Consider the following 60948-nt stretch of genomic DNA (forward strand, 5'->3'; position numbering starts at 1 on the left):
TCACACCTGCCGGAACACATAACTTGAATAAAATGCTTAATGAACATTGAATTATGCATGTATGCTAGAATTTAAGTTTATTAAGAGAAACTGTGAATGGTTATTTATTTGTTTATTCTTTTCAATTGTAGTTTTAAATATGGCAAACAACAATTCATTCAACATTCGATCAATTCTCGAAAAGGAGAAGTTGAACGGGAAAAACTTCCTTGACTGGCAAAGGAACTTGCAAATAGTTCTTATGCAGGAAGAAAAGGAGTATGTCCTAGAAGAGGCGATGCCCGAAGCCGCAGGCGACAAGGTCACTCAGGAAGCCCTCAATCGTTGGATTGATGCCAACAAGGATGTGAAATGTCTAATGCTCGCCACCATGAGTGCAGATCTGCAGAAAACGTTCATCAACTCAGATGCTTTCACAATCATCAGTTAGTTGAAGAACATGTTCCAAGATCTGGCTCGAGTCGAAAGATTCGAGACTCATAGGCAAATTCTTGAGACCAAGCTTAAGAAAGGCGAGCCCGTAAGTCCACATGTTCTCAAAATGATTGGACTCATTGAGAATATGAGTCGGCTGGATCAGCAATTTTCTCAGGAAATGGCTATAGACACCATCCTCCATTCTCTTCATAGCGGGTATGATCAGTTCAAACTAAACTACAGTATGAATAGTCTGGACAAAACGCTCACTGAGCTTCACGGTATGCTGAAGACCGCTGAAAAGACGCTCAAAAGTGATAAGCAGGATGTGCTTATGGTGCGTGGGGGCAAGTTCAAGAAATCTGGAAAGAAGAGGAATGCTAAGAAAGGTGGCAACAAGGCCAGCCCAACTAAGCAAACTGGCACCAAATCTGTAAAGAGGAAGGTCAGTCAACCCACTTCTGAATCCGAATGCTTCTACTGCAAGAAGAAGGGGCATTGGAAGAGAGATTGCTTGAAGCTAAAGGAAGATCAGAAGAACGGAACAGTCGTTCCATCTTCAGGTATTTTCGTTATAGACTGTATACTTGCTAATTCAACTTCTTGGGTATTAGATACAGGTTGTGGCTCACACTTATGTTCCAATCCACAGGGACTAAGAAGAAGTAGAAAGTTAAGCAAGGGTGAAGTCGACCTACGAGTGGGAAATGGAGCACGGATTGCTGCATTAGCTGTAGGAACTTACTATTTGTCGTTGCCCTTCGGGCTAGTTTTGGAACTGGAAGCTTGTTTCCATGTTCCAAGTCTTACTAAAAACATCATTTCAGTTTCTTGCTTAGATGCTAAGGGATTTTCCTTTTTAATAAAAGACAATAGTTGTTCGTTTTATATTAAAGAGATGTTTTATGGATCTGCTAGATTAGTCAATGGACTTTATTTATTAGATCACGACAAAAAAGTATATAACATAAATACCAAAAAGGCCAAAAAGGATGATTCAGATCTCACCTATCTGTGGCATTGTCGATTAGGCCATATAAACTTGAAACGCTTAGAAAGACTTCAAAAGGAAGGAATTCTAGAACCATTTGACTTAGAGGATTATGGTAAATGCGAATCATGTTTACTTGGCAAAATGACAAAGCAACCTTTCTCTAAAATTGGAGAAAGAGCAAATGAACTATTGGGTTTAATCCATACAGATGTATGTGGACCAATGAGTACAAATGCTAGAGGTGGTTTCAGCTACTTTATCACTTTAACTGATGACTTCAGTAGATATGGTTATGTCTACCTAATGAAGCATAAGTCTGAATCCTTTGACAAATTCAAGGAATTTCAGAGTGAAGTAGAGAATCAATTAGGCAAGAAGATTAAGGCACTGCGGTCTGATAGAGGCGGTGAATATCTGAGCTATGAATTTGATGACCATCTTAAAGAATGTAGAATTCTATCAGAATTGACTCCTCCTGGAACACCACAATGGAACGGTGTGTCGGAACGGAGGAACAGAACCTTGCTAGACATGGTCAGGTCAATGATGGGTCAGGCCAAACTTCCATTAGAATTTTGGGGACATGCACTAAATACAGCTGCACTCACTATAAATAGAGCTCCGTCTAAAGCTGTCGAAAAGACTCCATACGAATTATGGTTTGGAAAGCCTCCAAATGTGTCTTTTCTTAAGATTTGGGGATGTGAAGTATACGTCAAACGATTAATTTCAGACAAACTTCATCCAAAATCTGACAAATGTATCCTTGTGGGCTATCCAAAGGAAACAAAGGGGTATTACTTCTACAATACATCTGAGAACAAGGTGTTTGTTGCTCGAGATGGTGTCTTTTTGGAGAAAGATCACATTTCCAAAATGACAAGTGGGAGAAAAGTAGACCTCGAAGAAATTCGAGTCGAACAACAAACTCTAGAGAATGCTCAAGATGACATTTAGGATGAAACTCAGAGATCTTTAGAAGAATTTGGTGAGAATCATGGTCAATCTAGAAATGTTACCCCGCGTAGATCGCAAAGATATAGATCTCAACCGGAAAGGTACTTAGGTATTTTGACGAACGAGAGCTATGACGTTCTATTACTTGAAAGTGATGAACCTGCGACTTACAAACAAGCTATGACGAGCCCTAGCTCCAAGCAATGGCAAGAAGCCATGCAATCTGAATTAGACTCCATGTCTGAAAACCAAGTATGGGATTTGGTCGATTTGCCAGATGGCTACCAAGCCATTGGAAGCACATGGGTTTTCAAACTGAAAAAGGACAAGGATGGGAAACTTGAAGTTTTCAAAGCTAGATTGGTTGCAAAAGGTTACATGCAAGTCCACGGTGTGGATTACGATGAAACCTTTTCACCAGTTGCAATGCTAAAGTCTATTCGGATAATGTTAGCAATCGCTGCATATTACGATTACGAAATATGGCAGATGGATGTCAAATCTGCTTTCTTAAACGGTGTTTTAACAGAAACTGTGTTTATGACACAGCCTGAAGGTTTTGAGGATCCAAAGAATGCTAAAAAGGTATGCAAGATAAAGAAGTCAATCTACGGATTGAAGCAGGCATCCAGGAGCTGGAATATACGTTTTGATGAAGCAGTCAGTGACTTTGGTTTCATCAAGAACGCAGACGAATCTTGTGTATACAAGAAGGTCAGTGGGAGCAAAATTGCTTTCCTAGTATTATATGTCGATGACATATTACTTATCGGAAATGACATTCCTATGTTGAACTCTGTCAAGATTTGGCTTGGGAAATGTTTTTCGATGAAAGATCTAGGAGAAGCACAGTACATATTTGGCATCAAGATTTACAGAGAAAGATCTAAAAAGATGATTGGACTTAGTCAAAGTACTTATATCAATAAGGTGCTTGATAGGTTCAAGATGGCAGACTCCAAGCGAGGCTACCTACCCCTGTCTCATGGAATAACTCTAAGCAAGACTCAGTGCCCAAAAACACTTGATGAGCGTAGACGAATGAATGGGATTCCATATGCATCATTGATTGGTTCAATAATGTATGCTATGATATGTACACGCCCGGATGTTGCGTACGCACTCAGTGCTACGAGCAGATACCAGTCAGACCCAGGAGAGGCACATTGGACTGCTGCCAAGAATATTCTGAAGTACCTGAAAAGGCACAAAGATGACTTCCTGGTCTATGGTGGAGATGATGAATTAATTGTTAAAGGCTATACGGACGCAAGTTTCCAAACCGAAAAAGATGATTTCAGATCACAGTCTGGGTTTGTCTTCTGCCTCAACGGGGGTGCAGTAAGCTGGAAAAGTGCTAAGCAAAGCACCATTGCGGATTCTACAACTGAAGCGGAGTACATTGTTGCACATGAAGCAGCAAAGGAAGCTATATGGCTAAGGAAGTTCATAGGTGAACTTGGTGTAGTCCCCTCCATTAAAGGACCAATAGCCCTGTATTGTGATAATAACGGAGCTATTGCACAGGCAAAGGAGCCTAGACACCACCAGAGAGTCAAGCATGTACTTCGTAGATTTCACCTTCTACGAGAGTTCGTTGAAAGAAAAGAAGTCGAGATAAACAAGATTGGAACTGATGACAACATATCAGATCCATTGACTAAACCTCTGCCGCAGGCGAAGCACAACTCGCACACTGCAGCTATGGGAATCAAGCATATTGGAGAATGGCTTTGATATCCCTGTTTAATGTTTTAAAGTTTTAGAGTTTAAATCTTTGTAAAACATTATTGGTTAATCATTCACAATAAATGAAAAGAATTCATTTTTCCATTTAATTTGTGGTTTATTAAATGATGAGTCCCTTCAATTTGACAATATATTCAAGATAGACTGTCAGGACCAGTCCTGTGACTAAGAAATGTCTATCAAGTGAACTTGAATGTCAAACGTTGAAAATGGTCCCTAGTCGGAGTTTTCTATAAAATTGGACGCATAGAAAACGTTAGACGATTAGAATGCAAGATGACTAGTAGTTCTGTTTCTTGAACTATGTGGACATGGCAATGTCATAATCATTTGCATAGATACTTACTTTGGAAGACTAGTATCGGACAAGACCTATGAAACTTTACTGTAAGAGATGAAAATCTGTCATAAGTAAATTTCATTAAAATTATTAGACACTAAATCCTCAATACCTGAGTGATTTGAGATTACTTGTTTGAGAACTGGTTGCTTTGACGTTGACCAACCGTCGCACCGTAAATGGAGGCTATAAAGGCAACGCTCAGGTAATCACCTATCAAACGAAGTCTAATCTCAAGATCGCAAGATTGGGATTGTCCTCCCATAAATCGGGATGAGATGCTTAAAAGTTGTACAAGGCCACTCGGAGAGCTAGAAACTGTGAAATGCATGGCCGTGCTCGGATGAATCATAGGCTATGATTATCTGTTTATTTGATCAGTTGAACTCTGAAACCGAGGAACACCTCTGGACATAATAAGGATGACAACTCTTACCTTATGTTCAAGAGCAAGCATCGAGCGACAAAGGAATTAGGAAATGCACACTTGTCCCTAAGGACAAGTGGGAGACTGAAGGAAATAATGCCCTTGGTCCAAGTATGCATTCAATGTTAAGTCTAATAAATGCGGTTCAGTATTAATTAACAAGTTAATAATTCAGTGAGATCAAGTGAGCTGAATGCCTAGCTAGAGGCCGCTTCAGTTCAAGTGGAATTAATGATATTAATCCACAGCTTACTCTTGACTGAACCCGTAGGGTCACACAAATAGTACGTAAACGGATCAAGTATTTAATGGCATTAAATACTCCATCTATGGATATTCGGAATCGACGGATCTTGGTTTCAGTGGGAGCTGAGATCGTCACAGGCAAGAAATGAATACTCCGGAAACGATGATATGGCCGGAAACGGAAATATGGATCGTATCGGAAATATAAATATTATCCAAGTCGTAGATGTTGCCGGAAACGGAAACATGGTACGTATCGGAAAATATTATCGGAAATGGAAATATTGCCGGAATCGGAAATATTGCCGGAAACGGAAATATTGTCAGAAACGGAAATATTATCGGAATCGGAAAATAATTCCGGAGACGGAAATATTAAATATTTGTTCGAAACGGAAATTAATTCCGGAATCGGAAATATTAAATATTGTTCGTATCGGAAATAAATTCCGGAATCGGGAATTTAATCGAAAGTGTATCATACGAATTAGCATCGGACGAGGCTCGCTAGACGAGGGCCCAGCACGAAGCCAGGCCATCGCCCAGCAAGCCACACGCATCACCAACACACGCCAAAGCCTCGACCAGGCCCAGCGCAAGCCAGGCCCAGCCGAAGCCATGGGCGCGCGCGGACAGTAGCATGGGCCGAGCGCTGTGCGCTCAGCGTGGGCCGCAAGGCCTGCGCGGGTGTACGGTGCTCGTGCGATGCTCGTGTGCGAATCCTAAAGCTATCGGGATTCGATAAAAGATTAAATCCTAAACCTATTAGATAAAGTTTATTTAAATAGAGTCCTAGCAGGATTCTAATTAAATAAATTAGTATCCTAATAGGATTCCAATTCCTTTTCCATACCTCTATAAATATATGCCTAGGGTCATAAATTTATACATAACTTTTCAAGTATTAAAAGCTAGGATTTTTAAGCAGAAAAATCAGCCATAACTCTTGCCCACTTAGCCGAAAATAAGTAGTACCTTAAGGGCGATTCTAGTTGGTCAATCTTAAGGCGGATCCGGACGTGCTGTGGACTATCTACGGAGGGACGACACTTGGAGTCCTAAAGACTTGTTCTTGTTCGGTTCGGGCGCAGCTAGGGAAGGCACGCAACAAAGAGTATGCATCTAAACTATGCTAAATGATTATGTGTAAATAATATGTTTTCCTGGCTTTATGGTTTTTCCGCATGATTTATGAATTGTCATATGTATCATAACCTAACAGTGGTATCACGGGCCTCTTATTATTTTCATAATCTAAATTGCATGAACATGGTTAAATATTACAAATTTGCAAGAATTAAAGGGGGTTATTAATTTTCGTAATTGTTAATTAATTGCAAATTGCGAAATTGACACAAAAATCACTCGATTTGGATGAGTAACGAAGAAACTGCCGAAAAACTGCGTACGTATAATTAAATAAACGCAATTTGCAATTAATTAACAATTACGAAAATTAATAACCCCCTTTAATTCTTGCAAATTTGTAATATTTAACCATGTTCATGCAATTTAGATTATGAAAACAATAAGAGGCTCGTGATACCACTGTTAGGTTATGATACATATGACAATTCATAAATCATGCGGAAAAACCATAAAGCCAGGAAAGCATATTATTTACACATAATCATTTAGCATAGTTTAGATGCATACACTTTGTTGCGTGCCTTCCCTAGCTGCATCCGAACCGAACAAGAACAAGTCTTTAGGACTCCAAGTGTCGTCCCTCCGTAGATAGTCCACAGCACGTCCGGATCCGCCTTAAGCTTGACCAACTAGGATCGCCCTTAAGGTACTTAGAATTTTCGGCTAGTATAGGCAATTGTATGACTGAATTTTTGCTCTCAAAAATCACTTTGAATACTTGAATACTCTATACAAAATAATGACCCTAGGCCTTTATTTATAGAGGTATGGAAGGGGAATCGTAATCCTATTAGGATACGAATTAATTAAACTAGAATCCTAATAGAATTCTTATTTAATTAATTCATCCTTTTAGGTTTAGGAATTTAATCATTAGTCGAAACCTGATAGCTTTAGGATTCGCATAGCACACCAACACACACACGCACGCACAGCAGCCCACGAGGGGCGCCATGCGCACGCGCGCAGCCCGCGAGCTCGCAGCCCATTGCCACGAGGCCCACACGCTGCAGCAGCGTTTGGCGCGCGCTGGGCCTGCCTTGCGGTGGGCCTGCCTTGCGGTGGGCCTGGCGCAGCCTTGGCTGGTGCGTTGTGGCGCGCTGGCTTGCTGGGCGATGGCCCGGCTTCGTGCTAGGCCTTCGTCTGGCAGGCCTCGTCCGATGCTAATTCGTACGATACGCTTCCGATTAATTTCCCGATTCCGGAATTCATTTCCGATACGAACAATATTTAATATTTCCGATTCCGGAATTAATTTCCGTTTCTAACAAATATTTAATATTTCCGTTTCCGGAATTATTTTCCGATTCCGATAATATTTTCGATTCTGACAATATTTCCGTTTCCGGCAATATTTCCGATTCCGACAATATTTCCATTTCTGATAATATTTTCCGATACGTACCATGTTTCCGTTTCCGGCAACATCTACGACTTGGATAATATTTATATTTCCGATACGATCCATATTTCCGTTTCCGGCAATATCATCGTTTCCGGAGCATTCATTTCTTTCCTGTGACGATCTCAGCTCCCACTGAAACCAAGATCCGTCGATTCCGAATATCCATAGATGGTGTATTTAATGCCATTAAATACTTGATCCGTTTACGTACTATTTGTGTGACCCTACGGGTTCAGTCAAGAGTAAGCTGTGGATTAATTCCACTTGAACTGAAGCGGCCTCTAGCTAGGCATCAGCTCACTTGATCTCACTGAATTATTAACTTGTTTAATTAATACTGAACCGCACTTATTAGACTTAACATAGAATGCACTTGGACCAAGGGCATTATTTCCTTCAAGACAGAGGCCAGAGGCTAGGCTCACTTAAAATACATCTAAAGCACCAAATATCACTAACATTTTTTTCATTTTTTTTTTACCAGACCTATACTTTAGAAATCTGAAGTTAGAGCTTCAGTTAAACGGACAGCACAGCAGGCCACTGGTTAAAAGTATAACTAGTTACAACAACTCACTAGGCTATTCAATACTCAGTAGTCAACATATGGCTGAACTATGGACATAAGAACATAAGCAAAGAGGAATTGACTATTTTAAACTTTATATTAATTGAAATCAAATGAGGTAGAGGGCGAGTGGAATCTGCTACATGAATATGCAAAGGTGGCCATAGAAGTGACTAATAAGACACAGGCACAAGAATATCAAACTACTGACCTTGGCAACGCTAATATTGTCTGACCGTGAAACATAATCCTCCAAGTCAAGTTCATCCCTCAAGTTCATCTTCGCAATACAGACCTAGCAAAAAAAAAAAACAAAGGCAGATAAGAAGTTCATATATTAGAGTTATAGACCACTAAAAGATAGAAGTAGCAAAGTAGACAAAAACTGATGTCAATAACTACAACTTGACAAGAACAGAACTGAACTGAACAACACAAAGGTTTTAAGGATCCCCCTTCACCCACCTCCTGTTAGGTTATGATACATATGACAATTCATAAATCATGCGGAAAAACCATAAAGCCAGGAAAGCATTTTATTTACACATAATCATTTAGCATAGTTTAGATGCATACACTTTGTTGCGTGCCTTCCCTAGCTGCGCCCGAACCGAACAAGAACAAGTCTTTAGGACTCCAAGTGTCGTCCCTCCGTAGATAGTCCACAGCACGTCCGGATCCGCCTTAAGCTTGACAAACTAGGATCGCCCTTAAGGTACTTAGAATTTTCGGCTAGTATAGGCAATTGTATGACTTAAATTTTGCTCTCAAAAATAACTTTGAATACTTGAATACTCTCTACAAAATAATGACCCTAGGCCTTTATTTATAGAGGTATGGAAAGGGAATCGTAATCCTATTAGGATACGAATTAATTAAACTAGAATCCTAATAGAATTCTTATTTAATTAATTCATCCTTTTAGGTTTAGGAATTTAATCATTAGTCGAAACCTGATAGCTTTAGGATTCGTATAGCACACCAACACACACGCACGCATAGCAGCCCACGAGGGGCGCCATGCGCGCGCGCGCAGCCTGCGAGCTCGCAGCCCATTGCTGCGAGGCCCACACGCTGCCGCAGCGTTGGCGCGCGCGCTGGGCCTGCCTTGCGGTGGGCCTGGCGCAGCCTTGGCTGGTGCGTTGTGGCGCGCTGGCTTGCTAGGCGATGGCCCGGCTTCGTGCTGGGCCTTCGTCTGGCAAGCCTCGTCCGATGCTAATTCGTACGATACGCTTCCGATTAATTTCCCGATTCCGGAATTCATTTCCGATACGAACAATATTTAATATTTCCGATTCCGGAATTAATTTTCGTTTCTAACAAATATTTAATATTTCCGTTTCCGGAATTATTTTCCGATTCCGGCAATATTTCCGATTCTGACAATATTTCCGTTTCCGGCAATATTTCCGATTCCGGCAATATTTCCATTTCCGATAATATTTTCCGATGCGTACCATGTTTCCGTCTCCGGCAACATCTACGACTTGGATAATATTTATATTTCCGATACGATCCATATTTCCGTTTCCGGCAATATCATCGTTTCTGGAGCATTCATTTCTTGCCTGTGACGATCTCAGCTCCCACTGAAACCAAGATCCGTCGATTCCGAATATCCATAGATGGAGTATTTAATGCCATTAAATACTTGATCCGTTTACGTACTATTTGTGTGACCCTACGGGTTCAGTCAAGAGTAAGCTGTGGATTAATATCATTAATTCCACTTGAACTGAAGCGGCCTCTAGCTAGGCATTCAGCTCACTTGATCTCACTGAATTATTAACTTGTTAATTAATACTGAACCGCACTTATTAGACTTAACATAGAATGCATACTTGGACCAAGGGCATTATTTCCTTCAGTCTCCCACTTGTCCTTAGGGACAAGTGTGCATTTCCTAATTCCTTTGTCGCTCGATGCTTGCTCTTGAACATAAGGTAAGAGTTGTCATCCTTATTATGTCCAGAGGTGTTCCTCGATTTCAGAGTTCAACTGATCAAATAAACAGATAATCATAGCCTATGATTCATCCGAGCACGGCCATGCATTTCACAGTTTCTAGCTCTCCGAGTGGCCTTGTACAACTTTTAAGCATCTCATCCCGATTTATGGGAGGACAATCCCAATCTTGCGATCTTGAGATTAGACTTCGTTTGATAGGTGATTACCTGAGCGTTGCCTTTATAGCCTCCTTTTACGGTGCGACGGTTGGTCAACGTCAAAGCAACCAGTTCTCAAACAAGTAATCTCAAATCACTCAGGTATTGAGGATTTAGTGTCTAATAATTTTAATGAAATTTACTTATGACAGATTTTCATCTCTTACAGTAAATTTTCATAGGTCTTGTCAGATACTAGTCTTCCCAAAGTAAGTATCTATGCAAATGATTATGACATTGCCATGTCCACATAGTTCAAGAAACAGAACTACTAGTCATCTTGCATTCTAATCGTCTAACGTTTTCTATGTGTCCAATTTTATAGAAAACTCCGACTAGGGACCATTTTCAACCTTTGACATTCAAGTTCACTTGATAGACATTTCTTAGTCACAGGACTGGTCCTGACAGTCTATCTTGAATATATCGTCAAATTGAAGGGACTCATCATTTAATAAACCACAAATTAAATGGAAAAATGAATTCTTTTCATTTGTTGTGAATGATTAACCAATAATGTTTTACAAAGATTTAAACTCTAAAACTTTAAAACATTAAACAGGGATATCAAAGCCATTCTCCAATATGCTTGATTCCCATAGCTGCAGTGTGCGAGTTGTGCTTCGCCTGCGGCAGAGGTTTAGTCAATGGATCTGATATGTTGTCATCAGTTCCAATCTTGTTTATCTCGACTTCTTTTCTTTCAACGAACTCTCGTAGAAGGTGAAATCTACGAAGTACATGCTTGACTCTCTGGTGGTGTCTAGGCTCCTTTGCTGGTGCAATAGCTCCGTTATTATCACAATACAGGGCTATTGGTCCTTTAATGGAGGGGACTACACCAAGTTCACCTATGAACTTCCTTAGCCATATAGCTTCCTTTGCTGCTTCATGTGCAGCAATGTACTCCGCTTCAGTTGTAGAATCCGCAATGGTGCTTTGCTTAGCACTTTTCCAGCTTACTGCACCTCTGTTGAGGCAGAAGACAAACCCAGACTATGATCTGAAATCATCTTTGTCGGTTTGGAAACTTGCGTCCGTATAGCCTTTAACAATTAATTCATCATCTCCACCATAGACCAGGAAGTCATCTTTGTGCCTTTTCAGGTACTTCAGAATATTCTTGGCAACAGTCCAATGCGCCTCTCCTGGGTCTGACTGGTATCTGCTCGTAGCACTGAGTGCGTACGCAACATCCGGGCGTGTACATATCATAGCATACATTATTGAACCAATCAATGATGCATATGGAATCCCATTCATTCGTCTACGCTCATCAAGTGTTTTTGGGCACTGAGTCTTGCTTAGAGTTATTCCATGAGACATGGGTAGGTAGCCTCGCTTGGAGTCTGCCATCTTGAACCTATCAAGCACCTTATTGATATAAGTGCTTTGACTAAGTCCAATCATCCTTTTAGATCTATCTCTGTAAATCTTGATGCCCAATATGTACTGTGCTTCTCCTAGATCTTTCATCGAAAAACATTTCCCAAGCCAAATCTTGACAGAGTTCAACATAGGAATGTCATTTCCAATAAGTAATATGTCGTCGACATATAATACTAGGAAGGCAATTTTGCTCCCACTGACCTTCTTGTATACACAAGATTCGTCTGCGTTCTTGATGAAACCAAAGTCACTGACTGCTTCGTCAAAACGTATATTCCAGCTCCTAGATGCCTGCTTCAATCCGTAGATTGACTTCTTTAGCTTGCATACCTTTTTAGCATTCTTTGGATCCTCAAAACCTTCAGGCTGTGTCATAAACACAGTTTCTGTTAAAACGCCGTTTAAGAAAGCAGTTTTGACATCCATCTACCATATTTCGTAATCGTAATATGCAGCGATTGCTAACATTATCCAAATGGACTTTAGCATTGCAACTGGTGAAAAGGTTTCATCGTAATCCACACCGTGGACTTGCCCGTAACCTTTTGCAACCAATCTAGCTTTGAAAACTTCAAGTTTCCCATCCTTGTCCTTTTTCAGTTTGAAAACCCATTTGCTTCCAATGGCTTGGTAGCCATCTGGCAAATCGACCAAATCCCATACTTGGTTTTTAAACATGGAGTCTAATTCAGATTGCATGGCTTTTTGCCATTGCTTGGAGCTAGGGCTCGTCATAGCTTGTTTGTAAGTCGCAGGTTCATCACTTTCAAGTAATAGAACGTCATAGCTCTCGTTCGTCAAAATACCTAAGTACCTTTTCGGTTGAGATCTATATCTTTGCGATCTACACGGGGTAACATTTCTAGATTGGCCATGATTCTCACCAGATTCTTCTAAAGATCTCTGAGTTTCATCCTGAATGTCATCTTGAGCATTCTCTAGAGTTTGTTGTTCGACTCGAATTTCTTCGAGGTCTACTTTTCTCCCACTTGTCATTTTGGAAATGTGATCTTTCTCCAAAAAGACACCATCTCGAGCAACAAACACCTTGTTCTCAGATGTATTGTAGAAGTAATACCCCTTTGTTTCCTTTGGATAGCCCACAAGGATAAATTTGTCAGATTTTGGATGAAGTTTGTCTGAAATTAATCATTTGACGTATACTTCACATCCCCAAATCTTAAGAAAAGACACATTTGGAGGCTTTCCAAACCATAATTCATATGGAGTCTTTTCGACAGCTTTAGACGGAGCTCTATTTATAGTGAGTGCAGCTGTATTTAGTGCATGTCCCCAAAATTCTAATGGAAGTTTGGCCTGACCCATCATTGACCTGACCATGTCTAGCAAGGTCCTGTTCCTTCGTTCCGATACACCGTTCTATTGTGGTGTTCCAGGAGGAGTCAATTCTGATAGAATTCCACATTCTTTCAGATGGTCATCAAATTTATAGCTCAGATATTCACCGCCTCTGTCAGACCGCAGTGCCTTAATCTTCTTGCCTAATTGATTCTCTACTTCACTCTAAAATTCCTTGAATTTGTCAAAGGATTCAGACTTATGCTTCATTAGGTAGACATAACCATATCTACTGAAGTCATCAGTGAAAGTGATAAAGTAGCTGAAACCACCTCTAGCATTTGTACTCATTGGTCCACATACATCTGTATGGATTAAACCCAATAGTTCATTGGCTCTTTCTCCAACTTTAGAGAAAGGTTGCTTTGTCATTTTGCCAAGTAAACATGATTCGCATTTACCATAATCCTCTAAGTCAAATGGTTCTAGAATTCCTTCCTTTTGAAGTCTTTCTAAGCGTTTCAAGTTTATATGGCCTAATCGATAATGCCACAGATAGGTGAGATCTGAATCATCCTTTTTGGCCTTTTTGGTATTTATGTTATATACTTGTTTGTCGTGATCTAATAAATAAAGTCCATTGACTAATCTAGAAGATCCATAAAACATCTCTTTAAAATAAAACGAACAACTATTGTCTTTTATTCAAAAGGAAAATCCCTTAGCATCTAAACAAGAAACTGAAATGATGTTTTTAGTAAGACTTGGAACATGGAAACACTCTTCCAGTTCCAAAACTAGCCCGGAGGGCAACGACAAATAATAAGTTCCTACAGCTAATGCAGCAATCCGTGCTCCATTTCCCACTCGTAGGTCGACTCCACCCTTGCTTAACTTTCTACTTCTTCTTAGTCCCTGTGGATTGGAACATAAGTGTGAGCCACAACCTGTATCTAATACCCAAGAAGTTGAATTAGCAAGTATACAGTCTATAACAAAAATACCTGAAGATGGAACGACTGTTCCGTTCTTCTGATCTTCCTTTAGCTTCAAGCAATCTCTCTTCCAATGCCCCTTCTTCTTGCAGTAGAAGCATTCGGATTCAGAAGTGGGTTGACTGACCTTCCTCTTTACAGATTTGGCGCCAGTTTGCTTAGTTGGGCTGGCCTTGTTGCCACCTTTCTTAGCATTCCTCTTCTTTCCAGATTTCTTGAACTTGCCCCCACGCACCATAAGCACATCCTGCTTATCACTTTTGAGCGTCTTTTCAGCGGTCTTCAGCATACCGTGAAGCTCAGTGAGCGTTTTTTCCAGACTATTCATACTGTAGTTTAGTTTGAACTGATCATACCCGCTATGAAGAGAATGAAGGATGGTGTCTATAGCCATTTCCTGAGAAAATTGCTGATCCAACCGACTCATATTCTCAATGAGTCCAATCATTTTGAGAACATGTGGACTTACGGGCTCGCCTTTCTTAAGCTTGGTCTCAAGAATTTGCCTATGAGTCTCGAATATTTCGACTCGAGCCAGATCTTGGAACATGTTCTTCAACTCACTGATGATTGTGAAAGCATCTGAGTTGATGAACGTTTTCTGCAGATCTGCACTCATGGTGGCGAGCATTAGACATTTCACATCCTTGTTGGCATCAATCCAACGATTGAGGGCTGCCTGAGTGACCCCGTCGCCTGCGGCTTCGGGCATCGCCTCTTCTAGGACATACTCCTTTTCTTCCTGCATAAGAACTATTTGCAAGTTCCTTTGCCAGTCAAGGAAGTTTTTCCCGTTCAACTTCTCCTTTTCGAGAATTGATCGAATGTTGAATGAATTGTTGTTTGCCATATTTAAAACTACAATTGAAAAGAATAAACAAATAAATAACCATTCACAGTTTCTCTTAATAAACTTAAATTCTAGCATACATGCATAATTCAATGTTCATTAAGCATTTTATTCAAGTTATGTGTTCCGGCAGGTGTGAATAAAATGATTCCAAGATCCTAAAATCATTGAAGAACTAAGCACAGTTTGTCGACTTAGTCCTAAAACATCTTAGGTAAGAAAAAGCCTTTTGCTAATAGTCTAGAAACTATTCTTGGTTGATAGGTACGTCTAAGAACTTATTAGGTAAACCTATCGATTTTGCCACGACATAAAAGGACTCCTTACTTATATCGTTGAATTTCACCAAAACTAACATGTACTCACAATTATTTGTGTACCTTGCCCCTTTAGGACCAATAAGTAACACCTCGCTGAGCGAAAACTATTACTAGATTGATGTAAAGGATATCCAAGCAAGTGTATATTTTGGCATGGCACCTTTTAACTCAATTTTTAAGTTTGGAACTTAAGGCTCTTACTATGTTGGTTAGATTTTAAGTGAACTAAAATCCTTAATCATGCAACATAATCAAGCTTTTGATCTCATGCATTTTAAGACATATTTAAAAGCAATAAATAACTTAAAACATGCATAAGATAAATGTGATCTAGTATGGCCCGACTTCATCTTGAAGCTTTAACTTCAAAGTCCATCTTGAAAATCCCCGTGGGAGGCACCATTTTCTTCAAATAGGATAAGCTATAATTAAAACTAATTACAACTATTTGATGGTACGCAGACCATATTTGAATTGAAAAACAACTTTGGTACTTTAGACCAATTACGTTCAAATTAATGGTACGCAGACCATATTTTCTATCCTATTTTGGGCCATACTAGTCACTTCATAACCTGCAAAACAGTACATATACAATATATACCATTCACCCATTCATTATCATGAATGGCCCACATAGCTGGTTAGTAAAACACATTATGCATCACATAAACATTTGCAGCAATTAATCAAGGGCACCAATAATCTACAAATTATTCAGTCCTTATTAATTCTAATCAAGTTGTTTTAACCTTAAGGATTTGTAGACCTAATGAAGAGTTTATGACTAAAAAGGGCTCCCACTTAAACCAATAAATTCATATGCTTTACTAATTTTAAACATAAAAATGTATTTCTAGTCTAACCGGAAACATACAAATTTAATTAAAATTTATAGCTCATATAAATTTATAATTGAATCCAAAAAGTTTAATTTAATTTCAGTCGTATTTAAATTAATTCATGATTTTAATTTTAGTAAAATAATTAGAATAAATAAAAATTTATTTTAATTACAATATTCAAAATTAAAATCCAAGAAATTAATTTAAATTATTAATTTTAAAATTAAGTAAACTGAAAATTTCAAATTAAAATTTCAAAACGATCTAATCGTAACGCAACAATCCCACGCAACGCACGCCCATGGGCCATACGCACACAGCTATCGCTGGCCATGTGCGCGCAGCCCATGCGCTGCGTCGCATCGCTGCTGCTCACCATCGCAAGGCATCACGCGAGCTGGTGCTCGTTGTGCGTGCCAGCGCTCGACGCAACAAGCATGCTGTCGCAGCCCATCGCTGGGCGCAGCGCACGTCGCACGTCGCAACAAGCAAGCTGCTTGCCATCGCTGGGCGCAGCGCTCGTCGTACGCACAATAGCGCTCGCTGCGCGCGAGCGATCGATGCTGGGCGTAGCACTCGTGGCACGCGAGCTTGGGCTCGCTGCGCGCGAGGCTCCGCACGCTTGCGCGAGGCAGTGCGCGCTGTGGCGCAGCTCGCTTGCTGCCCACACGCGACTGCCTGTGCCTTACTCTCGCCCTCGCCCATTCGCCCATCGCACACAGCCCACGACACAAGGCAGGGCTGCTGCCTTGTGCTCGTGCACCATGGCCTTGCTCATTGCATTCGTACCGCATGGGCGACGAGCTCCCTTGCTCGTCGTCACATGCCCGCACTATACAACACCCCTTAAGGGTAACACGTAGCGTCCATTGCTTTATGCGTGCAAGTTATATGAGCGAATCGCATAAAAATTTAAAATTTATACTCAAAATTAATGACAAATTAATAAATAATATTAATTTCATAATTTTAGGGCGAAAAATCGAAAATTTATTATTTAATTGATTTCTGATTAACATGGATTCAAGTCTAGGTCATAAAAATTTAAAATTGAACATAAATTTACAATTTTTATGGTGGTTTTTAATCATAGGTATCTAATTAAATTACAACTAATTATGAAAATCAAATTAATTCTAAATTATTCCAATTTTCAACAAATTAATCATAATTACAAATTATATTGCATAATTAACAAGGCTAGGCATTCAAACTTGTTAAACATATACAGTAGGTCAATCAAAAATTCAAGATTTATCAACAAGAATCGCAAATATTTAATTTAACATCTTAAATTTACGAAATTTTGCATTCGAAAAACTAAAACCTCCGAAAAGTCATAGTTAGGCTTCGAATTTGAGAATTCTGGGTTCGGCAGAAAAATAATATTTTTGTTAAAATTTTAGAATGCCTTTTACATGCGGAATTGACACAAAAATCACTCGATTTGGATGAGTAACGAAGAAACTGCCGAAAAACTGCGTACGTATAATTAAATAAACGCAATTTGCAATTAATTAACAATTACGAAAATTAATCACCCCTTTTAATTCTTGCAAATTTGTAATATTTAACCATGTTCATGCAATTTAGATTATGAAAATAATAAGAGGCTCGTGATACCACTGTTAGGTTATGATACATATGACAATTCATAAATCATGCGGAAAAACCATAAAGCCAGGAAAGCATATTATTTACACATAATCATTTAGCATAGTTTAGATGCATACACTTTGTTGCGTGCCTTCCCTAGCTGCGCCCGAACCGAACAAGAACAAGTCTTTAGGACTCCAAGTGTCGTCCCTCCGTAGATAGTCCACAGCACGTCCGGATCCGCCTTAAGCTTGACCAACTAGGATCGCCCTTAAGGTACTTAGAATTTTCGGCTAGTATAGGCAATTGTATGACTGAAATTTTGCTCTCAAAAATCACTTTGAATACTTGAATACTCTCTACAAAATAATGACCCTAGGCCTTTATTTATAGAGGTATGGAAAGGGAATCGTAATCCTATTAGGATACGAATTAATTAAACTAGAATCCTAATAGAATTCTTATTTAATTAATTCATCCTTTTAGGTTTAGGAATTTAATCATTAGTCGAAACCTGATAGCTTTAGGATTCGTATAGCACACCAACACACACGCACGCACAGCAGCCCACGAGGGGCGCCATGCGCGCGCGCTCAGCCCGCGAGCTCGCAGCCCATTGCCACGAGGCCCACACGCTGCCGCAGCGTTGGCGCGCGCGCTGGGCCTGCCTTGCGGTGGGCCTGGCGCAGCCTTGGCTGGTGCGTTGTGGCGCGCTGGCTTGCTGGGCGATGGCCCGGCTTCGTGCTGGGCCTTCGTCTGGCAGGCCTCGTCCGATGCTAATTCGTACGATACGCTTCCGATTAATTTCCCGATTCCGGAATTCATTTCCGATACGAACAATATTTAATATTTCCGATTCCGGAATTAATTTCCGTTTCGAACAAATATTTAATATTTCCGTTTCCGGAATTATTTTCCGATTCCGACAATATTTCCGATTCTGACAATATTTCCGTTTCCGGCAATATTTCCGATTCCGGCAATATTTCCATTTCCGATAATATTTTCCGATGCGTACCATGTTTCCGTCTCCGGCAACATCTACGACTTGGATAATATTTATATTTCCGATACGATCTATATTTCCGTTTCCGGCAATATCATCGTTTCTGGAGCATTCATTTCTTGCCTGTGACGATCTCAGCTCCCACTGAAACCAAGATCCGTCGATTCCGAATATCCATAGATGGAGTATTTAATGCCATTAAATATTTGATCCGTTTACGTACTATTTGTGTGACCCTACGGGTTCAGTCAAGAGTAAGCTGTGGATTAATATCATTAATTCCACTTGAACTGAAGCGGCCTCTAGCTAGGCATTCAGCTCACTTGATCTCACTGAATTATTAACTTGTTAATTAATACTGAACCGCACTTATTAGACTTAACATATAATGCATACTTGGACCAAGGGCATTATTTCCTTCACCTCCTTCAAAAGAAAATAACTTATGCCCTCTGTCACTGATGATCAAGGTAGAAGTTTTAGCCTATTTCTTAAAGTATTTATAAATTGATATTTAGTGTGTATACCATTTTGTATAAACTAATAAGTCAAAGATCTTTATTGTTATTTAGATATTTTATGGCATTACCACAAAGTGGGGTACATCAAGTAACTTAGCTCAAATGATGGTGTTGAGCCTGAAGTACCGATAAAACAACAGGAGGTTCACAAGTATGTTGATCGTACACCACATAGATTAGTTCAGAAGAACGAAAATACTCAAACTGGTCGTGGTGGCTATGAGTTTAAGCTATGCGAGACTGTTGTACGCCCGCCTTTGCTTGATACTGCTGTGAGACCTGTTTGCGGAGGTGGAGGAATCAAAGATGACTGCCCCCCATTGCTAACACCTCCTCCAGCAATGACCCTTCCTGTTCTTGAAAATGGTTGCCATGATAAACTTAATGTTCACTGTCTGGTAAAACCAATCCATCTACAAGAGCAGGTCAAACTCAGTAAATATAAATACAATATACATGGGATAACAATATAGAATGAAATTTAATAGATATATTAATTTGTTAGCCACCGTGAACACATCAAAACATAAAATCAGCCATATAAAACCAAAAATTGTGCTAACTTTTCATTTATATGACATATTAGGACAAGGAAAGATGGTTATTCAGTAAATTTGTACTCCTAAATCAATGACAAGCATACAACCATTAATGAGTGAAGAAAGAGTATACAACCCCTTGCCAAACAAATTCAAACATGGAGGTTTTTTTATCAGCTCATTCCATGTGATTGATCTTAAGTTGAAACATGACTACATATTACCGACCAGAAAATGCCTCCAATTCAAACATTGTCTTGGTGAATTCACTAGTTGTTTCTATGAAATAGGCAAATAGAAGACCCAAATAAACCAACGAGCATCATGACCCACACTAATTAATCCAAATTTACAGATTTTAACAAAAAAATTCACATCAAATTGACCGAAAAAATAAAAACTTTCCAAAACCAATTAATCACAAATTGATGTTAGAGCTATTGACTCACCGAAAAATGTAACGACGACTCCAAGCTAGCCCAATAGAGGACAATCAACGAGAATCTACACACAAAAAGTCGCTGGAAACTGAAGAACCATTAGGGAAGCTTTCGAACCTCAAGCAACATCACACTCCGTACTCGCCAGTTTGATTATCTTGACATTCAATACCTAAATTAAAACATCAAACATAACCCATAAAAAAATAAGAATAAACCAGTAAAACCCTAAATCATAAAACCCAATTTAAACCCAAATAGTTCTATAATATGATAGAGAAAAACTATATAATTACCGATAACAATAGCAGCAAAAAAGCTCAAGCAATTGAAATTAATCAATCCAAAAAGAGGGGGAACAGAAACGACGCGGCGGTGGGGGAACAGAAACGACGCAGCGGTGGGGGAAAGCAGTGGCGACGCGCCGGTGGGGGAAAACATTGCGGTGTATGCAGTGAGTATTGTGAGTTTTAAATTTCTCGTCCAGAGAACAACTAGAGAGAGGAAGGAGAGAAACCAGAGAGGGGAAGAGAGATAAGCTAAAAAATGAAGTTAGGGTAGAGCAATAACCAGGGAAGAGGAAGGAGAGAAAATATTTGGGAAATATTTTGTGCTGCTCGTTTCTAAAAAAGCCCGCACTTGATCTCAAGTGCTGCCAATTTTTTGAAATTAGCCCGCACTTGCCAAAATGTTTTTTTTTGTTCTCAAGTGCTGCCAATTTAATAAATGAGCCGCACTTGAAGGGAAGCACATGGCGATTTTTCCTCTAGTGTATGTCAGATCAGAACTGATTTTTATAGATCATGTCTCTATATAAACCGATATGTCCATATCAAAAGTGGTATGATCAGATCATGTCCATATCATAACTAATATGTACATATCATGTCTGATCATAACCAATATGTACAGATCAAAATCGATTTGTACAAATCATGTATAGATCAGAAACGAGATGGCCAAATCAGAACTGATTTGTACAAATCATGTCCAATTCAGAACCGATCTATATAAATCATTTAAAGAGAACCAATCTATCTAGATTAAAACCGGTATGATCAGATCATGTCCAAATCATAATTGATTTGTCGAGATCATAACCGATATGTGCAGAAAAGAACCGATTTATACAGATCATGTGCAGATCATAACCAATATGTTGAGATTAGAACTGATATGTACATATCATGTTCATATCTAGATCAGAATCGACCTATACAGATCATAACTAGGTCAGATCAGATAAAGAAAAATAAAGTGAACTACGCAGGCCCCTATTTTTAATCTTAAAAAAGGTGAGTACCATTAGTGATTTCTACGGTTCTACCCCAATTGTGGGGTTAACTCGTGAAGACTGAAGGAGTAGTATTGATAAACCCTAAACCCTTCAAAATTTGGGGAAGATCACATTTTGCAATTCAGAACTCGATGATGATGACATTAGAAATTCATTTGGGATTCAATTGAAACGCAAATTCGTCTTTGAGTATGGAGCTGACGCCATGCTTGAAGCTCCACTAGAATGCATTCAAAGCTTGGACTCCTTTTGCTCTGCGGAAAATCGATCTATTCTCTATCCAAATGCAGAAATTCGACTGCAAGATATGCTCTTTTCAATTATCTGACTTCTACACTATCTAATAGTTCAATAATCAGCCATAACCTCGGCATTTCGCCGTGTTCTTATCGCTTCCTATCTTCACATCGTCAATTTTCCGGTTACGCTGTTGAGCAGTTCTCCGACGATGAATACGAGTGCGATTTTGAGACGAATACGGTACTTTTATTGTGTTTAATTTCAGTTTTTATACGGTTCATAGTTATTTCAGTGAAAATTATTGATTGGTGATTTTGCTGCTTAATAACTTAATTGACTTGAAATTTTGTGGTTGGTGAAGAAATTTGAGTATTCTATTAACGGGAATGAAGGCAAACATAAAATTTTCTCTGTTATTTGCTAAAATAAAATTGATGTCAGTTATTTGGTTAACTTCTTTAATATTGAAGGCAGTACTGCATTGTAAAACAGAACTATGAAACAACCAGGTTTTCTATGTATGAGAAGAATGGGACTTCAAGTAAATGGGAGCTCGAATGATGTAATGTTAGCCTATTAGGTATTTTGGTGCATGACTAAGAAAGTGTTGCGGACATATCTATTTAGCTTAGGAAGGTGAAACACTTAATCACTTGTTTAAATGAGATATTATTTTTGTAATTTTGAATAAAAGTTATGATATGGTTGATAGGCATCTTCTTCAGTGGCAAATGTTGATGAGTGGAAATGGAAACTTAGCATGTTGTTACGCAATGAACAAGAGCAAGAGATTGTATCTAGAGACAAAAGGGATAGGAGAGATTTTGAGCAGATATCAAATCTTGCTAAAAGGATGGGACTTTACTGGTATGACAAAGCAATATTTCATGGTCAATGTATTATCATTCTTATTTGCTTGTTGATTGAGATGTCAATTCTCATGCGAGGCTCTGTATTGTATTGTTAGTGAGGTATATGGGAAAGTGGTTGTTGCAAGCAAGGCCCCTCTTCCCAATTATCGGCCAGACCTTGATGATAAGCGGCCACAAAGAGAGGTAATGTCACTGTGTACTCAGATTTTTTAAACTATGTTGAAATCTTTGTTCTTCTTTTGGCGGCATTTGTGTTTTTTTGTTTAAGAGATACTCTGTTTCTATTGCTAAGGAGTTTACAATTATGCAGGTGGCAATTCCGTTAAGCGTACAAAGGAGAGTGGAAGGTTTACTTCAGGAGCATCTAGATAGGATACAGTTGGATTCTGGTAAATCCAGTGATGGTGCACTGGAATGTAAGACCTCTAATGCAGATAGCAACATAACTTTGGGTGAGAATCCAAATGATATGATGGATGATTCAGTAATGGAAAGGATTCTTCAAAGGAGGAGCTTGCAGTTGCGTAATATGCAGAGGACTTGGCAGGTGTGTTCGGCATTCGTATGAAATATCAATTATCTCAAATGGGCATCTTTTCGTACTCTCGACATTCTTTTATTTTCTACCCAATTAATGTAGTTACAAAGACCAAGGTGAATAGGAGGGATGTACAACCCATGTGATGAGGTTCTACTTTTGAAGGAGAGAGAACTACTAAGGTGTTAAATGGGTTCAAGATTGAGGGGCTAGCCTTAAAGGAGGGAAAGTAGGGAAATGAATTTACCTTAAAAGGACTAAAGGGAAAGTGGAAGAACTTAAGAGAGGGGATGAAATGGAAAGGGGGTAGGACAAAAAAGAACAGAGGATTATATGGTAATGAGCAAACTTATGGTCCTTTTGCTTGTAGAATAAATTTCTGAAAATCAGCACTGATCATCTTTGAATGTCTAAGTTCTGTACTTCATGTAGGATTGAAGATATAATTTTTTTTCCAGTCATTATAAAGATCTAAGACATCCATAAAGATAGAACTTGTATTAAAATCATAGGAAAAAGCAACGCTAATAATCCCAACTATAGGCGGGCTTCTTATTTCAATTCCAACTATACTTTAACCTTGAATAATCCCAAGTCTTGGGTGACTGTTCTCAAATTAGTCTCAATAATATTTTAACCTGCTGAGAAGGTTAAACGATGCACATGTCACTTTTTAATTCGTTTTTTTTGCAATTATTTTTTATTCTTTAAAGTCATGCCCTACCCTTCAATCCCTTCATACTTCCCATCCCTACTTCAGCAGCCACCAGGCCACCATGAGACCACTACCACCACTAACCCACCTCCTCACCATATCTCTCTCCTCACCATCTTTGTTTCTCTCTCCAGCAGTCGTTTCTCTCACTTAATCTCCCTCAAGCGTCCATGTGTCTCCCTCCTCTCCATCTCAGGCCAATTAGGGTTGTAGGACCTTCGGTGAGTAATTGCAGATATAAAATACCACCATCACAAGTTTCATACACAAATGAAACCCTCTCTAGAATTTTGCAAAACTCAGCACTAAATTAAGGTAGAAATTGAGCCCATTAAAGACTTTAATTAGCCACAACCATAGGTTAATAAATTAATACCCCAACAGTATCATCTACTCTGTATTTCTTTTCCCTCGTGTTTAATTCTCTTGCTGTTGCTTATCTCAAAACCGTGAATTGAAGAAAGAAAATAAAAAGAAATATATGGAGAATGAGAGAACGTTGAAGGAGAAGTTGCTGGGAGAAAGGGTGGATTCCAGTGTTCCACCATCAAGTGAAGGAAGTCAGGGAAATTAATGCATTTTGGAGGGAATAACATCTTTCTTACCGGTTGCGTAAGTTCCCGCGTAGGTAAGATTGTTTTAAGAAGGGTCCCTGTATAGTTGGGAGTAATCTGGGTTAAACAATAGCAGGGATTAAAATGAGAAAGCCACCCACAGTTGAGATTATTAATGTTAATTTTTCCAAAATCACATTGTTTGAACATTGAAATCTTTTATGCATGTCATGATGCCAACAAGAGGTTTTAGAAGTGTGTCTGAACAAAGTATCTACAGTTTGTGCATGTCATGATGAGTGGTGTACTGGTGTTTCACTCTTCATGAAAATTTTGGTCTCCACTTTCCTTGATTTGCTGCTTTATTCCTTAGATCTTTGTCTACTTCCATGTGTAGGAATCTCCTGAAGGTAGAAAGATGCTGGAATTCCGGAAATCACTGCCTGCATTCAGTGAGAAGGAGAGGCTTCTTCAAGCAATTGCAAAGAACCAAGTATGAGTTAGATCGTTTCATGTTTTCTTTCTTTATTCGTTAAATGCTGTCTATATGTTCTTTTTAAAAAATAGAATAACATAATGCTTTCTATATCTAAAAGCTGTTTGATGGCAGATTTTTAGAATTTTAGTGAATATTAGATCCAATGTAGAAGCAGCTGATGGAGTCTGCAAATTATAACTGAAGTTTTCTATTTTAATATTTTTATGTTAAGAGCTTCAGAATGATTTTGAGGATCCAGTTTTCCATGGTTAGTTGGTGGAAGCCTGGGATATCATGCTTACCGAGAAGGGTCTATGCTACTTCTCCATATTTTTGTAAGCCCACATGTATCAGCTTCATAAATGCCCCTTTGCTGTGGCAATTTGGCAAATAAGTGAAACTGAGTTTTGTGTTATCCTGACTTCATTGTCTTCTCCAACTAGTTTCCAGTGTACAGGGCTAAATGTTTTTTATATGTATATTTTGTATGGAAAAAAAGGAAAATTTTTCTAAATAAATTTTCATAAGAGACAAAGAAATATTCAAACAGCGAATGAATGTTATGGAAATATTAATGCTTCATATTTGTTAAGAAAATTCAAGTGCTTCTGTTATGATTTATGGCTTGTTTGGTATCGGTATTAATAACAATAACGGTTATGAGTTTATTATTTAATTTTACAAAGATTGTGTCATGCCAATGTCCATGGACCATGGTAATGGACTTTATTCTTGGACATGTGTTTTTCTTCATGTTTGTAGTGGAAATTTATGCATAAAAGAAGAAATTTGGGGGCGGACAAGCGTTACCATAGACATTGGCATTTGAATTTACTCATAAAAACTATTTCATTAGCATAATTACCATTTCTTTTACCGCCTACCAAACGAACCGCTAAAGTTAAAAATTTCTAATATAGGGTCATATGCTATGATTTATTGTAGTTTAGGAAAAGAAAAAAGGAGAGCAATGCTTGGCATTTAAAAGAGAGGCCTACAGGCCTAGTGTCGATGCCATGGTGCATATATATAGCACATGGAGTTCAGAAACAGTCTATATTACTTAGACACTTTTGTTGAGAGAGGGTGTCGGTGTCAGACACTTCGACACGACATGACACCCAAATGTATAGTGGCTTTTTATGAAACTTATTACATCTAGAGTGTCGGATCCTCCGATCACTTGTCGGACACGACACTACTCCGATATTGGTCTGAGCAATGTAGGAAACAATTGTACTTTTTAAAGCTCATGGATAGCGTGATTAATCCAGACTTTGGAGTCTCATTTCCTAAGAGAGTTGTTTGAATGTGTACTGACCAATGTATAAAAGGCTCAAGGCGCACCGAAGCAATAAGGAATTTTCTGTACCTTAGGCGCACCTTAGTCAGCCTCATTGAAGTGAGGTGCTCTTTAAAAAGTAAATAACTTGGGGAAAAAAGGTTGTGCATCTTTGGGTGGGCTGCATGACCCATATCGCCACCTACTGAGCACTGGAGATGAAGTTTTGAAACTTTTTTCATGCTCTGCATGACCTTCAACACGACAACTCTAGTATACTGAAAGGTCAATTTTCTTTTTAAATTTTTATACCCTGACTGTCTTTCAGCTTCAATGCTGCTTTTATTTAATTCATGCCTCCCAACTCTCCTAGCTCTAAAACTATCTAATTTATTATAGAGAAGGGTTTTGGAGTTCTAAATTTCTAATCCTTATTTGTCAAAAGCCTTGTTTGTTAAACTGGGAAGGGGAATGGAGTTAAAGGCTTGAATTCTCATTATCGAAAGACCTAGAGGAAGGGAATTGAGAGGGAAGGTAGGATGAATAAAAGTGCCATTAACGAAGAGTCTGAAGGAGGGTAATGTAAGATTTTTTTTGGGTACTGTATAATTTACTCAGAACCTATTCCCATCTTTGTCCAAACAAGGAATTGGCAATATATCCACACTCCCAAGTCCCAATCCAAGTACCAAGTACCAATCACCCTGCATATTTTAGATCTTTACTAGATTGAGTCAGCGTACTTGACTTGCAATTTTGCCTTTTGCCAACCACATGTTGCTAGTTTTTGACTTGCATCTTAATAACTTGATATGAATAATAATAATAGGAAAATTGAGGTTAAAAGCTGTCATACAGAAAAAGGGTAGTTGAAATTTAAATTTAGCGTGCTATTTTGATGGACTAAAATATATGTGCTTGTTTGCCTCCACTTTGTGTATTTTGTGTTACAGAGAGAAAAAGAAAACCGTTATGGAACAATGATAGATAGAAAACAGAGAGTTAACTCCGGCAAATCATAACAGTCCACCTATAACGCATTTATGCATGTCCATAACATCGTAGTATCGTACACCAGTGAAAGAAGCTCCATGGAATATATTTGCAATGAATTTTTGTCAGGCTATATTGTAATTTCCTTGCCACCAGCAACATATACAACTAAGAAAACATTTTTGAATTGAACTATCTGCTTCATTATGCTCCCTAAGGCCAGTTTGGTGCTGGACAATTCCATCTCATCTTAATATTATGGGGATATTTATAATCTCATTGCTTAAATGTGTTCAATACACAGGTAATTGTGATTTCGGGTGAGACTGGATGTGGTAAGACCACCCAACTTCCTCAGTATATAATAGAGTCAGAGATAGAGTCAGGTCGTGGTGCCTTCTGTAACATAATCTGCACACAACCCCGAAGAATATCTGCTATGGCGGTCGCTGAAAGAGTCTCCACTGAGAGAGGAGAACCTCTTGGTGAATCTGTAAGTGTTAATCTGCCTGAATTATTCTGCATTAGGATCACAAGTCATTAGGCCATCTAGCAACTCTTCCACCCTTGATTTACTTTTATGCTTGGAAATGGCTGTTCTCCTACAACTTCTTTGGCTCAAATTATTTTGTCTGTATAGAAGTCTTTTTGTTCAATTCCTACAATACATCACACATTTTTTGTTAGGTTGGCTATAAAGTCCGGTTAGAAGGAATGAAAGGGAAAAATACCCACCTACTTTTTTGTACCAGTGGTATTTTGTTGCGGCGCTTGCTGAGTGATCGCAACTTGAATGGCGTGACCCATGTCTTTGTGGATGAAATTCACGAGCGAGGAATGAACGAAGGTGTGAATGTTGAGTACTAGCTTCATGTCTGTCTTATATCTCAAGCCCATATTTTTATCTTAATCATTCTGATGTTTGAATGTCGTAGACTTTTTATTGATCGTGTTAAAGGATCTTCTCCCTAGGCGTCGGGATTTGAGATTGATTCTGATGAGTGCAACATTAAATGCGGAGCTGTTTTCCAATTACTTTGGTGGAGCCCCAATGATTCATATACCAGTGAGTGTAGGAGCGTCTTTGGATGGAATGGAAAGGAAACAATGATAGTTTTTTGTGTTATATAACCGCACTCTTCTTACTTTACTTTTAATCTTAACAGGGATTCACATATCCTGTGAGGGCTCATTTCTTAGAAGATGTACTGGAAATTACAGGATATAAATTGACGTCATTCAACCAAATTGATGACTACGGCCAAGAAAAAGTCTGGAAAACACAAAAACAATTGGTCCCAAGGAAGAAAAAGAATCAGATTACCACTCTTGTTGAGGTTTGTGCTTGACTGGAAACTCAATGTAGAGTGTAGATGCTTTATGGTAACTATTTATTTGACTTGATTGTTGCAACTTATTCCTTCTAGTGCATCAGTGTTAGATGTTTGCCGTTCTATCTTTTTCATTTCTGTTTGTGTTGTGATGCTATCCTTCTTCTTGTTCTGCAGATGCTTAGTTCTGTTGAAAGTTTGAGCCAAAATTTTACACTAAAAGCTATCAAAAGTAATTATTGATATTAAGTTGTTACTGATACACCTTTGATTAAATGATATAAATACTGTTTTACCTATTTGATAAACTTGTCATTGCTGATCCTTTTCCTTTTGTATTTGTCTAGGATGTTTTTACACGGGAAACTTGTAAGTAACTTGGGACCTTGATGTTTTTTACCCTAGCCTGTGTTTTGTATAATGTTGACACCTCACTTGAAGTCTCTTTAAAATAATTCTTGTTACTTGTCCAGAAAATAAAAGGGTCCCTTTCCTTTATTTGATCACACATATCAGTTGGATTTACTTCTGAAGCGGTTCCTCTCACTTACTATTTTCGGATATCCAAAAATGAAAATGTTACTTTATAGAATAAAATATTATGACTTAATTTACAATAATATTCTCACTGACTTGTTATTAGAATCTTCTTAATTGGAAGCAGTATGGTTATTACGGAAGTAAACATGTCTCGACATCTAATGTCTATATGTAAAACAGAATAAATTCACTTAGGGATCGACATGTGGTACCCCTGTTACACGCATAGTGTCCCACTATTTGTGTTTGTAAAATAAATGGTTCTCTTATAAAACTCAAACCAAATTGAATGTCTTTACTCCCTCTGTATTTATTTAAGGGATACACTTGCCTTTTCCGGCCGTATTTATTTAAGAGATACACTTGCCATTTTTAGTAACTTATCAACCCCACCATCTAATTAAATAATCTATCTACACCCCACCACCACTCCTCACCCCCTAAAATGACATGGTCCCCACTTGTTTTACTTATTAAAATATCTACCCAACCCCACTTGTTTTATTACTTTATTTCATTCAATTCTTCTTCTTAATACCCGTGCCCGGCCAAGTGTATCTCTTAAATAAATACGGAGGGAGTAACATTTATAGCTGTCTCAAATCATCCCATATTTTGATACAATATTCTTCCTTGAAAACTTCCCTTAACAATTGTATAAAGAGATGCCCTAAAAAGTTATGTAAACCATGGAATAAAACTCGGCCGTTCCGTTACAGAACAGTCGCTTTATAACGGGTTTCAGAGTTCAGACTCACCGCTCTGCAAAAACCTGTTATGAAACGGTGCATCTTAAATCACACCAAACTCGGCGCGTTGGCCGTTCTGTAACGGTGGAATGCAGTTCTATAACGAGTTTTATAATTTTCACGGCCGTAAAATCAAGAACTGATATTTGTTGTTAATGGAGGTAGCCGATGAAGACGAAGGAGAAAAGAGATGTAAAAAAAAAGGAGAGAGAGAATGTGTCCTTTTGAATTCCTTTTTGTAATTGCACAAAGTACAAAAAGTTGGCAGAAAGTTAAATATAGCTGTCTTGGGAAGGTAAGGCATGTGGACAATTATCATCATTACCCCATTGCCTCAAAGAGGCTCCCACAAGAAGCGGGGTAAGGGACATGTGGACAATTATCAATGAGAAAATAAAAAGAATTAACAATAATTATCACCAGCTCCACATGGCGACGTGTTGTTGGCACATCATTTTATTTTCCTTTTGTACCCTTCCCCATTCCCCATTCCCCATTTACTGTTTTAGAAATTTACTCCTTGTTTTTCCCTTTCTTCAGCATCCTTCCACATTTACCAACTTAGGAGTATGAAGTTTAAGTATACCACAGAAGTATGTATAAATTAATTTTAATTTATAAGAATCCCATATACGGAGTAGTGTACGAGTATTTAGAAGCTGAAAATTTGACTTGCGTGATTTTTAAAGAAAAATTCACCCCGCGAAATCAGCGGTCCGTTCTATTTGACCGTTGCAAGCGGTTTCCACGACAATGCAACCGCGTTTTTTTCCATGATGTCAACCCATTATTTTGATACAGTTGTTGCTCTTCGTTTATTTTCTTATTTTTAGCTTTTGTTTTAAAATAATCAACTTTGTAAAGTGTACGAATCTAGTCTAAGAGATTTTTTTTAAAACAAATTCCTTTGAGATTAAGTTAGAATTTTTATTGGGTGTATTATGTTGTCAAACAAATTCAGCAAAAGGCTACATAATCTTAAATAACATGGTTTGATTCTTTTCTTATTTAGAACATTTGTAATAACTATGTGACACAAGAAAACTTGGGCATTGCTGCTCCGGGCCCTCTTATAGATTTCTAGCAAAGCAAACTTGTTTTGCTAATGCACTATGATCTGAGCTACAAGTTTAATTTAGGCAAAGTCGGATGTCTTTGACACGACACGACAACATGATCGAAACTGACATGACACAAGTACAAAGTTACTTAGAATTACTCCGCCCCGCTTTCCTTATAAAGCCGTCCTTTAATACTCACCCCGTTTCTATAAATGGCATACTTTTACTAATAATATATCATTTCTCTCACTTACCTTGGACCCACATATATTCTTATTTCCTTAAAATAACATTAAAAAATTCAACCCACCCCCACCCCCACCCCTTCATTTTGTCACATTTTCCACTAACTATATTACTCCCTCTGTGCCTTAATACTTGCACCGTTTTGACTTTTTGCACTATTTACATAATTCACTTTAACCCTATTTTACTTTTAGTATATGAAAATAAATGTTAGTATATAATATATTGTTGGCTTCATCTTAATATATATTTTCAAAATATTAATATTTTTATAAGTTATTATAATATATAGTTAAAGATATTGATGGTCCAAGTTGTGCATTGGCAAGCGTGTCTAGTCAAAACGGTGTGAGTATTAAGGGACGGAGGGAGTAAATAAATACTTCACTATCAACTACCACCTAATAAATTAACAAGTCAATTAAATTGCCTAAACCTTTGTGCCGGTCAAATCGGGGCGAGTTTTAAGGGACGGAGGGAGTAGATAACATGAAGTTGACACGACACAACACATAATTAACCTGAACACGACTTGTTTTGATTATTTTGTCATATTATGCATCCTACCTTTTACATACTTCATCCGTCCCAATTTAATCGCCGTCACAAGCTTTTCACGGAGTTTTATGCGATAAGTAGTTGTTGACTTTATCTATTATATTTTAATAGAAAAGTAGATGTGATGGGAAATAGTAGAAGGTTTTTTTTAATTGAATGCGAGAGGGTGTGGGGCCCTAACTTTTGGTAGTGGGAAGAGAGAGGTAACAAAATATTGGTTGGTCCATGTCATAAAAAGGAAATGTGACAATTAAATTGGGACCGACGTAAGAAGAAAGTGTGACGATTAAATTGGGACAGAGGTAGTAACTTCTCATAAATTTTGTGAACAACACGAAATGAACATGAGACTTAACATGGACATGACAAGTTTTCCACCAAAACATTACTCCATCCTAAAGCGCATGCGTAGGAGCTAATTTTTTTATTTTGTTGAGGGTTCATTTGGTTCACTAACATGGTATGGATTGGAAATCTTGGAATGGACTCTATATCCCATTCATTCCGTTGGTTTAATTTATGGATTATGTATTTATGTATATAGTTTTAATTTTATATCTATGAGATGTTTCCTTAATTATTATCCAACATTTTTCTTTAACGTAAAAATTTGCCTTTTTTTTTGCATATAATTAAAATGCACCAATAAAAATAATAGATCCAGACGTGACAAATATTTTGTGTGTGTATTGGATCCAGAACAAGAGAATTTGTATGTAATAAATCCAGAATGCACTTCTAAAAATAATAAACTTGCTTTACAATTTCTACTGCGTTGCCAGTTATCAGTAACCCTATCTAGGGCTTGAGTTTCTTGGTTGACTAGATTTTAGGTAGAGGTGGACCTTTGTAGTGATACTTATGTTTTCTAGTGCCTCTAAATATGCTAACAGGATGCTTTGAAAAATTCAAGCTTTGAAAACTACACTCCTCGTGCACGAGATTCTCTGTCATGTTGGTCGCCGGATTGTATTGGATTTAATCTCATTGAAGCAGTCTTGTGTCATATATGCCGGAAGGAACGGCCAGGTGCTGTTTTGGTTTTCATGACTGGATGGGAGGATATTAGTTGTTTGAAGGAACAAGTTAAAGCCCACCCTTTGCTAGGAGACCCAAACAGGGTTTTGCTACTTACTTGTCATGGGTCAATGGCTACATCTGAACAGGTAGATCATTTCTGTATCTCTTTTATGTATACTTCGTATTAAAATTAAAGTTCTCATTTCTAATCATTGCACCCCGGCTTCTCTCTGTTAGTTAGTTTGAGTGCTGTTTTTAAAAATTAATATCTTGAATTATTTTCTTTCTCCAGCTCTCTTATAAAGGCCCTTATTTAGCTTTCTAATGCGAGGTCTTTTATGGCCACATGTTTGCAGAAACTGATATTTGAAAGACCACCCCCAAATGTGCGTAAAATAGTGTTGGCTACAAATATGGCAGAGGCTAGCATCACAATCAATGACGTAGTTTTTGTTGTTGATTGCGGGAAAGCTAAAGAGACTACTTATGATGCTCTGAACAACACCCCGTGTTTACTGCCCTCTTGGATATCTAAGGCTTCTATGCGGCAAGTGAGTGCCCTCATGGTTAATTTCTTTCATAGGTGGACTTTGCTATTAGTTCTTGCTCAGATCATTGTAACCAAAGTCCCCTTGTTTTGGGTCAATTTCTATCTTTTAGTTTTGCATGCTAATTTTTGGGAGTTATTTATCATTTCTATTTTGCAAGTTATCACACTTTCACTTTAACTTTGCTGCTTGTGTTTGCATGTTGTTGCTGCAGAGGCATATTTCTTACAGTGCTACAATGCTTACTTGGGGTTTCTTTAACTTTTAATGGTTTTATCAGGAACCAAATCTGCTTAAGTTAAAGAAATTGTCCCAGGAGTTTGCCATGTCTTTGTAATTGCATGTTTGTCCGAAAAATTTATCATTCTGAGTCATTTGATAATCGTGCATGTTGTTTTGTATTTAAATTACAGCGTAGGGGACGAGCTGGTCGTGTGCAGCCAGGCGAGTGCTATCATTTGTATCCTAGATGTGTATATGATGCTTTTGCTGACTACCAACTCCCTGAGCTACTGAGAACTCCACTAAATTCTCTCTGTTTGCAAATAAAAAGTTTGCAAATAGGGAGTATTGCAGAATTTTTGTCATCAGCTCTACAGCCACCAGCACCATTGGCAGTAAGTTATTGGACTAATATATTTCTGCGTTAAATTATTAAGGGACTGGAGGTGATTGTCTTTCGGCAGCTTTACTAAGGTGTTATTTAGGTGGTCTAAAGGGACTGGAGTGTGGCCTCTAAGGCCTGATGAAACTACTAAAGCCATGATCATGCCCCTCTTATCCTGTAATTATATAACAAGGTTTTAACTCTTTGTGATGCGTTTTTAACTTTTTATGATTTATTTAAGATACATCAATACATGAGTTCATACTGTAAGAACCATTCATTAAAATTCCAAGTTCACACTTATGAATATGTACTCCGTTAAATAGACGTTTCTAAAAAGCTCTTTATTTAATATAAACTCATTTACTACAAAAGGGGAGTTGGTGAAGTTCCTTAAAATTATGACATTCACTTAATATAAATGTACAATTGCAAGGCAGAAAGAGGAGAGAGATTTTAGAAGTGTAAGAGTATATTGTAAGAATAGGTATATTTTCTTCATCGTAAATTTTCTGTGCCCTCACACCTCACACCTCGCTTCCTTAGTGGGTTTGTCTTCGCAGCGTGTCTTGCTCTTAAATACTTATTTTTCTAGTAGTGAATGAGAATATTTTTCTATGTTGTACAAAGGTGATGCAATGTTTTTGTTATTCATTTGTTTTCCTTGTCGTCCCCTTCTTTTTTTTCTATGCCTTCCATAGTTCCATGTACAAATTTTGTTCTGTATGAGTTTGGACTGCATTGGTTCATTGTTTTTTCGGAGTGAGTGTAAAATATGGCCACTCACCCTGGCGTTTTAATTTTTATCTAGACTTTGTTTCCTTGAAGGTTGAAGTCATAGATGTCGCATTCTGTTTTTAGGTCCAAAATGCAATTGGTTTCCTGACAAGGATAGGAGCTTTGGATGAGAATGAGCATCTTTCGAATCTTGGTTAGTATGTGAAACTGTACTAGATGTGAATATTTTTTGGGGGAGAAATACTCTTACAAGTTGCAATATGTGTATAATCAGGGAGATACTTGGCAATGCTGCCAGTGGATCCAAAACTTGGAAAGATGCTTATAATGGGTGCCATCTTCCGCTGCTTTGACCCTGTCCTGACAATAGTAGCAGGCCTCAGTGTCAAGGACCCCTTTCTGTTACCTCAAGACAAAAAGGATGTAAGTCTTCACTCTTTGTCGTCTCTCTTTACCGTAACTCTATCTTTTGCTTAATAACTAATTGTTTACTACAATTTCTAATTGATAAATAAGTAGTTTTATACCATGCTATATTGTGTAAAGTTGTATTTATCAATTAGTTGTAATTTATTAAAAAAAATCCAGAGATATTTTTTTGTAAAACAAAGAAAGTTACCTTATATTTTTTTGTAAAACAAAGAAAGTTACCTTATATTTCAGGCCGTCGCCCGGAAGCGGCGCGCCACCCGATGGTGGTGTTAACTATCCAAGGTTTCATGGTAAGGGCAGGGGTAAGGGTAAGGGTAGTAGGATGCGTTTTGGGACTTGGAACATTGGCTCTTTGACAGGGAGATTAGTCGAAGTAGTAGAGGTTATGAGAAGGAGGAGAATTAACATATTATGTTTGTAGGAGACTAAGTGGGTTGGAAACAAGGCAAGAGAAATAGCTCCATGGGGTTATAAGCTTTGGTATTCGGGAAAAACTAGGGGTAGGAATGGGGTAGGTATCCTTATTGACAGAGATTATATTGATGATGTAGTGGACGTGTCCCGAAAGAGTGATCGAATTATGAGTATTAAGCTTGTGTTAGGGGATGAAGTTGTAACTATTGTGAGCTTAGTTTAAAAAAGCGCGCCTTTCGGCGCCTTGAGCTCTCCAGGCTCACTGATGTCAAGCGGGCGCGCGCCTTTGTGCGCCTTAGGTAAGGCGCAAGGCGCAGCGCCTTGTACGCCTTCAGTCTTCAGGCGCAATAAGATGACGTGGATCTTTTATTTACATTTTATTTTCTTTATTAATGATATAAACACACCCCATGTGACTAATTAACGGTCATATCTCTACAACCTTAGCTTTTTGGGTAGTGGAAGTAGCATAATATGAGTTAATTTTCATATTTTCAGCTTGTAATCACCATGGAAGGTTTTAATTTTGGCACTCCATCGACGGCTTGTGAACCGGCAAGAAAATATGGCACTCAAATAGAAATATGTTGTTTTGAGTATAAATTGTGTTAATTTTTTTCTATAACGAATTTTAAGGTTTATTAGAAAATTATGTGCGCCTTGTATCCAAAAGGCGCGCGCCTGAGCCTTGCGCCTTGCGCCTAGGCTCCATGACCCTTGTGCGCCTTTGTGCGCCTTGCGCCTTTTTAAACTTAGATTGTGAGTGCCTATGCACCACAATCAGGACTAGATGCATCAACTAGACAAGAATTTTGGGAGGATTTAGAAGAAGTGGTGCAACGTGTCCCTAGAAGTGAGAAACTGATCATTGGTGGGGATCTCAACGGACATGTAGGCTCGAGTCGCGATGGATTTGAAAGCATTCATGGTGGTTTTGGGTATGGGGAGCGGAATGAACCGGGAAATGCTATTTTGGATTTTGCATTGGCATATGACTTGGGTATAATGAACACATGGTTTGAGAAAAGAGAATCTCACCTAGTAACCTATAGGAGTGGACATAATGCGAGTCAGATTGACTTCTTTTTAGTAAGGAGCGCTTTGAGACAGTGCTACACCAATTGTAAGGTGATTCCGGGTGAGAGTACAACAACCCAACATAGACTAGTGGTACTTGATTTTCGAGGTAGAAGTTATATAAGAAGGAGAAGACCACTAGTGGAGCCTAGGATCAAGTGGTGGAAACTTCAAGGGGAGCAACAACTAAAATTCGTGAAAAAGGGGGCAAGTGAAGGTATTTGGGTCGGGGATATGGATTTGGATATAGACTCATTATGGACAAGAATGGAGCACACCATAAAGGGAGTGGCGAAAGAGGCCCTAGGGGAATCTAAAGGAATCATGCCACCAAGTAAGGACACATCTTGGTGGAACGAAGTTGTGCAACAAGCTATAAAGAGCAAACGAGAATGCTATAAAGAGTTGGGAAAGTGTAGAAGTGATGAGAACTACGAGAAGTACAAGGAGGCTAAAAGGGAAGCAAAGAAGGCCGTAAGAGAGGCTAGAGCAAAGGTGAATCAGGATCTTTACGCAAGATTGGATACAAAAGAAGGTGAAAAAGAAGTCTATAGACTTGCTCGAATGAGAGATAGAAAGACGCGAGACATCGGGAGGATTAAATGTGTGAAAGATGTTGATCAAAAAGTTTTGGTGGGAGATAAGGAAATCAAGGATAGATGGAGGTTCTACTTTGGAAGCTTGTTTAACGGGGATCAAGGGCGCGATATTGGGGATACAAATATCCCTAGGGATATGGTTAACCTAGACTTTATGCGAAGAATTCAAAAGAGAAAAGTCGAAATGGCACTGAAAAAGATGGGACGCAAGAGGGCAGTGGGGCCCGATGGTATACCTATCGAAGTCTGGAGATGCTTAGGAGAGAGAGGGGTTGTATGGTTAACAACTCTTTTCAACAAGATTTGGGGAAGTAATAGGATGCCATTAGAGTGGAGGAAGAGTACTATCATCCCCTTGTACAAGAATAAGGGTGATGTCCAGGATTGTGCCAACTATCGAGGAATAAAACTAATGAGTCATACTATGAAACTTTAGGAGCGGATTATTGAGCAAAGACTGAGGAAAACTGTGAAAATTTCGGAGTACCAGTTTGGATTTATGCCTGGGAGATCGACTATGGAGGCCATTCATCTTATAAGGCAACTAATGGAGAATTATCGGGATAAGAAGAAGGACTTACATTTGGTTTTCATAGATTTGGAGAAGGCGTATGATAAGGTACCAAGGGAAATCCTTTGGTGGGCATTAAGTAGGAAAGGAATTCCGAGGAAGTATATTGATATCATCAAGGATATGTACGAGGGAGTTAGCACGAGTGTGAGAACCAGTGTTGGTAAGACCGAACAATTCCCCATTACGATTGGAGTGCATCAAGGTTCCGCACTTAGCCCGTTTCTTTTTGCTATAGTCATGGACGAATTGACGAGGTCAATCCAAGATGGTATACCCTGGTGCATGATGTTTGCAGATTTTTATTGTGTTGATTGATGAAACAAAAGGAGTGGAAAGTAAGTTGGAGTTATGGAGACAAACTTTGGAATCTCGGGGTTTTAGGCTGAGTAGAAACAAGACGGAGTATATGGAGTGTAAGTTTAGTAGAGCCAAGATAGAGAGACAGGGGCGATTAGCTTAGATGGGAAAACTGTCCAAGGCTCTGAAATGTTCCGTTATTTAGGATCTATTATCCAAAAGGATGGAGAATTGGATGGCGATGTGGCCCATAGAATCAAAGCAGGTTGGTTGAAGTGGAAAGGTGCCACGGGGTTCCTATGTGATTCAGGCATGCCCCAAAGATTGAAGGGAAAATTTTACCGCACGGCAATTCGACCGGCTTTGTTATACGGCACAGAATGTTGGGCCGTGAAACATTGTCACGTGCACAAGATGAATGTGGCGGAGATGCGCATGTTACGTTGGATGTGTGGGCATACAAGAAAGGATCGTTTGAGGAATGAGATTATTAGGAAGAAAGTAGGGGTTGCACCGATTGAGTTTAAGTTGATGGAAAATCGTTTAAGATGGTTTGGACATGTAAGCAGAAGATCAAGTGATGCCCCGGTTAGGAGGATAGAACGGTGGCAAAGTGATATAATTGCAAGGGGTAAGGGAAGACCTAAGAAAACTTGGAGGAAGGTGATTGAGCACGATATGAGCTTTCTTGGGATTGAGGAAAATATGGCGTTGGATAGGACAGAGTGGAGGGAGAAAATATACATTGATGACTTCATTTGATTTATACAGCTTCAATGTTTCTAATGCTCTCTATTTTTATTTATTTTTTTCATTTTTTTTTTTTTTAAAAAAAAAAAATATTTTTAATTTTACATAGCTATTTTGAAATGTACTTATTTTACTTATTCATTTATTTTAAACTTTACTTATTTTTTATTAGCTCTTACAATATATATATATATATATATATATATATATATATATATATATATATATTTATATGTATACACATTTTTCTCTTATCTTACTTTCATTAATTCCACTTTCTCTTCCTTGTTTTTCTTATTACTTCTTGCTCCTTTCTGGTTTGATTGGTGACAATGACGATCTCCTACGACGATTCATGTTAGCCGACCCCAAATCATTTTGGGACTAAGGCTTTGTTGTTGTTGTTGTATTGCATAAAATCTTAATTGTGCTAATAAAAAGGGTGAGTAGTTTATATGGAATGAGCGGAGGATGTACTTTATCCAGAATGTGTTAATGGTTTAGCCTTAGGCTGAAAGCCCAATGACCTAGTAGAATAGCACCAATGTGCAAATAAAGTCCAATTGTCATTTATTTTGGTTTACATGGTATATAGTAGCTCATTTCTGTGCCATATTCTTCCAAAATGTCTTAAGCCCTAGCAAGAGCTTTTTCATTTTAATTGTTCCTAGCTTTTCTTGAATTGGAGTAATAAAGTCGTGAAAAGGAAGTAAGGCTCCAGGTTCTGTGGATCAGTTGGATCTGTTTCTACCTATACTTTCTTCAAGTTTTGTTTGTTGATAATGTTAAGTCTTGGATTTGGACTAAGAACTTGTTCTTTTTAACTGATTAATAATGAACTCATTTGATATTTTCTTATCAAAACTGATATACCTGATGAAAATTTGTTTTGTGATAATGTTAACTTATGTATATTTATTAGAAATGCATTTGATGATTCAATAGTGTTTTCTTTTTTTGCTCCCTCTCTTATATTTAGTTTCCCTTCTATTCCTTTTTGGGCCTTCTCCAAAGTCAAAATACTTGTTCCATCAACTTCGCACCAATCTCTTTAGTTACTCAAATTGTTAACCACAATAACCATAACAGGATAATTCTCACCTCTGTCCCCATTGCTAGAACCTTGCCAACCAAATCTGACCATGACAGGGTTGAATTGAGAGGGTAATATCGTCATCGGGGTGGCTGGATTTTGCTGTTGGTTTGTGATGGTAGTAGTAGATCTGGTCTAAGGTGAGGTGTTCATAAAGGTGCTGAAGTCAGCTTGGTGGGTGGTAGCGGGCTGGCTAATGGTGGGAGGGAGTCGGGTGTTCGGGGAGGTTTTGTTGTGTGGTCGTGAAGATGCTAATGGAGATGGGGAGGGGAGAGGGATTTCAGTCTGCGGTGGTTTTGCAGGGACGTGAAGCGGGGTGGCTATTACACGTATTAGGGGTCTAGCAGCGCTACAGGGGGATGGATGATGCCACAAGGGTGAAGGGTTCGGGTGATATAGGGATTGAGGGCGGAGCTGGGTTAAAGGGGTAATTAGTTAGGAATTTAGTACTCCCTCCATTCTTGTTTATTAGTCCCCTTTCTGTATTGGGATGTTTTTTTATTGGTCCCTTTTAGAATCTTTCCTTATTTGTTCAACAATTATTCCTCTTTTACACTTATATTACATTTGTAATTCCCTTTTTATCCCAATTAAATATGCAAGTGGTCCCTTTATTTTCTAATTTAACAACACTAAACACTCCACCTACCCATATTTTCTTAATTTTTTCTCTCCTACCCACATGTGTGAGATTCTTTAGAGATTCACATACAAGGTTTCTTTTTAGTGGATTGTTCAATATTCCATAAGGGACTAATAAACAAGAACGGAGGGAGAATTACTTTTTATTAAATCAATTAGGCATTTGCCGTGAAAGATTTAAAAAGCATGCTAAAATGGATGGACAACTAATTTAAGATGGAGGGAGTATGAAGCGACTGAATTTGCTGTTCAAAATTGTTATTTACAGATTCAATCTTAATTTTAGTGATTTATCTGAATTGATTTTTTCCGATTATAAGTTATTTTATTGATTAACACTGATTGTGTAAGTTGAAATGTAATTTACTTATTTAAGTGGTTTATATGAGTTAAATCCACCCTTATTATTTCAAGAGTTTAAGGTGTGGGGCTCCAGTGGTGTTGAAAGTTAGGTTGTAAGTTAGTCATCTAAGATCCTTGCGTTAAAAAGCAATTAGTTTTCATTAATAGGTAAATCCAACTCCAACCAAGGAACGATATAATCCGGAGAATCCGCTAACCAAAGTCCAAACCTATTCTCGTTTCTCTTGATTTCAACTGATGTCATTTGATTTTTTTTTATTCTGACTTGTATTTTCCGGTATGATCTGATCTGTTTTTCTTGTATGATCTTGTCTGGCCTGCTTGAACTTCTCAGAAATTAAATCATTTATTGTAGGATTTTGTTACACTCACTCCGTTTTTTGTTCTACCCACTTCTTTTTTATTCCAATTTTGGTAAACACTTTTTACCATCTTACCCCCATATCCCACAACGTTTTTTTACACACACCCTCTTTATACTCTTTTATTCACCTTTTTCTTACAGTTAACCCACCCTTTTCTTACTTTCCTTGGTTTGCGGATCTACATTAAGTGGGTAAAACAAAAGAAAAATGGAGGGTGTAGTTTTGTTTGCAAAACTACTATGGTAAGAATCAACCTGTAATAATGTGTATTTTGGTATTTAAATAAACTTAAGAATTAAGCAGAATTTAGACAATGTAGATATTTGTACTTCGTATTAGCTAAATACTTGTAAGCAGACTAATACAATGGACTCAACTTTCGAGAGGTGAGCTTCTCTCCCAGAAATTACTCTCAACAATAAAGCCCACCCTTCTTGATTCTTCTCCGTTTTCTCCTACAGCTTAACATAACTAACTTCTTACATTCACGGAATTACATTCATTCCCCTAAATGCATAATGTCAGCCTACCGCTCATCTTATTCAAAATAACGGAATAACTAACTGCCATTGTGAATATCTGATTTACCCTTGCCTTTCTTCCTGCTGTAAGTGTGCATAATCAGGGGTTTGGTTTGATTCCTTGCATACTCACTCCCTCCATTTCTTTATAAATACATCACCTCAACTTTTGCAGCATTTATATACTAGCTCTGACTTGAATTTTTTTACTAATATATAAAAATAAAATGTTATTATGTAAAATGTTGTTGGGTTACAATGCATATTTTAATATTGTCAACTTAAATATTTTTTCTCAAATAGAATATTAAAGATAATTAATGGTTAAATTATGCATTCCAAGTGTGCCGGTCAAAGTGATGCATTTAAAAAGAAACAAAGGGGAGCATAAGATAATTATATATCATTACTCCGTATTATTTTTCGGTATAATTGTTACTATATTGTTGTTGTTGTTTGTTGTGCTGATGGTGGTTTTAATAGTTATCAATATTTTTGTTATTATTAGCATGTAGATCGGTTTTAATCGTAACTTTGTTTAGTTGAATTCTTTGGTTGCATTTTTCAGTTGGCAAAGCTCGCATCCAGTAAAATCTTTAAGCTTTTGACAAGCCTAACTGATCCTTGTTTTATTTCCTTGGCTCAGTTAGCAGGGATAGCAAAGGCCAGATTTTCTGCTAAGGATTACAGTGATCATATGGCTCTTGTTCGTGCATATGAAGGCTGGAAAGATGCTGAGCGAGAAGGATCAGCTTATGAATACTGCTGGAGAAATTTCCTCTCTGCGCAAACTCTTCAGGCTATCCATTCCATTCGGAAGCAATTTAGTTTCATTTTAAAAGATGCTGGCTTAATAGATGAAGATGTGAGGTCAAATAATAAGTTAAGTCATAATCAATCATTGGTCCGTGCTGTCATATGCTCTGGCCTGTTTCCTGGCATAGCATCTGTTGTGGTAAGATACTTGTGCTATGAGCTTGTGTTTGGATCTGAGTTTGGCTTGATAGATAATTAACATACACTGTATTTGATATGTGCAGCACAGAGAGACGTCAATGTCATTTAAAACTAAGGATGATGGACAAGTTCTACTGTATGCGGTATGTGATGAAAGAAATTGTTGAATGCTGAAGCTTTAAATTCGATATAGTCATCAGAATTCAAATGTGCAATACCACCTTTAAACTGAAAAATTTAGTGGTACGCTGAATCTTAGGCGGACGGACTCTCTGAAATAGTCCCAACACGATAACCTGGACATTTTAGATGATCTGTACTCTGCTTGTTCAGAAGTAACTTGGTTGCTAAACACACTCCCCCTCCCCCCCCCCCCCCCCCCTACTAAACACAACTCCCCTAATGGTGAAAATGCCCTAAACAAGATTTTAATTTTTAAATCTCGTTTATTCGGGGCATGGTAATTTGTGTTTCACCTGATAGTCATGCTTTTTGCCATTATCGTGCTCTTATACTTCCTCCGTTCCAAATTAGTTGACATGTATTCCTTTTTGGGAAAATAGGGTTTTTCTACAAAGAGCCCTTGGTTATTCTGTTTCCCATGCTGTACTCAGCTTTACTTTATAAAGTTACACACAGTACCCCTCAGGTGCAATTTTGTAATGCACCATAACCTAACTGCAATTTTGTAATGCACCATAACCTAACCATCAACACGGCGTTAAGGTTTCCCCTAGTTATTGTTCATCATTATCTTCCTTGGATTGTAGCCCCACGAACACGCCGGAAGACCCCATTCTCAACCTTTACTTACTTACTCCCTCACCTCTCATTGCCCTCTACCATCTAATCACAACCAATCTCCCGCAACTCTCCTCATTCCTCCTTCCTTTTTTGGCAAGTTAACCCGACTCCCACCCTCCCTTAGTTGCCAGCGTAACCTCCTTCTCCCCCTCTCCTTCCAGCCTCCTTCCTCTCGCCGGTTAACCCACCCCACCCCCCACCGCACCTCCCTTCCATCTCTTTCACTACTCTCAATTTGGGTCTTTCTCTCTCCTTTTCCTCGTTTCTCAGTAGCAGCCGCCTCTGATGCCGCACTGCCACCTAACCAAGCGTAAGCCGGAAAGGGGGGGAACTAGGTTGGATGTTCTTTATCTTATTTTAAAGACCAAATGCAATTCTCTAACTTCCGTCATTAATATATCATTACAAAAGGTACAACTTATTCACTTAGTGGACTTGACGGATACTTTGTGCAACTCTAAAAAGCAGTGGGTACGATATGTAAAAACTGTAATACAGGGGGCAGTTTGTAGGAAAAACCCTTCCTTTTTAGTTGACACATTTCTGTTTCGGGCAAGTTTTATAGATTAAAATGTCAATCTTGCCCCTATTATCTCTCCTCCCTACCCTTTCCCTCTCCTACATTCCCATAGCATATCCCTTTCCCCCCTCCATCGTCATCTTCCCCACTTCATCTTCCACATCCACCATGACCAAGACCACTACCACCGACCCCTTCACTCCATTAACTCAAAATTGGTCAAAATTGAGAATGTACCTTGAAATTGACATCAGAAGAATCCACAACAAGTAGACAGCACACCAAAAAGAACTAATGAAATATCCATCAAACAATTACAAAAAAATGAATACCAGGAAATAGATTGTTGAATTGAAGCAGTTGACCGATAGAAGAAGCGAAAAAAAACTTGAAGAACTGAAAGAACAGGGGGGATGTTCAGTGGGGCCCGGAGAAGGAGACTTCAAGAGGGTATTTCTGTTAGAAGGAGTCCTTCTGGGAGTGCATTTTGTAGCAACCAGAATTGAGTTGTTGAGAGAGTTCTACAATACCCAGCTTCTATAAACGTCCATGGTTTTCTTTGTTTCTTTGTTCTCTGGTTGCTCGTAACCAGAAACAACTTCAACAACAACCATGGGCTGCTTGATCTTGATCTTCTATCGATTCCGTTGGAGTTTCGTGGTCGTTTCAGAGGAGAAGGGGCAGGAGTGGAGGAAAGAGGCTAGGGTTTCTGTGTTGGTGGTTGTTGCTATAACATTGGTGGTGAAGAGAGTGCGAAAAGAGAGAGGATTCGAGTAGCTTCCATGTTTGGTAGTTGAGGAGTCGAGGAAGGTAGGATGGTGTGGCTTCTGGATAGGTAATGCGTAGGGGTAATTTAGGTTTTTTTTTTGTCTTTAGCCTTTCTCTTTCAGCTTCCTTAATTCTTGTGCTAATATGAAACATGTCTAACTAATTTGGAACGGAGGAAGGAGTATATCATATGTCATTTATCTCAAAAGGTTAATACTTCCTCCATTTCCAAGTAGTTGCACCTTTTTTACTTTCACGTTTGCCAACCCATAACTTTGACCATCAATACTTTTAATTATGTTTTAGTAAAAGTTATAAAAGTTGACATATTTAAAATACACATAGAGACAAACCCAATAGCATTTTAGATGCTTCCTCTGTTTTTATTTTTTATTTTTTACGTTCCCATTTAGACTCTCCTGTCTAGGAGTAATAATTGGGTGTAAGAAAAAAGTAAAAAAAAGCTAGAGAGATGTAATAAATTACTCCCTCCGTATTTATTTAAGAGATACACTTGGCCGGGCACGGGTATTAATAAGAAAAAGAATTGAATGAATTAAAGTAATAAAACAAGTGGGGTTGAGTAGATATTTTAATAAGTAAAACAAGTGGGAACCATGTCATTTTAGGGGGTGGGGGTGGGGTGTAGATAGATTATTTAATTAGATGGTGGGGTTGATGAGTTACTAAAAATGGCAAGTGTATCTCTTAAATAAATACGGCCGGAAAAGGCAAGTGTATCTCTTAAATAAATACGGAGGGAGTAATGGGTAATAGTGGGTAAAGTAGGAGAGGTGATGAAAAGGTGTAATTATTACGGGGAAAGGGGTAAGATAGTAAAAAATGATTGACAAAAATAGAATAAAGCAGAAGAAAGATACATAAAAAAATACCTCTTTTTGGAAAGTGGATACATTAAAAAAAACGGAGTAATACTATTTGTTTTTATTTATTAGTAGAAAATTATGGTCATAGTAAAATAAATGTAGTGCTAAAACTTAAAATGGTTCAACTATTTAGAAACGAAGGTAGTACCTGGTAATGCTTAGTACTTCCTCTAGATTAGTTTTTTACACTTTCCCTTTTCATCTGTCACGCATTTTAGTTTGACCCTTATATTTTGGAAATCCCCAGAATTATTTTAATATATTTGTCTTCCCAATACCAAAATGTTATGGTCTCGTATTCTTTCACATTTGATAAATAAATACCCGTTTATCTCCTACCACATCTATTTTTCAATAAAATAATACCCAAATATCTCCTTCCGCGTCTACTTTTTCAAAGTAATAGCCCACTCTTTTCACAGTTGTTTTTTCTAATAATATAATATAATTGATAACTAAACAACTTTTCACCTTACTAAAACTATGTGCCATGATAAGTGTCAAAATTAATATGGGACGGAGAGAGTAATTTGCAAAAGACGAGACATTTCATATCATGCTTTTTCTAGAGTAATTTGGTTATTGTAATCTTGTTGTCTCAAAGGAAGGGAAAAGGAGGACAAAGAAAATATGATATATGATTTCTATGTACCAGAAAATAAGGGGCAGGGGGGTTTCGTCTAGTAGAGTGGGGATCTGTTTCGTACCTTATTACTCCAATGCACAGCAGGCCTCAGTGGCACATTAGCCTGTTTATGTTTCTAACTGGAGTATTTTTGTCCTGAAGGCCATGTTTGCATTCTAGCAAACTGCATTTCATTTCACTTTTCATGTGTCCTTCACAACTCAATTTGCTAAGTTCGGTGGAGTATAAGTCCACCTATCATTATCCCTAACAACATGACAAAACCATTTGACCCACAAATCATACTATCTTTTCACCAATGTGCTAAACAAGCTTTTCAACTGCAAGCTTGTTCCAAACCACTATATCCCTCACACCCGGGGCTCCATGTTTCTTAGGCTAACAAACATAACTACCTCAAGAAATGCAATTTTAGTTTTACTTTGAATGCTTATGGAAAATAATGATTTGAGTCCAGTAGTTGTGAATTCTAATAGGTATGACGTTGATCAGTTGAATCCTACCAACAAAAGAAATATTTCTGGAACCCCATGTTCTCTCTCTAGTCAACTTCAGTCCCTGAACTTCTGGTGCTTCCATGGCTACACTATGCACATCTGACTCCCGCTTATAAGCCTGAGGATCTGTTGTTTGAACAAACTGTTTTAACTATTTACACTACTTTGGTTGTTTTAATTCGATTAACAATCTGTTGGATTGGACATTTGATTTAGCGAGGTTTCTTTTTCCAAACAATTATGTTGGTTCTTTTAATTTATCCTGTGTATGATTACTCATATGTTTTCTTTTGACTTGCATAGTGTATGGGCTAGCCTTCTCTCCCATTTTTGTAATTAATAGCATTGTTCTTTTCCCTTTTAGAATTCAGTGAATGCACGATACCAGACAATTCCCTATCCTTGGCTGGTTTTTGGAGAAAAAGTAAAAGTCAACACTGTTTTACTACGTGACTCAACTGGTGTCTCTGATTCTATACTGATCCTCTTTGGTGGTGCTCTTAGCAGTGGTACACAGGTAGTCCCCCCTTTCCTCTGCATCGTGTGCCTATATTATTTCTGCTTCAGTTTCACATGTGATAACTTGTGAATAAATCCTTGTAATACTGTAGCCTGGGCATCTAAAAATGTTAGATGGATATGTTGAATTTTTCATGGATCTGAACACGGCCGAATGCTACAGCAAGCTGAAGGAAGAGCTTGATAAGCTTCTACAAAAAAAGGTAAGGCCCTGCTGTGTTATTTGGGTGTGGGGAATGATTTAGTATGTTCATGGTAATCAGAAATGAAAATATAATTGCATGATAAAATTGAATCATGCCAAATACTCGGTAATAGTTTTACTGATGTGCTTATCAACCGGCTCTGTGCGTGTTTGTAATTGCAAATGTGTGTCGAGAAATTCTTTGGTGAAATTTTGGCCATAGGAAATTGATTGCGTCATTGGTGCTACATAGGAAAGTGACAAGTATTTTTTTTCTTCTGAATTTATCTATTTATTTATGTGTAACTACAACACTGCAGTGATGAAAGTGTAGGTTTTTCATGTCGATTTCCTTACTCCTTTGCGTTGGGAGGTTAAGTATGACTACGCCACCAGTATCTAAATTGATTTGTTATTTAAGAATCATTTTTTTGCTCTGGATTTGCTTCTTAAGGTGTGTTTTGGTCACCTGAATTTCACATATCTAAACTTTATAGAACAAAGCCTTGGTTTGGTAACTTAGAGGGTCTATGAGATGGAGGGGGGCTATGGTTAGCGCTGAAGTTTTCTTGTAGCATTTTACTTTCTGCTTAAAAAGTTGTGTTCAGCCAATTGTGTCTCCAGGTGGTATTGCATAGTCAACAAGAATAGTGAAACTGCATATTGTTTTGGAAGTACATTTGATTTTTCCTTGTTTGCTCTTGTCCTTGTGTTTTCAAAGTTATGTCGAAAGAAGGAAAAGGATAGAAGAATTTTTAGACGGGAGGAGCGAACTACTTTTTAGAGATATATATAGGAGGATTTGCCCATTACTACCTACCTAGCTTTAAAGGGATTTTGTCAATTACTGCTTAGATAAAAAAAAATGTTTTCATCTACTACCTATTTTTCTAACATGTGATGCCAATTGCTACCGTAAATAACATCATAATTACCTTAATTATAGTTAAATCATTTTACAACTTAATAAACATAAATCCCACCAAAAAACAAAATTGCCCAAAATTACCCAAAGCATGAAATTTTCTCTCCTCTGTATTCGTCCCTAACGTTTCTCCTAAAACAAAGTTAGTCATTTTTTGTCGTTTAAGTCATTAAAATAATTTAAGTATATAGGAGTAATTATGATGCCATTAGTATTTAGTCGGCATAATTGGCCGGAAAATAGATTAAAGTAGCAATTGACTTCACGTGTTATAAACATAGGTAGTAAGTGCCAATTTTTTTATAATCTAGGTAGTAATTGACAAATTTTCCAGATATATAGGATAAATTGTTTTTTACCACCTAAAAAAATCGAAAAATTGTTTTTTACCACCTAAAAAACTAAAACTTGTATTTTAGCACCTAAAACGAATTTAAAAATTATTTTTTATCACCTGAAAAATGGAAAAATAGATTAAAATGTTATGTAGGGAGTCACAATAACGGTAATACTTCTAAAATGTTCTATTTTTCCATGATTTCATATATTTAACTCTATTTTCTTCCCCGTTTCCTTATTTTCCATTAATTTACATAATTTTTCACCACCATTAATTCACAAAATTGACAAAATTTAATGGAAGCAAAGAGTGAAGGGTGAAAGAGTTAAAGAAAACCACACAAGGAATGTATAAAATTGGAAGGAAATTGAATTAGGTAGTCATACATAAAGGTTTCATCTATTTTTTCGTTTTTTAGGTGGTAAAATACAAGTTTTAATTTTTTAGGTGGTAAAAAACAATTTTTCAATTTTTTTAGGTGGTAAAAAACAATTTGTCCTATATATATGATGAGACTATAAAAAATTATATGGTTTTGAATAGCGAGGGATTATTTTTTGGCTCTTTCATCCTGTATGACGTATGTGATGTGATTATTGGGGTATTAAAACTATTACTAGGAGGGACGGATGATCTACAGAAGTTTTTCAATAATTACTATGGACAATTTTGTTATCTTAAATATCTGGCTATATCTCTGAATTCATTGTTAAATGTTTACAAACAACACAGCTTGAAGATCCTACAATAGACATCCTGAAAGAAGGGAAGTACCTAATGTTTGCCGTTCAAGAGCTAATATCAGGAGATCAATGTGAAGGGAGATTTGTATTTGGGCGTGAAAGCAGAAAAGCTAAGGATCCTGTAGATAGCAATAGATTCTCGAAAGATGGAATGAACCCGAAGAGCTTGCTGCAGACTCTATTAATGAGAGCTGGACACTCGCCCCCTAAATACAAAACAAAACACCTTAAAACCAATGAGTTCAGGGCACTGGTGGAATTCAAAGGGATGCAATTTGTGGGAAAGCCACAGAGGAACAAACATCTTGCAGAAAAGGATGCTGCTATAGAAGCTTTGGCATGGTTGACTCATACTGACAACAAAAATGACAACCAGGATGATAATTCCCCACCGGATGTCACTGACAACATGCTGAAACTTCTTGGAAAACGTAGAAAATCTAAACGACGTTGATATTCTTTGGTTACCTTCACGTACAAAAGTAAGCAAAATGGCTGTGGAATGCCATTCATATGGTTTCTAAATGTAACTGAATATTTGATATAAAATGTTTTTTGCTATATAAATGCCACCTTAATCACTTAATATAGCATCTCTTCTATAATGCATTAACAAAGGCGAAACTAGAGATGATCAGGGAGCAACTAGCTCAGTTGCACAACTATCTTCACAACTGCTACTACTATATTATAGTATTATTATGTACCTGAGCTTAAGAACAGTACTACGGCAGCTAGTCAGTTACCGCTTACCAATACCAAAAGTTTTTAGATGCTTGACAATTCTGCACTATCTGGAGCAGTAATCATACATTTGCCCATTCGCCCATCTGCCAAAGTCGACCTTCAGCAAAGACATAAGGCCCACATAATACCAATGATGGTGATCCCCAGGTGAAGTAGCAACCTGCTGAAACTGACTGTACTGAGGTCACTGTAACCGTGAGAGGAATATGGGCCATGGTTATCACCTTCTACAGCAGTGTTATGGTTAGAGCTTGTGTTGTTAGACTGATCAAGCTGATATAGAACCTGTACACTTAGCTTTAGCCCCATGGAGCAATGGCGAGGTCTGCCACAGATGAAGTACCTCGAACCAGGTTGGCTGAGCAGGATCACTGTCTGTCCATTGACATCGTCATAGCTGGATACGGGGCTTGTTATGCGACATGTGGCAAAATCGGAACTGACAACTTCGATCACGTCATGATCTGGTGTGTAGTTGAACACTGCAAGATCAAATATAGTGGAACCAAACGTTTATCAGTATTTTCACCTCTATAAATTATTCACTTACAATAAAATTACTAAGAAGATCACATCCTTAATTTTAACCAACTATGAACAATTGCGCCCTTTCCAATTCCTCTAGCTACCTAAAACCTACAATTCCTTACAAGGTTTCCAATTATTAATTGTTCAATTGTCAAAGTATTACAAAGTTTGATGTCCCGTTTCTAGTAAAAGTTAACCTAACATCAACTATGATTATTTATTTTCTGTGTTTCGTTTTTTTTTTTTGGGGGCAGCTTAAATTTGACCAAATAATGACAAGTTACCCTCAAAAAATTACAAGTTACACTCAATATTAAGCAACCTCTGAATCATTTTTGTTTTATTATTGAACCTTATTTAAAAATTAATAAATAACTCTAATGATAATTGTACCATATTTTCAAGAAATTAAGCCAGAAAAAGAATAATCTCAAAAGATGAATAATGATACATCTGTACATCAAAAGATTTAAAGAAATAATGAACAATTATAGTCATAAACATTAAACACTACTGCTACTTGCTGCTTTTCACATTTTAGCGTGAAAATCCAAAACAAAGAAGCTCAACTTCAGGAACGCTAATCAAACGATCAGTAATTATGAAATCGCATCAAATTATTCCGCATTTAATCAAACTTTTTAAAAAAAATTATCACGCTGCGAAACAAAAATTTAACAAAATTACTACGAGAAAATGAAGATGTTGAGAGAGAAAGAGACCGAGGGAATCGTTGACGTAGAAGGTGGTAGAAGCAGACCAGAGCGAGATATTAGAGGAGAGATCCCAACCAGAAGAATCACCAACAACATGATTCACTGCAGACGATGCGCAACGAAACTTGAGAATCGCCGACATTATCAGCATCAGCATTACTACCTTCGGTGTTGCTGCTGGATTCGTCATTCCTTCCAATTCTCTACGTCTTCAAGTAAATTTCCTTCAACAACACAGTTCAAACCACAAAATCTAAATAGGATCAGAATTGAATGAAAGATTTATCGAACTCGAAAACAACGATTAGACTGTAAACTTCATCTGTATTATAGATTATTGAAGAATTAGAAAGCGAAGTTGATGATGAGAAAGAATCAATTGAAGGAAACAACAGTAATCAAACAGATAATCTGAACAAAATAATCATCAAAATCAAAATGAAATGCATAAATCAAACTAAAACCAACAATTCGACGGTAAAAATAATCTCTAATTGAAGATTTTTAAAGAGCTGCACAAATGAATTTCGAGAAGAGAGAGAATCGATTGAAGGAAACAAAATTAATCTACGAAATTCTCATTAAACTCAAACGAAATTTTGAGATAATCAAACCAAAAATATCAACAATCAGAATGTAAAAATAATCAGTAGCCAAAGATCATTGAAGAACAACAACTATGGAATATGATTTATCTTAAGGAGTTAATAATGAAAGAGATATTTTACCTTTGACCAGTTTCTTTTCCAAGTTTTTAGAGAGAGAGAGAGTTTCTAGAGAGAGAAATAGAAGAAAATGGAATGAAGAAGATGGAGGGGGAAAACAGAGTGAAATATATAGGAGAGCTGAAGCAGCTCTGTTTCCCGCCTTTTTTAAGTAAAAAGGGTGATCGGTTGTGTGAGCGTTCCATCAACTTAATTCTCGCCACGTGTTCCAGAATTTGTTATTCGGTTATTCTTCAACAAATAAATATTCTTCTTAGTGCTATTAGTTACTCCATAATAGGGGATTGCTCCTTGTGTTTTCTAGTGAGCTTTCTAATATTGTGATGGTTTAATATAATTGAAATAAGAAATATGTATCCCTTTATCTTAGAAAAAAATTCTCGGTTGTAAGAAAATGTCTTTTTTCAGTTTTGTTTAGTTATTGACTTATTGGTTATATTTCAAAATTCCTAATGACAAGAGTGGTTTATAAAAAAAATCTTTTATTATTAAAAATAAAAAGTCGTACTTCTGAAGTTATAAATAAAGTGATATCTTAAATATTCTCTAAAACTTAGTAAATCGCCCTTTTAATAGAGGAGGTCATTTGAAATGTTGGTTGTGGATACAGTAGAAAAGATAAAAGACCGATTGCTTTTATTAATTCACACCCAGAAACTTAGTATACTTAAAATGCTATTATTAATGGCAGTTTTTGTATAGAACCACTAGCGAGTCTACCATTGTTAGCATAGCGGATTTTTGTATTAGAACCGCTAACACTCGCCAACAGAGTGTTAGCTGTTTTAACCTGAATCATAACTAAAAATATAATCAGCCCTAATATTAATGGATTGTTGCTGGATAGAGATATGAAAAAGTATGATTACACAAAGGCAATCAAGTATATCTTCAACTATGTGTACAAAGGATCAAACAAAATTATGCTAAGAGTAGGCGATGAAACCAAGGAAGATGATATATATGAAAGAAAATCCAATGTAAATGCTACAGTATACTCCCTCCGTCCCTTAATACTCGCACCGCTTTCCTTTTCGGGCCGTCCCTTAATACTTGCACCGCTTCTATAAATGGAAACTTTTACTAATATTATATTATTTCTCACACTTACCTACTAACCCGCCTACACCCCTACTCCCTACACAAAATTATTTAAAAATTCACACCCCCATCCACCACTCCTCATCCCTTACACATTTCCCACTAATTATATTAAAAAAAAATACCTTACTATCAACTAACACCCATTAAATTAATAAGTCAATTCAAGTGTCTTAAACTCCGCACCGGTCAAACTGGTGCGAGTATTAAGGAACAGAGGGAGTATGTTTGATTATTGCATTTGATAATTTAAATGAAATATAGGTGAACTTGTATTATTACTAGCAACTTTAAATCCAAATCGTGGGTGAAAATGTAGATATTAGTGATATCTATACTCTATACCAAATTACCAAGTACTTTGTATATCTTTCAATAAAATATTATTATATTGATGTGTGTATTATAGTTGGAATATTGATATTGTAATGCATTATTTGACTTGAATAAATATTTATTTTACAACTTTTATCATTATAAAATTTGTCAAATACAATCCAATAAATTTTCCACTTTACGGATTACCACCTCAAAGTTTCAATTTTGTAAATTACAACCTCAAACTTAATCTCGCATTTTAAATTACAACCCCGAGTCATATTCCGGCAAAACAATCGAAAAGTGATGTCATTAATATTTTAAACTCAATTAAATAATTAAAAAACACATTAGTCAAAAATTAAAATTCAGATATTCAAACTAAACCGACGAGTTCTACAATGTCACAATGTCGCTTCCTTTGATTAACCATTAATGATAATTTCATTAAAAATGAAAAAAAACAAGTTGTACAATATCACATTTTTTATTAACATTAGTCAGAATCCCGATTTACAAATGGTTTTCAAAGAGAACGAAATTAAATTATTAAAAAATATATAATAAACAAATTCTACAATGTCAACTGACGAGTTCTATTCAGTGGGTTGTTGTGGATCTGAGGAAGGAGAGAGAAAAATCCACCAGAAGCGTGCAGCTGCGGCGTTCTCTTTCTCACAAGCGTTCGTTGTTACTTGTTGCAGCAGCGGTGGTTCGTAGCCGGCTTCAGTGGGAAATTTGTTGGAGTGATTGGGAGAGGACCTTGTAATGATTTGTGAAAGTTATAGTTAGGACTTAGGGTTAGGGTTGAGTTTGGAATGTGAGAAGGAGAGAGAAGAGCAGGAGCGGGAGATGAAGATGATGAAGGAGAATGTGCAGCCATGGCAGAAGAACAACGGGGAAGAAGGATGAACTAAAAAAGGAGAAAGTTCAGTTTAATTTTCTGGATTTTAATTTTTGTTTATTTTTATTTTAGAAATTATTTAATTGGGTTTAAATATATTAATGACATCACTCTTCGATTATTTTCGCCGGAATCTAACCTGTGGTTGTAATTTAATGTCGGGGATTAAGTTTGAGTTTGTAATTAACAAAAATAAAAATGTGAGGTGTGTTATGAAATTAGGGAGAAAGAGAGAGAGGAAGAGAGAAACTAACTGTCGGTTATCATTTTATTCCAATCAACATAATATGTAAATATACATGTATTATATAGGATAAGGATGCTAGGGGTATAATGGGCATCCACAATACAATACATTTATAACACTCTCCCTTGGATATCCATTATCTAAAATAATACAATGACCCTATAATATACATGGAATGATGCCTCATTAAAAACCTTACTAAGAAAACCCTGTAGGATAAAAACTTAGTGAAGGAAAAGAGTACAACATTGATAGATTAAAAAGTGATACCGCAAGTGCACGGTGTCTGTTGTTAGCAGATACTTAGCAAATACGGGTCGATCCCACAGGGAGACAAGTTCTATTAGTTTTTGCCCAATTATACGAACTATTTCAATAACGAAAGTTGAGTTTGAGTATTAATACTAAAGCTAAAACAATAATAAAAATGCGTAATTTATCAATGAATTAAAGGTCTAGGGCGTCTGTTCGGTTCACCATGCTTATACCAATCCAATAACACAATTCAATTCGACAACGAATAAACTAGGTCGAGTAATTAAAGTACATGCTAATCCTACGGTCGGGTCTTAACACTTTCAATTCAACATATGCAGTACGGTCGCTAACATAATCAGAATTGCCAATTGTACAAAGCCTCTAAAAACACGATCTTTCGATTCTAATTCCTATTAGCTAGATAATTAATCCATGAAATTGGCCGATAACATGAATCAACGATTAAGAACAAATCAATTGGAATTACTCAATCATAATTTATAAATTAACGAACTTTAATGCATATCAATCATGGTATAAACATGGCTTCCCTTACTTAGCCCTAGAATAAAACTACTCGCTCATAATTGAATTAACAAGCATGAAATATGAATTAACAATGAATTTCATAATGAACAATAATAAGAAACGATAATTCAAAGCAAGAAATATGAATTAACAATGAATTTCATAATGAACAATAATAAGAAACGATAATTCAAAGCAAGAGAAGCAAGAAGAATTATGAAAATACCTCTATATTGAATAATTGAATGGAATGAACTAGGGCTCAATAATGTGTAGAGAGAAAAATAAAACTGAACGTTTAAAAGAATTCTAGGAAAATAATAACATGAGGGAAATAAATTAATTCCCTTGAGTATTTATATGCTCCTATTTTCTAAAATAAAGTAAATAAATAAATAAGAAAATAAAAATAAAAGTCGTCGATGATTGGTCGATGGAGCGATGACGTGGCAGCCAAACCCGAGCACGAGCCGCGCACACGGGAAGATAGATGGCGAGGCATGGGCAGCGAGGGATCTCGCGCACCATCCCTCGCTGGCATCATGATGAGCGACTAGCAAGAAGGTAGAGCAGCGAGGGAGCTAGCGAGCCATCCCTCGCTGCCCTGCGCGTGTGTGTAGCAAGCCAAGCGACGAAGCTATAGGCAGCGAGGGAGCTAGCGAGCCATCCCTCGCTGGCCTAGTGAAGTGCAGCAAGACAAGACGACGAAGCTATAGGCAGCGAGGGAGCTAGCGAGCCATCCCTCGCTGGCCTAGTGAAGTGCAGCAAGACAAGACGACGAGCAACGAGGCAGCGAGGGAGCTAGCGAGCCATCCCTCGCTGGCCTAGTGAGACGCATAGCAGGCCAAGGCGACGAGCAACGAGGCAGCGAGGGAGCTAGCGAGCCATCCCTCGCTGGCCTAGTGAAGCAAGCAACCATGAAGCGATGAGGCACGACGATGGATGTAGCGAGCCAACGATAAATGTAGCGAGCCTACGATAAATGTCTTGCGAGCCAACGAGGGATCTTGCGAGCCAACGAGGGATCTTGCGAGCTATGCACAAGCGATATATCGAGTTAATCATCCCCGGAAAACTCAATTCTCCGATCAAACACTTCGTCTCCGACTCAAACCATCCGGTGATCATTCGTTCCACCTCCAAACACTCCGAAAGCACCCAAATGATTGTAAAATCACCTGAAATATCAAAGAAAACACAAACGGAGCGTAATAGAGTACAATAACGACGACTTATGCAATTATGACTCTAAATGCAACTAAAATGAGACGAATGCCTAGAAATGCAACCTAAATGAGCCTAGAATACCCTATATAAATATGATTCATCAAACATTCATCATAATACGCTTGGGATGTTGCCTCGTTAAAAACCTTACCAGGAAAACCCAATGGGACAAAACCATGGTTAAGGAAAAAAGAGTGCAACGCGTATTTTCTCCCCCTGATGAATACATCACTTGAGATCTTCAAGTTCAATGAATATAATATTGTTGATAACTTTTCAAATGTATCAACATGTAGTTCCTTGAAATTTGATTCTCCACCATTGGACTTGAATTTTCAAATCTTCACTTGTATGCACTAGGTGAGTATTTATATCACCAAACTTTTTGAAAATAATACCTGAAATAAATATATATTCTTGCATATAATATTACAAAATGTATCCTTTCATATTGGACATATGTAAACCTTCTTCTGGAGGTCATAAGTATTAGTAATCATTAATGTTGATCAAAATTTCTCTAGTCATACTTTCATGACAATACATGATAATAATATGTCACTGTCCAACTTAGGGTATATAACTAAAAATGTAATTTATGGTTCTTCTGGACCATAAAATAAAACTCAATGCAAGGACATTACATATTCTTATCTTATATTATGAATCAACTCGTATGTGTACAAGAATTTTTCCGTGAATAAATTAATATGTATATTTCGTAATTTTAAAGTACTCAAACTACTGGTTGAGAACTTGAGATGACATTTCAAAAACACTCTTCAAAGTTTTGATAATATGTCATCAATAAAAGGGCACGATGTTTAAGAACAGTATGTATAGGTTCTTCAGGAACTTTTGTTATTTGCATGATTCATAACATGCTATTAAATCATTATATATATACTTCTTTCGCAACTATTCGCCCATTGGAGTAAGAAACTCCTCTTATAATACTCATAAAGTTGCAAATCCGTCTTACCTTTATTTGGATGCATATTCATATACGACATCATAATAGTTTTGAAACATGTAATATGAAATTATAGCTAGGTAAATCAATATCATACCATGATAAAACATAAAACAAAATAAATGTATGATGAATGATGCATTTACCTATTAACTACACATGTGTATGAATGTAAGACTAAAATGCAAAACATTGTATAATGTGGATATTTCATATCCATAACTTGTTGGACTTCGGGTCCATGAGTTCATTTGATCATTATAGTGATGTCTACAAGAAATAGACATAGATTTACGATCCCTTATTCAAAATCCATTATTTCTCGCATATGCATTATATTTCGGTTCCATCCTCTACCGGTATCATCAAAATTATTCAACATATATTGTGCATGCTATTCATTATTGATATCTGAATACTTATTCAATAGGTACCATTCAACTCTTCTCATGAGCCATCTATTATAGTTCAGATATCTATACCACTTCAAGGGTATTTCATACACTATAATAGTGTTTTCTTTCTTTTCATTAATATCATCAACTGCATTATCTTGCCATTTTCATATAAATAAATCTATATTTCATCACTATTTGGAACCGTATAAATAATCTACACTTCAGGTGTAGAGGTTTAAATAAATATTGGCAAGATATATTTCTCAACACTTACTATGTGTAAAATCGAGCACTATGACTAACATATATTTTTATATCTCTAGACATGTAAAACTTAACATAATTAAGTCATAGATATTTATGTCCAAACATACTTCGAGGACATAAAGTTGGCATGTACACTTACTCATATGGGGATCAATTTATTATCTTTTAATTTTGCCAACTTATTCTTGCTCATCTCCCCCTAAGTTGGGAAAATATTTTCAATATATTATGGGGCATAAAATTCTTCACCAACTAATAATACACTTTTCAGCATGTATTTTAATAAATGTTTCATATTTTCATTCTCTTCTAGAGATCAACATTAATCACGGGGAGTAGATGCACTGTGCAGTTTTTTTTTTTTTTCCTTCATATTTTCTCATTTCGTGCTGACGTATGATTGCCCCAATCAAGAGATTTATGATATTTAAATCAATCACAAAACACTTGTAAACTTCTTGGTGATCTTCAAGTCACTTACTATCATTTTGGTGAACTTCGGGTCACTTACTATCATGGTGAACTTCAAGTCACCTATCATATCATTATACAAGTTTTCAAAGTAATTAATATCTCTTGTATTTATTTTCTCAATTTACATTCAATTGAAATACAACTCAACCTCATCAATATGTCTTGCCTTTGAATATATATACAACATATGAGGGAATGTCAGCACATAAATTTTTATTTGACAAGAATTTTCAAATTCTCATGACGGGTGTTCTTAAACCCGGATGGCCTGAATTATCACATCATATATACTTATATAATATCATATAAAATATTTCACTAGATAACTGCTGGTTATCTTCCCAAAGTGATCACTATAATTATAAAATACTATAATTTAGACATATTGTGATGTGATATAACGACACAATTAAACTGGTGTCTCATTTATAATGGCAAGACAATCTAACACACTAATGGAAAGATAGCTTATACTCTTCTGGAGTATCTATTGTAATTGTGGTACATATCAATTTCAATAAACATATTATTCTTTCTTCATATTCGGATGATATCAATATTATAAACTCATACTCGTGTTCATAATTTAAGAACAAAAACATGTACCACATTTACCAATGTATCATTTTAATCCATATACCATTATTTTGTAAATTTAAAAGCTATCTCCCCTGATCTTTGCATATATTCTATTCTTAACTATTGTAAATCGTGTCTACCCACTAAACATATCTCTTCATAATCTATTATCATTATATATGAGAGACATTTTTAGACTTTTATAACATGATGTCTAGTTATTTCCTCCGTAAGAGGTGATCAAGCAATCAACCATGTTCAAATAAAACAATACAATCATGTTCAATTACAGGCTTAATGCGGCAAACAATCCAATTAAGAAAAAAAATATAATCAAGAAGATTAAACTTACTAAGTACATGCATTTGCGGCACAATTTGAATATGTATAATATGAAATCCGAAACAATTAAAAAAAATGCCCATGTAGCAAAGTATGAAAGAGTATTTTCATGTCACTAAATGGTAGTACTTTACAGTTACAATTAAATCAATCAACCATATTTCTATCATAAAAAGAAATTAAAAAAAAATAAAAGGGCTGTATTATACTGCATGTTTGAAATCATGATAAATCAATTTTGGAAAGCATAAATGCAGCAAGTATACTTTACTGTTTAACGTATTGAAGTAAAATATGAAAGAATTAAAGTAAGGATTTTTTTAGATAAAACCACCTTTTAAAGTTCACATTTTTGAAATAACCACCTTTTATGTATTTTTTTTAAAAAAACCACCTTATATCTTCAAAACTTTAGATTTCACCATCTTTTTCTAACGTCTGTCAAATGTTCCGTTACTGGGGCCCACAACCAACGACCCAAAATTGATTTCCCTCCAATTCACTCGTCACTCTCTGTCTCTCTCTTCTCATTTACTGCTCTCTTCATCTCCCTTCATCTTCCAATTTCTTCCCCTCATTTATTCCCTGTACTTTTGTCCTCAACCACCAATTTCGAATCTCTCTCTTCCATCACTGTCTTTTGCTGCAACAAAGTACAAGAAGAAGCCAAGATTGGGGACCAAAGCATCTTCTTGGACGTCACAAGGGGGGGACCAAAAACTCCAAGTGTGTGGTGTAATTTGTTGCGATTTGACGATTAAGGTATTAAACAATAACCCTAATCTCGATTTTGGTAATTAATTAGTTAAAAATTTCTGATTTTGTTGATTATGAACCCTAAAAAATTGAATTGTTAAAATTGATGCTATTTGGTGGATTAAAATATAATTAGGGTGTTATTCTATGAATAAATTAATTGACAATTTGTAATTGGGTTTGATGTCATTGAAATTAGTTAAATAATCATGGATTTATGTTATTTGCTTGCCTTTAAATTGTCCCTTATTATCCAACATTGTAGGTATTTTTTGTCACCATCATGTTCTTGTCATGTGTGTGTTACGTGTTTGTGTTCGGGTCCGTTAATATATTCGGGTTTCGTGTGTCGTGTTCAA

General features: G+C 37.2%; 2 protein-coding genes and 1 long non-coding RNA gene across 4 annotated transcripts; 1 reads left to right on the plus strand and 2 right to left on the minus strand.

Moving 5' to 3' along the window:
- Nucleotides 1–19270: 19270 nt before the first annotated feature.
- Nucleotides 19271–20778, minus strand: LOC130459784 (uncharacterized). Its single transcript, XR_008919386.1, has 3 exons — nucleotides 20514–20778; nucleotides 20227–20389; nucleotides 19271–19651 (listed from the first exon to the last, which is right to left on the minus strand). It is a non-coding gene; the product is annotated as an uncharacterized lncRNA (long non-coding RNA).
- Nucleotides 20779–21539: 761 nt separating this feature from the next.
- LOC110805686 (DExH-box ATP-dependent RNA helicase DExH3) lies at nucleotides 21540–50087 on the plus strand. Its single transcript, XM_022011311.2, has 19 exons — nucleotides 21540–21994; nucleotides 22467–22621; nucleotides 22722–22809; nucleotides 22937–23173; nucleotides 24831–24926; nucleotides 27491–27679; nucleotides 27874–28033; nucleotides 28122–28252; nucleotides 28353–28523; nucleotides 32565–32837; nucleotides 33048–33242; nucleotides 33653–33856; nucleotides 34708–34777; nucleotides 34859–35007; nucleotides 42358–42666; nucleotides 42752–42811; nucleotides 47155–47307; nucleotides 47402–47512; nucleotides 49491–50087. Exons 1-19 carry the CDS (start codon nucleotides 21740–21742, stop codon nucleotides 49953–49955), a joined length of 3471 nt encoding a protein of 1156 aa, XP_021867003.1. The 5' UTR covers nucleotides 21540–21739; the 3' UTR covers nucleotides 49956–50087.
- LOC110805687 (mavicyanin-like) lies at nucleotides 50039–52353 on the minus strand. 2 transcript variants are annotated; one of them, XM_022011312.2, is made up of 3 exons: nucleotides 52221–52353; nucleotides 51499–51716; nucleotides 50039–50730 (listed from the first exon to the last, which is right to left on the minus strand). In XM_022011312.2, the coding sequence occupies exons 2-3, from the start codon at nucleotides 51680–51682 to the stop codon at nucleotides 50348–50350; spliced, it is 567 nt and encodes a 188-aa protein (XP_021867004.1). In that variant the 5' UTR covers nucleotides 51683–51716; nucleotides 52221–52353; the 3' UTR covers nucleotides 50039–50347. The 2 variants fall into 2 exon arrangements, with proteins under 2 accessions (XP_021867004.1, XP_056699160.1); XM_056843182.1 differs by having other exon boundaries at nucleotides 51499–51745; nucleotides 52221–52342.
- Nucleotides 52354–60948: the final 8595 nt, after the last annotated feature.

The sequence above is a fragment of the Spinacia oleracea genome, chromosome 4, assembly GCF_020520425.1.
Source record: "Spinacia oleracea cultivar Varoflay chromosome 4, BTI_SOV_V1, whole genome shotgun sequence".
Lineage (NCBI taxonomy): Eukaryota > Viridiplantae > Streptophyta > Magnoliopsida > Caryophyllales > Amaranthaceae > Spinacia > Spinacia oleracea.

Coding starts and splice junctions, on each gene's coding strand:
- LOC110805686 (XM_022011311.2), top strand. CDS start 21,740: ATGCATTCAAAGCTTGGACTCCTTTTGCTCTGCGGAAAATCGATCTAT. Junction 24,927..27,490: donor AAGCAATTGCAAAGAACCAA/GTATGAGTTAGA, acceptor TTCAATACACAG/GTAATTGTGATTTCGGGTGA. Junction 35,008..42,357: donor TACCTCAAGACAAAAAGGAT/GTAAGTCTTCAC, acceptor TCCTTGGCTCAG/TTAGCAGGGATAGCAAAGGC.
- LOC110805687 (XM_022011312.2), bottom strand. CDS start 51,682: ATGACGAATCCAGCAGCAACACCGAAGGTAGTAATGCTGATGCTGATA. Junction 50,731..51,498: donor CTACGTCAACGATTCCCTCG/GTCTCTTTCTCT, acceptor TTGATCTTGCAG/TGTTCAACTACACACCAGAT.